A 52,718-nucleotide genomic window follows, 5' to 3' on the forward strand; every position below is an offset into this window, starting at 1 on the left:
AGGAGTAAGAAAATAAGTAAATTAACTCAAAAGTAGATGCAAGATGAAAATAAAATTTAGTTGTAAGCTTTTGAAATGTGAAAGGCTTGAACTATTGAATCCCCCTATGTTTAGCAAAAACTGTGCGTTTTTGCTGCAGCAAAAAGTTAGCAAATCTTTAGCAAAAATCCCAGGTTAACAAGAACTCCATTAAAGTGCACAAAACTCTTCCAAATTTTATGCAATCAATCCTTGGACCTGTTCAAACATATTCCTATGCCAAGCAAGCTCAAGAATACCATTTCAAGCATAGTTCTCATTTGTTACACAAGGATATAACCTATTCCTATGTTATTTCAAATCTAACCTAAAAAAAAGATTAAGAACTTGTGTCATTCAAGCTAAGTCCATTACATTTAACCTTTCCAGAATTAAATATAACTCAATAATCAAGTTATTGGTGGCCAAACAATATCAAGAAATTAGCAATACACACACTTGAATGAACATGAGAATTTTTACTAAATATTTGCATAAGAAAATTACTCCACTAACATAGGGTTCTTCAACAATTCAAACCATTAAAAAGTTTAGCTCATAGCTAACTTAAGAACCACCATTACAAGATAAAACTTAGACATGGAGTTTGAATGTTAAGTTAAAGAAATTAAAAGAGAGAAGAAATTAAAAGAGAGAAGAAAGTAATAGCAAACAATAATGGAGGATTTTTCCAAAAGGATGGATGTTGAATCTTGTTGTGCTTCTCCTCTTTCCTCCTTCTTCTTCTTCTTCTTTCAATCTTCTTTTTTTTCTGTGTAAAAATGGCAGCCCAAACTTCTCTTCGTTCAGCCCCCTTGTTTCTCCAAATGGAGGCTCTCTTCTTTTTTCTCTCTCCTTAGGTTTTGTACCTTTTTGCCCCAAATAAACCCTACACATGTCATGTAGATAGCCCCTCCATGTAATAGCTCCAGCCACCACTCTTATATTGCCACATCATCTCCACAAATGCCACCTCTTTTAATGAAATGCCAACTCACCCTTTTTCTAAGAAAATAAAACACATCAGCCACAAATCTGTTTGCTGCAGCAAAAACTTCACAGAATTTCAGCAAAATTAAGAACATGACTAACTTGCTATTTTCTTTGCCAATTTATGCACAAGAGTTATTGATTTTAACTAACAACTTCAAAATACACACAAAGACATAAAACACTAAAACTTTCACAAATTAAGAGACAAACATAATTTAAATGACACAATTACATAAAAAAACATGCTTAAAGTGATATCAAATAACTCTTTACTCAAGAGTTATCAAATACCCCCAAACTTATGACATTGCTCGTCCTCGAGTGATGAGAACAAAACCACACAAACTAGAACAACAAACAACCCACAGAATTTCAAAACAAACGTCACTGAACTGAACAAAGATATTCAACCAAAAACAAAAACAGGATGCAACTTGTCTTGTCAATGCACACACCTAGGGGAAATAGCTCTCAGGAATAATGTTTTGCAAAAGGCAACTGAATGAAGATCTTGCTCAAGCGTTAAACCAAATTCTTTAAGTTTAAATGTCGCTGCCCAAAATAGGTGTCAAGTGCCCCTCTCTCTTGTTTTTTTTTTAAACATAGCTTTTCCTAAACAATTTCGATCAACTAACATGTAAGCTAAACATTGGTCCTCAAGTTCAAATGATGCCTCCATAGGTTACCTAACAACTTCCTCTCCACTAATGTAGACACACACCACTCCAAGGATCAATAGGACTTTGCCAAGCTTGTAATGATAGGCTAGGGTGAAGGTAAGATAAGGAAAATTAGTTTCGGTTCGAACCACCCTAAACACATTGATCTTTATAGGACCTAAGCAATGCACAATAAATTTTTCCCTTAAGAAACCCCACAAACCACATATAACTCTTGCCACTAGCTTTAATTCTTTACTAATATATATATATTTACATGCATTTTTTTTTTTGGCACCCCCAAACTTATTTTTGACTTTGATCTCTCTTTTTTTTTTTTTTTTTTCAAGAAAGGGGGGACAATTCTAAGTACAAACTTTTTTTTTTTTTTCATTTTTTTTTTGAATAATAAACTTATATAAACTAAATAGAGATGACATAAACTAGCTAGATGACAAGATAACAATAAAGGTGAGAACCACTCCCCCCCCCAAACTTAAAGAACAACATTGTCCTCAATGTTTAGAAAAAGAGAAAAAGAAAATTGGCAAATACTCACCCAATTGACACTCACTCACTACGCTCCCCACAACTCCCAAATATGCAATAAAAATTAGTATCTTATAAAGACCAATGCGTCTTGGGGTGAGGTGAAAAAGAGAAGTTATGTCTAGCTAGGCTATGTAGTGGCGAAGAAAAGAAAATGTGAATATCAAGCTCAAAGGGGAAAAACTAGGGATAAAATATTCAAGGGTAGGCTTCAAGGTTCAAACGTTCCAAACATGGCCTATATCACTTCCTCGGGGTAGGGATGTCTAGGATTTCGCCTCAAGGAAAAATTGCTAAGTAATTCTAGAGACTTAAACTCTCACAAAGGTTTAGTTCAAACTAATTAGTGACACAAACCATTTAGTCAAGCTATGAGCACAATCAAGAGAGGCAAACTTTCAACAACGAAGGGCAACCAACATGTTAACTTAAAACAGGCAGCTTAAAACTCAAAAAGAAAAACATTCAGTTTCAAGAACTAAGTGGACACACGATATCGTCATCGAGCCCCCCTAGGCAACACTAACAAAGACAAGATACCACCCGAAACACAAGACAACAAGACAAACAACAACAACTAAAACAGAAAAAACAAGAACACAAATAGAAAAGACAAGTGAAAAATAAATAAATATGTAAATACTGAAGCTGAAAGAAAAAAAAGTACTCCCTCTGTCTATCCCTCGGGGTCATCCTCTGAAGCGCTAGAGTCTTCCGGAGCTTCTGGATCAGCCCATCGAGCAAACACTTCTTGTGGGAACACTGGGAAGTCAACTATCGGCCTTGGCGCCATTCGCTTTAGAGATTTTGCTAATGCAGTGTCACGCGCCTGAACATAGCGAAAGTAGGTAAGTTGCTTCTCCTCAAGGTGTGCTAGGCGATCCATGATTTGTTCGTGCTGAGTGCGAGGAAGATTGGCGGAAGTCGTCTGACTGCTAGATGGTTGGTGACGTTTGGGAGGAGCAGTCGAGGGTGTGCAATGAGTGGCAACACGCTGAATCGAGACCAAATCAATGTTGATCCGCTCTCTCAGAAGTTCTTCATCGTCCCCAATAGCGGCATTACCCGCTAGGCAAATCTGAGTGATGAGAGCTGGGAAAAATAACTTGCCGCCTTTTTTCTGAAAACACTTCAAAATTTCCTCATAAATGATCTTGCCTACATTTATTTTCTTGCCTGCCAGGATGCAATACAATAAACAGAGGCGTGTTTGGCTCACTGTGGTGTCATGTATTGTGGGCATCAAAGAGCACTTAATAAAAGCAAGCCAAACACTCGCTTCAGGCCGTAGAGATGAGTGTAACAAGGTGCGGTGGCCGGAAGACGAGATAGACCATTCAGAACCCGGGTGAGCAACAGCACGAAGCACGGCGTCATATGGAATAGAAGCTGGGTTAATCCTCCAAAGAGCAAACTCATCCTCAAGCGGAGCTCTCAATCCATATAAGTCGTTAATCACATCAGGAGAAAAGGGGACACTCTGACCCCTCACTCTAACGACATCAGGATACTTTGGATCAAGAGCAGCATAAAATGCAGGGGCAACCGAGGCCACAGCGGGCTTAGGAATCGCACAAAATTTCTCCCACTTGTGCTCCGCAATCAAATTGGTAATATATGCAGGTAAAGCTTCCGGGGCAGGGAGAAAGCCGCGCTCAGCCAACTGGCTGCGGGTTCGTAATATCTCAAACCGCTCTTGATGACGGACGGGGTCGGCTTTGGCTCTAGGACGAGTAGTGGGGTTCTGTTTAGGTGGTGGAGATGTGGAAGTGGTGCGCTTAGGCTTGGGTTGGCCCTTGGAGGTTGAGGGAGCGGCTTTGGCGGGTGGAGCTTTGGGTTTAGGTGAGGAGGCCTTACGGGGACGAGTACGGGGTGGTGAGTGTGTGGTGGAGGAAGGCAAGGCAAGGGTTGGTGGGTTTGGGTGGGTTGGTTGTTGTGGTGGAGGTTTGGGCAAGGTGTTGGCCGGAGCTTTACGCTTACGAGATTTTGATTTGGTGGTTGCCATGGCTCAATCTCACAATAATAAGCTTGAAAATATCTGCTAAACAAGTCACCACTCAACAGAATATTAGTAACCAAAATTAATCACATCAAGTTCAGCATGCTATCAACACATTTTAGTGACAATAACAATCTTTCAGCTTGAATATCCACCTATAGACGCAAAATAAGAATTAAGCACAATGAGCCCTAAAATATGCAATCCTCTAAACATTATAGATTCTCAAAATGCAATCACCCAACACTAAAATTATCATCATGAACAAAAATGGGCAGCAATGACAAGAGTATCTTCACAACATTTGAGAAAAAAAATTTACCGCAACAACACCACAAACCAAATCTGTAATTGAAATCTCAGTAAACATGGCCAATGACAGCTCCGATTATGAACAAGAATCAAGATAGCATAGCATATTACAGAATAATTTTCCGATTTAGCATGTATCTCATCAAGCTCATTATATTGCAAAAAAAATTCTCAAAACTTACAGAGATTTCAACGAGCAATGGCGAGATTGGGTTGCTGAGATGGGGAAATTGGTTATGGGCTTCGGGTCTGGGCAAATCGGAGCAAGGCACGGGGCGGCTGTTGTGTATTGCTGAGATGGGGGAGGTGATGGTGGGGGTCGGGTCCGCCTGGGGTGGTGGTCGAATGGTGGAGGCGGAGACGAAAGGGAGTGGTTCGGTGTTCTGTGAAGGAGGTCGAATGGGGTTCGGCTGTGGGGTGCGGTGGTCGGGTTCTGACGGGGACAGAGGCGGATGGGCGTGGGAGTTCGAACAGTGGCGGCTGTGGGTTCGCCTCGGCTGGAGAAATGAAGGACGGAGATGGGGCGGGGGGGTTCGTCGGACAGGGAGGGGTTGGGTTTCTGGGTTGGGTTTCTGGGTTTCTGGGTTGCAGGAGGAAGAAGGTGGGGGCTGGGGGGGGGGGGGGAAAGGTCGGGTAGGTTAAAAAAAATTGAAATTAAATTTTTTTTTTTGTTACCCTAATAATATTACATAATAATAATAATAATAATAATTTCTGTTTTTTTTTTTTTTTTGTTTTTTTTTTATGTAATAATATATAATATAATAAATATAAATATAATAATATAATATTAAAAAAAAAACACAGAATTTTTTTTTTTTTTAATAATAATATAAATATATATATAAGTAAAATAGGAGTAATATGTGATAGATGGACCTTTCTTCTCGTAATGTGAGTGATATTACGCCTGCTGTAGCAAAATTTCCACAAAAGTTCAGCAAAAATCTTGCTGAGCGCTCTTTGAACATGTATTACTTTTGCTCAAATTTTGCTAGAAAAATGCTGCAGCAGGCGGAAGTTCTCCACATGAACGAAAATTCCTTTTGTGCTTCACAGAAATGCTGCAGCAAAAGTCCATCAAAAATTTAGCAAAATCTCTAAACTTTCAAATCACCTCCAAAGCTCCAAATTGTGTTCCAAAACCACCTGAAACATCAAACCAAGTGTAAAATCCACCCAAACACCTAAAAGAAAAATGAACAAAAAATAAAATAAAATAAAAATAAAGGAAAATGAAGAAATATATACTTTTTTTTTTTCATTCATTTTTTTCTTTTTTTTTTTCTTTTCTTTTCTTCTTGTTTTTTTTTTTTTTTTAAAAAATATTTACAATACTTGTTCTTTTTCCAACATTGGGTTGCCTAAAAATAGAATTGACAATTCGAGCACAAGGCAACCCAACCACCTTCCGCTTCATGCATCCTCCAAAGTGATGGAGGTTTTTGCTCGATCGACCTCACCACCAAGATAATGCTTTAGACGCTGCCCATTCACTTTAAATTCCTTTCCGGATTGCTCATTACAAACATCCACAGCTCCATGAGGATAAACTTTGGTTATGGTGAATGGGCCCGACCAACGAGACTTCAATTTGCCCGGAAATAACCTCAACCGCGAGTTAAAAAGCAAAACTCGCTGCCCTTTCTCAAACACTCGAGGTTGAATTCTTTTGTCATGCCACTTCTTGGTATTTTCTTTATAAAGTTTGGCATTCTCATACGAAAACAACCTCATTTCCTCAAGCTCATTCAATTGTAACTTTCGAGCTTCCCCCGCCGCTTGGAGATCCATATTCAACTTCTTCGTGGCCCAATAAGCTTTGTGTTCCAATTCAACGGGCAAATGACAAGCCTTACCATAAACTAAACGGTAAGGAGACATGCCCAAAGGAGTTTTGAAAGCGGTTCTATAGGCCCAAAGAGCATCATCCAACCGTTGAGACCAATCTTTTCGAGTAGGATTCACCACTTTCTCCAAAATTCCTTTGATTTCTCGATTGGAAATCTCCGCTTGGCCATTTGTTTGAGGATGGTAAGCTGTAGCTATCTTGTGCTTGACACTATACTTAGCCAAAAGAGCCGCCAACACTTTGTTAACAAAATGAGTTCCCTCATCACTAATGAGAGCTCTTGGAGTCCCAAAACGAGTGAAGACATTCTTGTGTAGAAATTTCATCACCACCTTAGAGTCATTGGTGGGACTTGCAATTGCTTCCACCCATTTTGACACATAATCTACAACCACCAAAATGAATAAATTTCCAAAGGATGGGGGAAAGGGTCCCATGAAATCGATGCCCCAAACATCAAACAATTCTACCTCGAGGATAACTTGCAAAGGCATCTCATTTCGGGCAGAAATATTACCAACCCGTTGGCATCTATCACACCGTCTAGCAAACTCATAAGCATCCTTGAACATGGAAGGCCAATAGTACCCCGATTGAAGTACTTTTGCAGCTGTTCTTTGGCCTCCAAAATGCCCCCCATAAGGTGATGAGTGACAATGCTCAAGAATATTTTGAACCTCTTCTTGCGGCACACAATGCCTTATCACACGATCAGCACACTGTTTATAAAGAAAAGGTTCATCCCAATAATAAGACCTCACATCATGGAAGAACTTCTTGAGTGGTTGCCCTTTTAAATCAGATGGAGTCCTCCCACTCACTAAGTAGTTGGCAAAATCAGCATACCAAGGAGTGGAGTCTTGGTTTACTAAGCTCACCATCAATAAAGCTTCATCGGGGAACATCTCTTTAATAGGCTGCTCAACTTTCTTTATCTCATCATCACCTTCTAGTCTAGAAAGGTGATCGGCCACTTGATTCTCAGCTCCTTTTTTATCCCGAATCTCCAAATCAAATTCTTGAAGAAGCAACACCCAACGAATCAGTCTCGGTTTGGCGTCCTTCTTGGCAATGAGATACTTGATTGCGGAATGATCCGTGTACACCACCACTTTGGTTCCAACAAGGTAAGCTCGAAACTTGTCAAAGGCAAAAACCACAGCCAATAACTCCTTCTCTGTAGTAGTGTAGTTCAATTGGGCGTCAGCTAGTGTTCTGCTTGCATAATAAATTGAGTGGAACACCTTCTCTCTTCTTTGACCAAGAACAGCACCAACTGCAAAATCACTAGCATCACACATTAGCTCAAAAGGAAGTGACCAATCGGGAGCTACAATAATGGGAGCGAACACAAGAGCTTTTTTCAAAGTCACAAAAGCTTCATGGCAGTCTTTGGTGAACTCAAAAGATCTATTCTGCTCAAGTAAAGAGCAAAGAGGCTTGGAGATTTTTGAGAAATCTTTAATAAACCTCCTATAGAAACCTGCATGCCCCAAAAAACTTCGAATTCCTTTGACAGTAGTAGGAGGTGGCAGCTTCTCAATAACTTCAGCTTTCGCTCTATCCACTTCAATGCCCTTGTTAGAAACTTTATGACCCAAAACAATTCCTTCTTGAACCATGAAATGGCATTTCTCCCAATTGAGAACTAAGTTCGTGTCTTCACATCTTGCTAGAACCTTCTCCAAGTTAACTAAACAAGTGTCAAAAGACTCCCCAAATACCGAGAAGTCATCCATGAAGATCTCAAGAATGTTTTCCGCCATATCTGAAAAAATTGCCATCATACACCTTTGAAAAGTGGCGGGAGCATTGCATAACCCAAATGGCATTCTCCGAAAGGCAAAGGTACCATATGGACAAGTGAATGTTGTTTTCTCTTGGTCTTCCGGAGCTATGGCAATTTGATTATAGCCAGAATACCCATCAAGGAAACAATAGAATTCTTTTCCCGCCAAACGATCAAGCATTTGATCAATAAATGGCAGCGGGAAATGATCTTTCCGCGTGGCCTTGTTCAACTTCCGATAGTCCATACAAACACGCCATCCCGTCACCGTTCTTGTAGGGATCAACTCATTGTTTTCATTAGCTACCACCGTGACTCCGCCCTTTTTTGGAACACATTGAACTGGGCTTACCCAAGAACTGTCTGAAATGGGGTAAACGATGCCAAAATCTAACCACTTGATTACCTCCTTTCTAACCACTTCCTTCATGATGGGGTTTAGCCGTCGCTGCTTTCTGAGTAATGGTTGCACAAATCTTCCAACAGAATCTTATGCATGCAAATCGAAGGACTTATACCTTTGATGTCCGCCATGGTCCAACCAATGGCTCTTTTGTATTTCTTCAAGACATCAACTAACGAGCATTCTCTTTGGGCACCCAACATAGCAGAAATAATTACCGGCAAGGTCTCTCCATCTCCCAAATAAACATACTTCAAGTGACTAGGCAACGGCTTCAACTCCAACTCGGGTGGTTCTTGAATGGAAGGCTTAGGAGGCTTGAAATTGTTCTCTGACAACTCCAAAGATTCAAATGGCCTCCTAAACTTAGTGAAAGGCTGCTTTGACTCTACCCAAGTAACTTTGGTTTCTTCATCTTCACTTAAAGCTTCAAGCTCTTCAAGAGAACTTATCATCTTTTCCTCTTTCGAAGCTTCCTTGTGAAATTTTTCAGCAACAATAGAATCAATCACACTTATGCGAGAGCATTCCTCAATCTCATCCCAACCCTCATGGCATTGAACACATTAAAAGTCACTTGTTGATCATTCACCCGCATAGTAAGTTCCCCTTTTTGCACATCAATCAAGGTCCTCCCGGTAGCAAGGAATGGCCTTCCCAAAATAATAGGAACTTCTCTATCCGCCTCATAATCAAGAATGATGAAATCGGCCGGAAAAATAAACTTATCAACTTGCACCAAGACATCTTCAATTTTTCCTTCCGGATGGGCCATGGAACGATCGGCCAATTGCAAAGTGACGGTGGTTGGCCTTGCTTCTCCAATTCCCAACTTCTTGAAAATAGACATGGGCATTAAATTAATACTAGCTCCCAAGTCACATAAGGCTCTACCCACATCTCTTCCGCCAATGGTACATGGGATTGTAAAACTTCCGGGATCTTTCAACTTAGGAGGAATTTTGCTCTTCAACATGGCGCTACACCCTTCCGTCAAAGCCACTGTTTCAAACTCACCTAGCCTCCTTTTCTTTGTCAAAATGTCCTTCAAAAACTTTACATAGTTGGGCATTTCCTCTAAAGCTTCCACTAATGGTATGTTGATGTGGAGCTGCTTTAGAACATCAAGAAATCTTCGGAATTGACCATCTTCTTGCTGCTTTTTAAATCTTTGAGGAAATGGTGGGGGTGGCTTGCTAAGTAACTTTTCTGCTGCATTTTGATGAGGAATTGCTGCAGCATTTTCTTCAGGTTGCTCCTTTGCCATATTAGAAGGTTCAACATTTTTCTCTACTCGACTTTGGATTGAAGTGGGCTCATTTTTATCCTTAGCTTCTTCCTCGTTTGACTCCAGAACTTTACCACTCCTCAAGATTACCGCCTTGCAATGCTCTTTTCCATCTCTTCTTGGATTTTCAGTATCACTAGGCAAAGTACCTTGTGGCCTATTTCGAAGCTCATTAGCTAGTTGCCCAACTTGATTTTCTAGAGTTCTCATGGAGGTTGCTTGACTTTGGATCGCAGTGTCATTCTTCGCCATATAATTCTCAGTTCTTGTCATGAAATTTTCTGTCTTGGCCATGAAATCACGCATCATACTCTCAAGAGAACTTGTTTGGACACCTTGTTGTTGTCTTTGTTGAAAGGCTTGTTGAGAAAAACCAGGTGGAAAGTTGGATCTAGGAAGCATGGATGAATTACTAGTACCAGCCCCTTGATTTCTGTATGCCAAGTTTGGGTGTTGCTTGTATGTTTGGTTGTAGGCATTCTGACTTCCCATGTAAAACACGGATGCGAGGATTGAATGGGCAATTGTCAAAGGTATGAGCCTCACTACAAAAAACTCAAGAAACCTCCTCAAGTTGTCCCACGGTGAGGAAACATTACGGTGACCCATTTGTTGACCCATGCTCATATTTTTGATCATATTTGACATAGAAGCAACTTGGGCAGATAAAGCAGTAATGGCATCAACTTCAAGAACACCGGCAACCTTCTTCCCCAAAGGTACTCTAGTAGTGGGCCACTGATAATTGTTGTTGGAAATTCTCTCAATAATATCATAGGCCTCATTATAGGACTTGGCAAGTAAAGCACCATTTGCCGAAGCATCAACCACCATTCGAGTATGAGCATTGAGACCGTTGTAAAATGTTTCCATTTGGATGCAATGAGGGATACCATGGTGAGGACATTTCCGCAACAACTCCTTGAACCTTTCCCATGCCTCATACAAAGACTCATCTTCAAATTGTTGAAAGGAAGTTATTTCCTTCCGGAGCTTGGCATTCTTAGTTGGAGGAAAATACTTCATCAAAAACCGCTCTGCTAATTCTTGCCAAGTTGTAACCGACGCAGAAGGCAAGGAGTTCAACCAAGCTCGGGCTTGATCTCTCAAAGAATAGGGGAACAACTTTAACCTCAAGGCATCCTCCGTAACTCCGGGCAATTTGAAAGAATCACTCACCTCCATAAATAGACGAAGGTGAAGGTGAGGATCTTCGGTGGGTATGCCACTAAACTGTCCCACAGTTTGAAGCATCTGGAACATAACTGGCTTCAACTCAAACTGTGGAGCTTGAATTTCTGGCCTCACAATGCCCGGATTGAGCTCATTGAAAAGAGGTGCTGCGTATTGTCGGATGATTTGATCTCTATCATCCGCCATAATCACTGCATTTTGACCATTATTAGGGGCCATTTCCCCTTGAGCTCGTCGTCCATTTCCTTGGTCATCCATCATTTCTATTTCCCCTTGAGCCCTATGTTGAGCTCTTCTTCTCTCTCTGAATGTGCGCTCAATTTCAGGATCAATAGGATATAGATCAATATTAACAAGTTCTTGGTACTCGTTCATAAAAAAATTTCACCTGCCAATGCACAAGAGTCACCAAAAATGAGTACAAAATAATAGACTAAATTGCAAGCTAATTGACAATTACAATAAAATATATTTACAGTCCCCGGCAACGGCGCCAAAAATTTGTTGTGTTAAAATTAGATACGCAAGTGCACGTAGTCACAAACAAGTAATACAGTGATAAGTAATGAGTATCGTCTCCACAAGGACTGTGAAAATAAAATTTCTATTGCAAAAATTAATTACCAAGCAACAAGCCTAAAAACTAAAATTAAATGATTAATGAATCAACTAAAGGAGTAAGAAAATAAGTAAATTAACTCAAAAGTAGATGCAAGATGAAAATAAAATTTAGTTGTAAGCTTTTGAAATGTGAAAGGCTTGAACTATTGAATCCCCCTATGTTTAGCAAAAGCGTGCGTTTTTTGCCGCAAAGAAAAAGTTAGCAAATCTTTAGCAAAAATCCCAGGTTAACAAGAACTCCATTAAAGTGCACAAAACTCTTCCAAATTTTATGCAATCAATCCTTGGACCTGTTCAAACATATTCCTATGCCAAGCAAGCTCAAGAATACCATTTCAAGCATAGTTCTCATTTGTTACACAAGGATATAACCTATTCCTATGTTATTTCAAATCTAACCTAAAAAAAAGATTAAGAACTTGTGTCATTCAAGCTAAGTCCATTACATTTAACCTTTCCAGAATTAAATATAACTCAATAATCAAGTTATTGGTGGCCAAACAATATCAAGAAATTAGCAATACACACACTTGAATGAACATGAGAATTTTTACTAAATATTTGCATAAGAAAATTACTCCACTAACATAGGGTTCTTCAACAATTCAAACCATTAAAAAGTTTAGCTCATAGCTAACTTAAGAACCACCATTACAAGATAAAACTTAGACATGGAGTTTGAATGTTAAGTTAAAGAAATTAAAAGAGAGAAGAAATTAAAAGAGAGAAGAAAGTAATAGCAAACAATAATGGAGGATTTTTCCAAAAGGATGGATGTTGAATCTTGTTGTGCTTCTCCTCTTTCCTCCTTCTTCTTCTTCTTCTTTCAATCTTCTTTTTTTTCTGTGTAAAAATGGCAGCCCAAACTTCTCTTCGTTCAGCCCCCTTTTTTCTCCAAATGGAGGCTCTCTTCTTTTTTCTCTCTCCTTAGGTTTTGTACCTTTTTGCCCCAAATAAACCCTACACATGTCATGTAGATAGCCCCTCCATGTAATAGCTCCAGCCACCACTCTTATATTGCCACATCATCTCCACAAATGCCAACTCACCCTTTTTCTAAGAAAATAAAACACATCAGCCACAAATCTGTTTGCTGCAGCAAAAACTTCACAGAATTTCAGCAAAATTAAGAACATGACTAACTTGCTATTTTCTTTGCCAATTTATGCACAAGAGTTATTGATTTTAACTAACAACTTCAAAATACACACAAAGACATAAAACACTAAAACTTTCACAAATTAAGAGACAAACATAATTTAGATGACACACAATTACATAAAAAAATATGCTTAAAGTGATATCAAATAACTCTTTACTCAAGAGTTATCACACCATGAGATTGTTAACCTTCCACTGCTCCATACCATCAGCGATAGTAGTGACCCACGGATGAGAAGTATCTTCTAACCACGGATCAAACTGAACACTAATACTTGTACCAGGACCAACAACCCGTCGAGCGCCCCTCTTGATCAGCTCTTGTGTTTCGAAGATGCTTTTCCAAATAAAACTAGGATTCGGACCAAGAGAAGCAGTCAAAAACGACCCATGAGAGTAATATCGAGCCTTATAGACCCGACTAACCAAAGAATGCTCATTCGAGACTAATCTCCAAGCTTGTTTTCCGAGCATAGCTAAGTTGAAATCCCGCAAGTGACGAAAACCAAGCCCACCATGATGTTTATGCCGACACATATGCTTCCAACTAGACCAACTGACCCCACGTTTTTGATTTGAGCCCGAACTCCACCAATATTTACTCATCATTCCTTCTAACTTATTACAAGTTTCCACAGGCAACAAGAAGACAGACATAGCATAAGTAGGGAGAGCTTGGGCAACAGTTTTGATCAGCACCTCTTTACCTGCTTTAGAAAGCAACCGACCTTCCCAACTCAAAATTCTTTTCTGCATCTTCTCCTTCAAAAAACTAAGTATGGCATTCTTATTACGGCCCATAATACAGGGGAGGCCGAGATACATACTATTGTCAGGAGCTTCATTGTAACGCCCTAAATAATTAGGCACGCTACCCAAAATGCTTATGGAATCCTAATCCCCTAATTTGGGATTACTAATCAAAAATAGCGCAGAATTTAAACTTTTAAATTAATCGGAATGAAAATAAAACTTGTAATACTTTTAAACTTTTAAACCGTTGGGATCCCAAAAATATTTACAAACTTATTACAAGTCATTTCTTTCTAGCCGACCTAAGCGGCAAAATAGAATACAAAAGTCAACACTGTTAGACCCATAACCTGCTTGGTCTGAAGTGGCATGAACATGTACATTCCTCGCCCTGCTCCTGTAACTCATGGTTGATCAGCTAATGTCTTACCCTTTCCTGCACAGTAGAGCACCTGTGAGCCAAGCCCAGCAAGACAGTATATAACATAACAATAATAATATGCTCATCATACTGTTTAAACAATGATGCCATTTATATATATATGTCTGTGTGTCACAGACCTGCATGTCACACTCACATGCCTATTTATGTCTACGTGGCGTAGACCTATGTGTTGCGCTCACACATCTCTTTATATCTACGTGGCGTAGACCTACGTGTTGCTCTCACACGTCTAGTTACAATAAGGCCCTAGAATAGTTCATCTCGGTTCTGATTACCGAGTCCAACTTGATTATGCCTTGAACGCATAAACCCTTAATCTTAATATGTATAACAGATAACTGATGGTGCCCACTGCACCATTGGTCTATCTACTGTAGACCTGCATGTTACTCTCACATGCCTATTTATGTCTACGTGGCGTAGACCTACGTGTTGCTCTCACACGTCTATATACGATAAGGCCTTAGTAGGGTTTACCTCGGTTTTGCTTACCGAGCCTAACCTGGTTATGCCTTGCTCGCATAACCCTATTCTTATATATATACGTAATCCATACATTACGTTCTTTCAATGGTTTATCCTGGTGATATATACCAGGTCTAACCCAGTTATGTCTCATTCACATAACTTATAACATACATGCGTGTATTCAACATCTACTACAACATATATAATCTTAGGGTAATAACCCTAACTTACAAACAAGTAATCACTCATATAATACACTTATATATACTCAAATAACATTTACTAAGAATGTTAACCCTAACTCATGCTTTCACTGGATTCTTAATATTCTAGGGTAATAACCCTAGACCGCATTAAAATTAACTCAAGGTACCAACTTACCGAGTCTAGCTTAATTATGCCTTAAGCGCATAATTCATAATCTCAATATATACATTCATCCAACATGGCATAGTATTTATACAACATATATCACTAGGGTAATAACCCTAGGCTATTAAACCGCTCATGTTAGGGTAATAACCCTAATCCCGGTTACTAAACTTTCATGCATATCATTCACAATATAAGCGCCACTGCGCATACTCTATGTGCTAATCACTGTCTTACCTGATGTCCTGCAATGATAGAGATTCCAAATCCCCGGGTGCTCCTGATCAGGTGCCGGTAATCCTAGTCACACAGTCCGGGATTTCACAAATAGGGTTAACCCCTGATTTCATTTTCATAAAATATTCACATGGCATTTAAAATTCAGATATTCAAATAGAGCTCGGAAAGAGCTTTCCAACAGTATATAGAACTCCCAAATCGGAGTCCGGATCACAAAGTTATGGCCATTTTAAAGTTGCAAAAAGGATCTGCCCAGAAAGAAATGAGCGCGCCGCGGCATGCTAAATACCATGCCGCGGCATCTGGGTTCAAAACCCAGAAAAACAGCAGCAAGAACACGATTTCAGCAAGAAAAATCCAATCTTTTCACCCCAATTCACAACTAAAACTCCCAAACCATAAATTAGGTTTTTAATCATCATAAAGGGAGTTTAAAACACATGCTCAAGCATCAAAATCCAACATTATAACCCCATAATTTCAGATTGCAAATCCATGAAAATCAAAGCTTTAACTTGAGCTACATCTCAAACAAACTTCCATTAACAAGAGCTTGAACTCCAATTTCAAACAATAAATTTCAGAGCTCAACAACAGAAAATTACACTAATCAAATCCTCTAATTTCTGCCCAAACCTAACCCATACAAACTTATGAATTTAAAGCTCTAAGCATGCTCAAGACAACCCCAACAACCAAGAACATGCATCACAAACTCATAAACACAACCCACATCATATTTCATGCTTTTACGACAATAATATTCAGCAAGAATCTCAATTAAATTCAAAGAAGGAGAGTTACCTCAAGCCTTAAGCAAGAATTAAGCAAAAACACACCAAAATCCAAGTTCAATCTTCAAGCAATTCCTCCAAATCAAGAAATTGAACCAAGGAGGGAAAGAGAGGAAGAGGGTTCGGGTGAGGGCATGAAACAACCAGAAAAATACATTGATTTTCTTAATAAAATCCAATTTTCCAAGTATAATAGAAAAAAAGGTCAAATGACCAAAATGCCCTTAGGGCTAATGCACACTTATTCACCCACACAAGGGTATTTATGTCATTCCACACTCATTTATTTCCAAATAATTTCAGATTTCATATTATCAAATAAAATGCCAAATAATTCAATTCAAATTGCATTTTGGGCCCGAACCCCGTTCGGCCCGAAATACCCGGTTGTGACTATACCGCGCCAACCTGTCAGAACACACCTGAAAAGACAACACAGGCATACTATATAATAATATAGTTCTATTAAGCACGTAATTATATTAATCTCAACAATTTACCCTTCTCGGGTCATAATTACCAAAATGCCCCTGGCTCACCAACGGGGTCTTTAACATGTTAAATTTCATATAACTTCACATATACTGAACTATATAATAATATAATTCCTCAATTAACTCATAATTATCTAATTAGGGTTTTTCCTAATCCTTTTCTTAATTCTGGGTATTACAATTACCCCCTCCTTATAGAAATTTCGTCCCGAAATTTACCTGAACAACTCTGGATATTTCTGCTGCATATCCGTCTCGAGTTCCCAGGTTGCCTCTTTTACCTTACTGTTCTTCCACATTACTTCCACCAGTGCCACTATCTTGCTTCTCAAGACTTTCTCTTTTCTATCGAGTATTTGCACTGGTTGTTCCTCGAATGATAAGTTCGACTAAAGTTCCAATGCTTCATAACTCAGAATATGGGACGAATTTGCGACATATTTTCGAAGCATTGAAACGTGAAACACATTATGTACAGCTGCCAGCGCTGGGGGCATAGCCAACCTGTACGCCACTTGCCCTATCCTTTCAAGGATTTCAAAAGGTCCAATGAACCTCGGGCTAAGTTTTCCTTACTTCCCAAAGCGTTTTATGCCTTTCATCGGAAATATTCTGAGAAATACCATGTCTCCGACCTGAAAATCAATGTCTCGACGCTTTGGATCGGCATGCCTACTCTGAGCCGCGAGCATTCGCGCTCTAATTTTGTCAACTGCCTCACTTGTTTTCTGAACAGCTTCGGGACCCAAGAACTTTCTTTCACCCACTTCATCCCAGTGAATGGGCGATCTACATTTCCTTCCATACAAAAGTTCATAAGGAGCCATCCCGATTGTTGCCTGATAGCTGTTATTATAAGAAAACTCGATCAGGGGAAGGTACTTTACCCATGATCCTTCAAAGTCAAGCACGCATGCCCGTAGCATGTCTTCTAAAATCTGAATGGTCCTCTCGGATTGTCCATTCGTCTGAGGATGAAAAGCCGTGCTGAACTTTAACTGTGTTCCCATAGCTTGATGCAGACTTTCCCAGAATCTTGATGTAAACTTCGGACCCCTATCCGAACCAATGGACTTTGGGACAACATGAAGACGAACAATTTCTCTGACATATAACTCAGCACACTGGTCAATGGAGAAATTCGTTTGAACAGGTAAAAAGTGAGCTGACTTTGTAAACCTGTCCACTATGACCCACACAGAGTCAAACTGTCTCGTGGTTCTAGGCATACCTACCACGAAGTCTATAGCTATATCTTCCCATTGCCACTCTGGTATATTCAGTGGTTGCAGCAACCCTGCAGGCCGCTGGTGCTCAGCTTTCACTTGCTAACACGTAAGGCACTTTGCAACATACTCAGCGATGTCATTCTTCATACTTGGCCACCAAAACATGGCTTTTAGGTCTTGGTACATCTTTGTCGACCCTGGATGAACTGAATAAGGAGTCGTGTGAGACTCATCCATGATTTCTTTCTTGATGTTCTCATCCATAGGTACACAAATTCGATTCCCAAATCTCAACATTCCCGTTTCATCCACTGAAAAATCACTAGCCTTCCTGGCCGAAACCCTAGCTCGGGTTTTTATCAATTCTGAATCCTGCTTTTGCGCTTCTTTAATTCTCTCAAGAAGAGTGGATTGCAGGGTAATATTAGCCAATTGCTCCACAACCAACTCAATTTGAGCTCGAGTCATTTCATTTGCCAGTTGCTGAGAGATTTGCTTCATAGAACTCAGCTGACTCTGACCTTTTCTACTCAGGGCATCAGCAACTACATTGGCTTTACCAGGGTGATAAAGAATCTCACAATCATAATCTTTCACCAGTTCTAGCCAACGCCTCTGTCTCATATTCAAGTCTTTCTGGGTAAAGAAATACTTCAGACTTTTGTGATCAATGTATATCTCACATTTCTCGCCATAAAGGTAATGCCGCCAAATCTTTAGCGCAAATACCACTGCTGCGAGTTCTAAATCGTGAGTAGGGTACCTCTGCTCGTACTCCTTTAACTGCCGAGAAGCATAAGCTATTACCCTCCCGGCCTGCATAAGCACACAGCCAAGACCCTGTCTCGAGGCATCATAACATACCACAAACTTTTCCTTATCTGAAGGAAGAGTTAGTACAGGAGCGGTAATCAAGCATTGCTTTAACTCCAGGAAACTTTTCTCACACCGATCAGTCCAAACAAACTTCTGGTTCTTTCAAGTCAGCTCCATTAAGGGTACAACTATCTTTGAAAAACCCTCAACGAATCGACGGTAATAACCAACTAAACCCAGAAAACTTCTAACCTCTGTAGCCGATTTCGGTGCTCGCCAATCCCGAATAGCTTCAATTTTGGCTGGATCCACCATGATCCCATCTTTATCCACTTTGCAAAACCGCTCTGAGATGCAATTCATGTTTTTTTTTCTTCTAATTCGGAATACACCAAGATGTCATTGATAAACATGATTACACATCTTATTCATATCAGATATAGTATGCAGCCTTGGCCCGTCATTCACCCTGATGGTATTCTTACATTTTGAATACTCTAGATATGATCTGCAAAAGAATCTGTGACCTTGACGGCCACCTTAATTCCCCATGCTTTCTATTACCCCCTGATGCTTCGGAAGCCTCCGCCTTCTGTTTGCAATCAGGGTTGCCACTGTCGGTCTCCTTACTGACATTACCACTAGCAGGCAGATTCGATGCCATGACGGCATCCTTCACAGTCTGCTCTTAATTACTTGCTGCTCAGCCTCCTCAGCAATTAAGGCCAAGTTTACCACTCTCTTGTAGAGAGTGTCATGTGATGTGGTAATTTTCAAGTCCCGACTAATTGTAGCATTAAATCCTCGAACATACTTCTGTTTTTCTGGTGAAATCTGTAGGCACCAGATCACCAGCAAATTTTGACAGCCGATCAAACTCCAGAGTATACTCGGCCACAGACATCTTCCCTTGAGTCAACTTCACAAAACCTTCTTGGTGTGAAGTCCTCACTACAACATTATAAAACTTTTCCTCAAAAAGTTTCTTGAACTCTTCCCATGTCATACCACTGACATCTCGAGTTTGGCTCACTATATCCTACCAGACGCGGGCATGGTCTTGAAACATAAAGGCCGCACAATTCACCCTCTCAGTTCCCGTCACCCCCATAATATCGAGGATACGGGTCACAGTGCTCATCCACTGGTCAGCCTTAATAATATCAATACCTCCCAGGAAAGCCGGAGGTTGCAGCTTCAGAAACCGCTCGAACACAGAGTCCCGATGCGGCATAATATACCCTTGGTTACCCACTACTGGCACAGGAGCTGGTGGTAACCCTTGATTAACTGGGGCAGCTTGTTGCCTTAAACATTGCAACTCTTCCTCTTGACGAAGTATGACACTTCGCATTTCATGAAACATCTGCTACCAATTAGCAGGAGGATTAGCATTGCCAACCCCCGCATTATCCCCCCCGGATTCTGCGGAGGTGGAGGCGGTGCCGGTGGATTGGTTTGGTCTACACCATGCTCTACAAGCTTGCCCTATGGTCTGGATGATTAAAGAGGGTCCATTCAACAAATAACCCAATAATTAACAACCCCAGCGAGTCAGGCACCAATCCCACTCTTACGCACTTATTGCCTTAAACCCTAACTCATCTATTTACCCCATATAAATATTCACTTAATCATATAACATTTAAAGCATGGCATCACATATCACATACATACTCTAGATGCTTGCATACTACCTAAAATGGAAAGCGTCAAACAGATGATCACACTTACAGTCAAGTATTTACTCTCGATACTTACTGCACCATGAGTCGAGCTTATCTCTGACGACGAATGTACATGTTCAGCCGGTCTACAGGAAGTTTAAAAACCTTGGCGCTCTGATACCAAATTGTAACGCCCTAAATAATTAGGCACGCTACCCAAAATGCTTATGGAATCCTAATCCCCTAATTTGGGATTACTAATCAAAAATAGCGCAGAATTTAAACTTTTAAATTAATCGGAATGAAAATAAAACTTGTAATACTTTTAAACTTTTAAACCGTTGGGATCCCAAAAATATTTACAAACTTATTACAAGTCATTTCTTTCTAGCCGACCTAAGCGGCAAAATAGAATACAAAAGTCAACACTGTTAGACCCATAACCCGCTTGGTCTGAAGTGGCATGAACATGTACATTCCTCGCCCTGCTCCTGTAACTCATGGTTGATCAGCTAATGTCTTACCCTTTCCTGCACAGTAGAGCACCTGTGAGCCAAGCCCAGCAAGACAGTATATAACATAACAATAATAATATGCTCATCATACTGTTTAAACAATGATGCCATTTATATATATATGTCTGTGTGTCACAGACCTGCATGTCACACTCACATGCCTATTTATGTCTACGTGGCGTAGACCTATGTGTTGCGCTCACACATCTCTTTATATCTACGTGGCGTAGACCTACGTGTTGCTCTCACACGTCTAGTTACAATAAGGCCCTAGAATAGTTCATCTCGGTTCTGATTACCGAGTCCAACTTGATTATGCCTTGAACGCATAAACCCTTAATCTTAATATGTATAACAGATAACTGATGGTGCCCACTGCACCATTGGTCTATCTACTGTAGACCTGCATGTTACTCTAACATGCCTATTTATGTCTACGTGGCGTAGACCTACGTGTTGCTCTCACACGTCTATATACGATAAGGCCTTAGTAGGGTTTACCTCGGTTTTGCTTACCGAGCCTAACCTGGTTATGCCTTGCTCGCATAACCCTATTCTTATATATATACGTAATCCATACATTACGTTCTTTCAATGGTTTATCCTGGTGATATATACCAGGTCTAACCCAGTTATGTCTCATTCACATAACTTATAACATACATGCGTGTATTCAACATCTACTACAACATATATAATCTTAGGGTAATAACCCTAACTTACAAACAAGTAATCACTCATATAATACACTTATATATACTCAAATAACATTTACTAAGAATGTTAACCCTAACTCATGCTTTCACTGGATTCTTAATATTCTAGGGTAATAACCCTAGACCGCATTAAAATTAACTCAAGGTACCAACTTACCGAGTCTAGCTTAATTATGCCTTAAGCGCATAATTCATAATCTCAATATATACATTCATCCAACATGGCATAGTATTTATACAACATATATCACTAGGGTAATAACCCTAGGCTATTAAACCGCTCATGTTAGGGTAATAACCCTAATCCCTAAGCATTAAACTTTCATGCATATCATTCACAATATAAGCGCCACTGCGCATACTCTATGTGCTAATCACTGTCTTACCTGATGTCCTGCAATGATAGAGATTCCAAATCCCCGGGTGCTCCTGATCAGGTGCCGGTAATCCTAGTCACACAGTCCGGGATTTCACAAATAGGGTTAACCCCTGATTTCATTTTCATAAAATATTCACATGGCATTTAAAATTCAGATATTCAAATAGAGCTCGGAAAGAGCTTTCCAACAGTATATAGAACTCCCAAATCGGAGTCCGGATCACAAAGTTATGGCCATTTTAAAGTTGCAAAAAGGATCTGCCCAGAAAGAAATGAGCGCGCCGCGGCATGCTAAATACCATGCCGCGGCATCTGGGTTCAAAACCCAGAAAAACAGCAGCAAGAACACGATTTCAGCAAGAAAAATCCAATCTTTTCACCCCAATTCACAACTAAAACTCCCAAACCATAAATTAGGTTTTTAATCATCATAAAGGGAGTTTAAAACACATGCTCAAGCATCAAAATCCAACATTATAACCCCATAATTTCAGATTGCAAATCCATGAAAATCAAAGCTTTAACTTGAGCTACATCTCAAACAAACTTCCATTAACAAGAGCTTGAACTCCAATTTCAAACAATAAATTTCAGAGCTCAACAACAGAAAATTACACTAATCAAATCCTCTAATTTCTGCCCAAACCTAACCCATACAAACTTATGAATTTAAAGCTCTAAGCATGCTCAAGACAACCCCAACAACCAAGAACATGCATCACAAACTCATAAACACAACCCACATCATATTTCATGCTTTTACGACAATAATATTCAGCAAGAATCTCAATTAAATTCAAAGAAGGAGAGTTACCTCAAGCCTTAAGCAAGAATTAAGCAAAAACACACCAAAATCCAAGTTCAATCTTCAAGCAATTCCTCCAAATCAAGAAATTGAACCAAGGAGGGAAAGAGAGGAAGAGGGTTCGGGTGAGGGCATGAAACAACCAGAAAAATACATTGATTTTCTTAATAAAATCCAATTTTCCAAGTATAATAGAAAAAAAGGTCAAATGACCAAAATGCCCTTAGGGCTAATGCACACTTATTCACCCACACAAGGGTATTTATGTCATTCCACACTCATTTATTTCCAAATAATTTCAGATTTCATATTATCAAATAAAATGCCAAATAATTCAATTCAAATTGCATTTTGGGCCCGAACCCCGTTCGGCCCGAAATACCCGGTTGTGACTATACCGCGCCAACCTGTCAGAACACACCTGAAAAGACAACACAGGCATACTATATAATAATATAGTTCTATTAAGCACGTAATTATATTAATCTCAACAATTTACCCTTCTCGGGTCATAATTACCAAAATGCCCCTGGCTCACCAACAGGGTCTTTAACATGTTAAATTTCATATAACTTCACATATACTGAACTATATAATAATATAATTCCTCAATTAACTCATAATTATCTAATTAGGGTTTTTCCTAATCCTTTTCTTAATTCTGGGTATTACATTCATGCATGCGGAGTAGATTACACATATCTTGCCGAGCAGTGGAGGTAGTGTTTAAACTAAAAAATATATTTGATTTTGAATAATTAACACACTGACCTGAAGCTTGTTCGAAAAGTTGAAGTAAAAGAAGAACGCTATGAGCCTCCCTAACAATGGCTTTGCAATAAATGTAGCAATCATCAGCAAACAACATATGAGAAACAACAGGAGCACCATTACACACCCGACACCCATGAAGAACACCCCTGGCTTCAAATCTCTTTATAAGAGCAGAAAGACCCTCGGCACACAACAGAAACAAATAAGGAGAGAGGGGATCACCTTGACGAAGACCCCTCCCCGGTGTAATCGGCCCCATCTCACGACCCCCATGAGTAATTGTGTATGAAACCGAAGAAACACAGTGCATAATAAGATCCACCACTCGGTCTTGGAAGCCCATTTTGAGCATCATGTGACGAAGAAAAATCCACTCAACCCGATCATAAGCTTTGCTCAGTAATTTTTTTGGTGTTAATTTAACACTAAATTAAAATTTTTTCATTAGAGATGCTCTTAGTGCCACATTTAATGATAGTGTAAATCTTTGGTGTGTCTTAATGTTGTGAATAATAAAATGAGCATTGCTATTAGATACCAGTAGTGCTTAGTATTTTTTCAATATGTCGCGTTGCGATTGACTAGCGATATTCCATAAAAGCTATTATATTATACTATATAAGACTCAATACTTAGTTAGACCAATAACAATATTGACACGTAAGAAGATACTAGACCGTATTAGTACCCTTTAGCACTTCTCTAATAAAATGGATGCCTTGTCCGATACTTCTACTTTTGATTTCTTCAAAAATTGTAATGAGTCAAAGAGAGAGAGACCCTTCCCTTCCTATTCCACTCAAGTCAAGTCAAGTATAGTGAGAGAGTAGTCTCTTCACTTCACTCTTAAATTAAAATCAATTAAAGAAAATGCAGAGGAAGAAGACCAACTCTTCTCATTATTCTTCTTCTTCAAACCCACTTTCAGAAATGGAAATGGAAACGGAGAATCTTCATTTCAAACCAGGTTCAACAGTTGAGGTCTGTACTGAAGAAGATGGCTTTCTCAACGCATGGTTCCCGGCCACCGTTCTCCGACAACCCACCTCTCCTTTCTCTAACTCTCACATCAAGAAGAAGACCAAGCGTTATTCCAAAACTACCCAAAACTCAAAACTCGTCGTTAAATATCTCTACATGCTTGAAGATGACAACGATAACCTTCTTGTTGAAAAAGTTGACTCCTTTTTAGTCAGACCAAATCCTCCTCCTGATACAGACCCTGATAAGCCCTTTGATCTATACGAAGCCGTTGATGCTTTCCACGACGAAATCTGGTGGACTGGAGTCGTCGTTAATGTCAGAGGTGATGATTATACAGTTCGATTCATCTACCCACCTGATATTCTTCTATGTAAAAGGTCTCAGCTCCGACCTCATTGGGATTGGGTTGATCAGAAATGGGTTCGAGGCAAAAAGCAGGTATTCTTTGTTTGACTCCTAAAGTAACAGTCTTTTTCATAATTTCAATTCTAGGGTTTTGTTCAAGTTTTCATCTTTGTATTGAGACATGCATTTTAGTGTTGAAACTTGACAATGTAGTTTCAACTTGTTTAATGCTTTCTTTTTTTTTTAAAGTAAATAATTATGACAGTTGATTTTTCTAGTTTGCATTTTGGGGTCTTCAAAGGATTCATCTTTGTATTGAATTGAGATGTAATCTCTTGTTTAGTTGAAATATAGTATCAATCAAAACTATCTTTTTTATTTGTTTCAACTTCCTAATTATGGCTTTTTTTCTGGATAAACAGTTTCACTTCCCTATTTTATGTATGTTATAAGTTAAAGTTTTAGAGTTGAAACTTGAAAGATAATATCAAGACTCTCTTTTTATTTGCTTCAACTTGTGTGATAATTAGTTTGTATAAGCGAATAATTATGATGATGCTATGATTGTTAACAGGAACTAAAGTATTCGAAATTCAGATCAGGAACAGCTGTAGAAGTGAATCTGAATCCTGAAAATGTAATCCCTGCATGGATGCCAGCAATTGTGATTGGGGAAATTGATGGTAAAACTTCTGTTGGGGTAAAGTGTAAGAAGAATATTAAAGATCGTGATGAGGGCGTTTTCGAAGTAGATCGGGAGATGATTCGACCCCAACCTCCAGAAACGAGTGATGTTGATAAAGTTTTTGAGGTGTTGGATAAGGTGGATGCTCTTTGTGATTTGGGTTGGTCAGTTGGAGTAGTCACTAAAACTCTTCTAATCAGAAAGTACATTGTTAAATTCGATCATGGGAGGAAGTTCACGACGGAGATGATGTTTGATCGCACTGAACTGCGTTATCACTTGGATTGGATTGATGGGAAATGGGTTGACAAATCAAAGGTGGTATATGTATTAAAAGCTCATGTTATGTTAGCTATTCTTAATTCAGGCTGGACCGAAATTGAAACTTTTGTCTGTGTTTATTTCCCTTTCAGGAGAACTTAATTACACCGGAGAATCGAAAAATATCAACATGTGATGAAGGTAGAAGTATTGGTTTACCAACCTTAAATGGAAGTAGTTGGGGTAGTGTTACTGAAAAAGTAACATCATGTACAACAAACATGGATGAAGATCAAATATCTCCTTGTATTGTTAATTCATCAACATTTGAACTTGAAAAGCTTCAACTTTCAACTGCAGGTACGAATGATTGGTCCTCGGGTAGCTTGTTTAGTTCGAGTTATTTTGGTATGTATGGTAAAGAATAGAGAAATAAAGTAGTTTCACTATGATTTTGCAGCTAAAGCTAAGGCTTCTAGTACACAGAAAGATGACAATAAGTTTACTAAGTCGAACCAAGTAGAAGAAAATGATGATTCGGGTAGGTTAAGTGAGCCTCAAGGAGCACCAGTCCTTGTGAACATGGGCAGCGCGTCTTCTTTGCAGGTATATATGAAGCCATTTTGATAAACCTGAAAAGATAAATCAGAAATCTTCATGATTTTGATACTCTTTAGTAATCTATCTTAGATTTCAGATTTCACTGTTTCTTATTGTGGGTTTTCTCCTTTGAATTTAGGACGGGGATCAAAATAATATGAACCTGAAGCACCAGTCTCCTAACAATGATATTGCTATATCGAACCAAGTAGAGGAACTTGACAATTTGGGCAGGTTAGCGGAGGAGACTCAAGGGACACCAGTCTTGGAGAACACTGGTGGCCCGAATTCTTCTTTTAAGGTATAACTAAAGCTATTTCGATGTACCCGAAAAGATAAATCTTGAGACTTAATTTTATGAGATTATTTTTTATTCTGTACATCAATATTTCTCTTAGATTTAAGTGTTGCTTAATATAATTTTCTTCCTTTGAATTAAGGAGGGGGATCAAAATGATGTGAATATGAAGCACCTGTCTCCTGACAATGATATTGCTAAGTCAAACCTAATAGAAGAAATTGACAATTCGGGTAGGTTAGTGGAGCCTCAAGAAGCATCACCAGCCTCAAGAAGCACCAATCTCGAAACACCAGTCTTTGAGAACACCGGCGACTTGACTTCTTCTTACAAGGTATATCTGAAGCTATTTTGATATACCTGAAAATCTAGAGACTTAATTTTATATTATGATTTTGATGTTGATCATGTTTAAGATAATTTACATCAATATTAATATTTATCTTAGATCTTAGTGTTTCTTATCATAGTTTTTTTTTTCATTTGAATTAAGGAGGGGGATCAAATTGATTTGAATATGCAACACCAGTCTCCTGACAATGATATTGCCAAATCGAACCATATAGAAGAACTTGACAATTCAGGCAGGTTAGCAGAGCCTCAAGGAGCACCAGTCTTCGAGAACACCGGTAGTGCGGCCTCCTTTCAGGTATATCTTAATTTTAAACTATGCTTTTGATTTTGATCACTAGTTTATATCAATTTTTATCTCAGATTTTAGTGTTGCTTGCTAATTATAGTTTTTCTTTTGTCTTTGAATTAAGGAGGATCAAAATGATATAAATATGAAGAACCTGTCTCCTGACAATCACATTGCTAAATCAAACCAAATGGAAGAACTTGACAATTCAGGCACGTTAGCGAAGCCTCAAGAATCACCAGTCTTCGAGAACACCAGCAGTGCGGCCTCTTCTCAGGTATATTTGACGCTATTTTGATATATTAATTTTGCACTATGCTTTTGATTTTGATCAGTAATTTACATCATTTTTATCTCTGATTTTAATGTTTCTTATTATATTTTTTTTCTTCCTTTGAATAAGATGAAGAACTTGTCTCCTGACGATGATATTGCTAAATCAAACCAAATGCAAGAACTTGACAATTCGGGCATGTTAGTGGAGCCTCAAGAAGCACGAGTCATCGAGAACGCCAGCAGCGCAACCTCTTTTCAGGTACATCTGAAGCTATTTTGATCTACCATAAAGTGAAATTTGCAGCCAAGTAATTTACATCAATTTTTATTTACTTATTATAATTTTTCTGATTTGAATTTAGGAGGGTGATCAAAATAACATTGGAGCCATTTGTGAAATAGACAGAAATCGAAAACAACATGAGGGTGCAGTAATTTAAATTATCGTTTATTTGAACTTGAATAGTTCCATTAGAAATTCTTCTAACATGGTATTGTTTACTTTTCATTATCATTTTTCATTGACAGTTAGCAATGTACAAGGAAGTCCTCAAAATCTTCCCATTGTGAGAAGATCTGCAATCTGGGAATTTGTGGATTCATTAGAAGTGTTCAAGAAATTGCCACAGAATCCTCAATTTCAGTTTTTGGCAGCTAAAAATGAAATTGAGCTTGAAGTAATAGCTTTGACTAATAAGGTAAAATTTGCATATGTAATTGACATGATCTCGAAATTGCATGAAGAATCTACTACAACAGATACTGTTGATTCCATAATAAAGCAATTGAACAAATTGCAAAATATGGGATTTGATGTGGAGTTACTAAAGAATTATCTTAGTGAGTTTAAAAGACTCAAACTTGAGTTAGTAGATGTTAAAACCCAACTCATGGAACATATTGGCTATTATAACTAATCACTAATGAGAACCAAACCAAGTCATTTTGATTTTCATTCCTTGGTGACCGATCATGGGCTATTATGTGTTTTGTTTTAAGTGCCAAGGATGAATATGTAATTATGTGTTTATAAAAACTTGTTTATATCATAGGGTGTTTTGTCTTTGTAATATTGTAATTGGCCAGTCAATTATTAGACTTCTTGTAAGTAAATTAGCAAGTTTATAATGTATGTTAAATTATGCTTCTAATTAATTTGTATTATTATGTTGATTTAGTTTCTCAATCTCTTGTACAAAATTGCCATATTATTTTATAGTACAAAATTGAATAATGAATAATGAAATAATTTTGTTTTTGTAAAAGTTATTGATTCGATGTTAAATGGCAATTTGTATTTTATTTTTTAAAAAAATTGTATAACACTATGAGATTAATTTTTGTTAAAATGAGACACCTAAAGTAACTTGGATATCATCTTATGAACAAATTTGTTATACGTTTCTATCTATTCATGCTAGAAAAATTGATTTTACAATTTTGAAATGACTTTTATATTAATCATACAAGTTTATTATGATATTATTGTTATAAAAATGGGATGTACTTACAAATAAAACTCCTTTTTTAAGTATATATATATATATTTTTTTTATAAAAAAATCCCTTAATCAATCAATTATCTTTTTCGATATAAGTAGACTTCTAATTTAAGTGGACTAATGCAAAATATGGATTTTTTTCAACGTCTCTGAAAAAACACACTTGAATAATATCATTCTTTTTCAGTCCATTGTTAGTGACCAGTTTAAACCAATTTTTCCTAAAGATGTAGGAAATAGGATAAATTTTCTTCTTCTTTCGATAGTGCCATTCTTTAAGCACTAAAGTTGTTTCTTGCAGATTTGGCTCAATAACATGCACAATAATACTGTTTTTAACATGCACAATAATACTGTTTTTATCATGTTTTATCTGCTCCTTCTCCCCATCATACAAGAAATTATCTTCCGCAATTTGATTAAGAGGCATACTAAATCGGTTGCTATTCCTCTTTACATCACTCTCAAAAATATTTTTCTGGTAAATGAATATCGGTGGTGAATGTTCTTGGCTACTGATACCGACACCAGGGTTTGCCCTGAGCATAGGGTACACCTAACTCAGGGGCCTAAAAAAAATTTTATCCCCTTTTAAAATTACATATTTTTTTATCAATTTTGAAAAATCCCACATTTTTTTCTAAATGTGAGCCCAAAAATATTTTTTTCCTGTATGATCCACTAAATTTTAGGGCCTGACCGACAGCCATGATATCATTAATCTAAGCCATTAAGGTAGGAGATAGTGGTGGTGGTGGATTTGGTCCATCCACAATACCTCTTTTATGGTCTTCACTTGACGATGATGATGCTCTTATTTTTCTTGAAAGTAATTGTTGATGACATACCTTTAATAAAGCACTAAACCTTCTCCATGATTGACCTAGTTTTTTAATTCTCTCAAGTCTAATTTTTTTCTCATGCTCAGAAATTCTCATGACTAAATCTAATAGTGTAATTGAAGCCTAGAGTTAATAAAGCTTTACAGAAATATATATAGGAAAGTTTATGAACGTGTAGTTAGATTTCTAATCGTATTAGAACTAGCTTAAGATTTAATATCTTATATATTTAATTTAAAATTTGAACAATCATAAATCTATCTTTATAAAATTATTAATTTATTTTTTTTCGTGTGAATAATTCTTTTCATTGATTATTGATTCTCCTAATTTAACATTTTTTTAAGCTAAATACTACATTGATATATATAGAGTATAATTTTTGCTTAAATATGGGACGAATGCTTATATTCTATTCTAATTTATTCTTAAAATATTACATAAAAATAATTAGAACTATTAAAGTCACCTACTTTAAAATCTATCTTATTAAATTAAGAAAAAATGTGAAAAAAAATAGAGCACAAATTCAAACCAGTAAGACTAGGCTTAATTTAAAAAAAAAAAAAAAAAAAAAAAAAGATATATATCTTTATATATTAAAAGTGTCTATTTAACTGTAATTGTTTTTTTTTTTAACTTTTCTTTTTTTTAGACGGAAAGCTAACGACCGTTAACTATTCTTCTCTAAATTTAACGATTATTTTCAATGAAGTATTAGATTAATGAAGTCTTTATATATTAAAAGTGTCTATTTAGCGGCAATTGTTTTTTTTTTCTTTTCTTTTTTTAGACGGAAAACTAACGACCGTTAACCATTCTTCTCTAAATTTAACGACTGTAAAAAGTGCTTATAGATTTATTTAAGATTCTAAAGAAATGCCCCAACATGGTAACAATCTGTGGAAAACTTATTGGAATATTCTACTTCCTCCTAAGGTGCTGCACTTTGGATGGAAAGCAATCACGGGCTGCTTACCAATAAAAACTCAGTTGCAATCCAAGCATGTCAATGTTGATCGCCTCTGCCCGTTCTGCAATAATGAAGCTGAATCCATCATCCATGTTCTAGTAAAGTGCACCTTTGCAAATTCTTGCTGGAATAGGTCGGTAATCAGCTTTACTCCCAACAACCATGCTGAATTTAGCACTTGGTTTGAAGAGCACACAACAGGCAAGGATGAAAGCATCGTGAAAGAGATTCTTATGATCTCTTGGGCAATCTGGAATGCCCGAAATAACATGGTTTGGAACAAGAAGAATAAGTTGGCGGCTGAAGTAGTTAAGTCTGTAAGAACTACCCTTAATCAATGGTTTTTTGCTCATCAAAGAAGAATGGAACCTCTCCTTGTTTTCAATGAACAAGCTGTAGAGGCTGAGCACTGGATTTCACCTGCGAATGATACGATTAAGGTCAATGTAGACGGAGCAACTTTTGAAGCCACTAATTCTTTCGGGTATGGCTTTATTGCCAGGAGTGATGGTTCGTTAATTGAGGCAGTTTCAACTGAAAAAATTGGTAGAGTTACACCAGAAATTACTGAAACTGCAGGCATCAAGGAAGCACTAAGTTGGATTAAAAGTAAAGGATGGCAAAAAGTTTTACTGGAAGTCGATTGCTTAGTTGCTGTTCAAGCAATTAAGAGTTCAACTCACCTTCCTTCAGCTTTTGGGCTACTTGTTCAAGACTGTCAACAACTTTTGGCGGCTTGTTAAACGTTCTGCTAACAAGACAGCGCATTTTCTTGCGAGATGCTCTTGTTTTTCGTCAGTTCGTGTTTTTTATGACTACAACTCACCTCATGAGCTTGTAGAGATTGTTAAGAATGATTCTTATTAATAAAATGATAATTTTCCATTCAAAAAAAAAAAAAACATTGTAAAGCTGAGCTCTAGCTTTGGCAATCTTCTTCACCTGGCTACTAATGAACCCAGCCAAGCCACAGCCATTTTTGTCAAAAAATAAATATGAATCTATGCCAATTGCCAAATATACCATTATTAATACTGTTTATTTTCAGTATAGATAATCTAACACTTATTTAGAAAATATATAGTTTTTTTTTTCTGGATTTTAATCAAAATTTCCACTAAAAACCGTGCCACATTAAAAAGGATTACAATGCCAATAAAAAATAAAATACAAAAACAGGCTCTAAATGGGGTCAAAATTTGCATTTGGCCTTAATAGCCATTCCTAGCTGATATGTTAACAATGAACAGGACTAAGTAACTTGCTTCATAAGCTCCTCCTCCATACACAAATGGTGAAGTAGATTATGACTCCTGCAACAACCAACTTTATCAACTCCTCTAATCTATGCTCCACTCTTTTTGCTAATAAAAATATTGAGCAGAAACACAAGTCTTACTTACCGATCAGTCGAGATCATAACAGAACGAACCAGGATTAGCTTGCCAAACAAACAATGTCGCTTTTTGTATAAAACTCTTCTATACTTCTTTTCTATCTCCATTTTTCACAAACTTACCGCGTTTGGCCATGGAACCAGGAGAGGCTTTTTTAAAACCTCCATTCTTTCCCATGTTCGTATTTCTCTTTTGGCCACTTGGAGGCCCTTCAAATTTTCTCTTCTGACCTCTTTGTGTTCCTTGATCAAATTTTCTCTTTTGACCACTTTGAGGCCCTTGATCAAACTTTCTCTTCTGACCACTTGGAGGCCGCCCTTGATCGAATTTTCTCTTCTGATCAAATTTTCCTTTACTAAATTTATTACTTCTATCAAATCGACCTCTCATTGATTTTCCATTCGTGCTAGGGCCATCTTTATTTTCCCTTCTCTTTCCATGTGCCGATTGGTTCCTAGGTTCTGTATCCAACTCGTTCTGACCCTTCTTCTCATGCCTGAAATTATTATTTAAGAATAATATGAAAGTTCAAAGTTAAAAGCAAAAGTAATAGAGAAGATATAAGAACATATTTAGTTTCGTAATGGAGCTGGAGGAGACCTCTTGGTAGAATGTTGTGTTTCTTTATCAGTGATGGGTTCGGCATCATCTTTGGGATTTGTCTTGGCATGGCGATTCTGCAGTGTTTAACACAAACAAAAAAAAACACACATAAATATAGTTACTCATTGGACACTGACACCCAATTTCGGTACCCAACATCGTTCAACAGTGAAATGTTTCATATATGAAGAAAGAAATATCCAACTGTTTTTGACAAAAAGTTTGAAAGAGCCACCAAAAGAAAATCAGAGAACAGGATTCAAGTTACCTCCATTACATTCTTCAGAAAGCGTCTATATCTATCCGGAGCAGCTGATGTAACTGAATTAAACCCACACTTCCGGATCATAATCTCTATTATGACAGTAACCTGTGGATAGAGTATGATGAATTAGATATATGAACAAGTCAATTTCCTCTCCCTAAAAGGCTAAAACACACAGAACTGTCTGGTGTTGCAAGCAAAAATTTGGTGTGGAATTCACATACCTTCGATCTGAAATGGTTTCTTGAAACAGCAGACCATAGTAGAATTTCTTTGAGAATATCAGGAAGAAGATGCTGCAAATCCCTACCCTCTAAGCAAGAAACCAATACTTTCACAAAACCCAGAACAGCCTATAAAATGCAAAGCAACCAACCCCTTAGAACAAGGAATGTTATTCAAAACAATATTAAAACAACTTTCTTCATTCAATTTACGAGTATTTTAATAAGAAATCTAAACTAAATTGATCATAATGTAGCTTAGATAGCACTAACTTTTACAACTTCGACAGATTTTCCCTGCAGCAAAGTTAAAATAGAGGGGATAAGATCTGGCATTGAACGGTAAATATCCGTATCCTTGTATATCAGCATTGATAGCACCGACACAGCTCCACTCTTTACATGCGGAGATGTACCGGAAAGATAGCCCATTACCTGAATTTGAGCACAAAAGACAGTGACATAGGAAGGAACTTAGAGAACCATCTTGAAGAAACATCTTAATGAGATAAGAACAAGCACATTTAAAATAAAAATTACTAATTTCTGAAACTGAATGTCCAATCAACACTAAGCTCAATGATGAACTGTAATGGGTCAGATTCAGTGGGTGCTTTCTCAGTTGGGTTGATAAAAACATCTAAAAACACACACCCATCTAAAATTTGTTAAAAATCACCCTAATATATCAATTATTGAGTGTCAACACTTTTTTCTCCTTAAACAGAGCAATACAACAACATCAATGGTCAGTTGAAGTCACTATGCTTCCATACTCAATAGATAAAGTAACAAAAGCATGAAAGCTATGCACTGACCATGTTAATTAGTTTCTGGTAAGGCGTATCAGAAGATTCAGAAGAGAGAGATGCCATGTCTCTCAAGGTGGAACCTATCTCAAGTAGTACATCATAGCCTGCTTTCCTTACATCTTCTTCCTTGGCCTACACATTATTACAAAATCCATTTCATGTGTCACAATCGTCTAAAATAAAATTTTCAGATGATACAAAATAAACAAATATACATAAAAGAAATTAAACTAGTGGTAATAAAATATTACAAGTAAGAGTGTTGAAAACAATACCATACAAAAAAAAAAAAAAAATAGAAGTATCTAATCCCTCCACAACCACAAGTCTATAATACCAAATTGGCAATGTGCGACCCAATATTTAAATTCTTGAATGAAGAATTATGGTTTAAAAAATGAAAAGAAAAAAAATGCAACAGAAACATTAAGAAGCTTGTAACTCTTCATACAAACACTGGAAATGTAATGGCATAAGAAGAATGAAAAGAACAATTGTAACCATAAATTTAAGTGAAAAAATAAACAAATACAAAACAGTGAATCAAAAAAATTCTTAAAACGGTTCTTACATCCTTTAGTGTAATTATAATCTCATTGACAATGAGAAAAGCCTTTGCATTTTCTTCCTCCGAGTCTACCTGCAGGACCAGTACAAAATATTCAGTCATCCAAAATTTAGATATAAGGTTACATCTTCAGAAAAATACGGCACAAATAATAATAATAACAATGGCAAGACTAAACAAAGAGTAAGACTACTACGTCTTTAAAAGGATTCTACATAATATTAAAAAAAAAAAAAAGTTTCGAGAGACATCTATATACAAAACCAGAGCAAAGATATACAATGACACAAAAAATAAATAAAAAGTTGGTCCTATATATTTATGCCTGACCTTCAATGTGTAAACCATTAAAGGATGAAAACAAGCAAAGCGACTCCTTAGAGTAGCAACATCAGTTGGAGATTTAAAGCCTAGTAAGAAATCAATCAGCTCAGAAAATCGAGATGAACAAAACCAAGCATGCTCCTGCACCATGTCAAGTAATAGAGAAGATAATTCAATTCATTTGTGTGTGAGAAAGAGAAACAGAGAGAGAGAGAGAGGTTAGAGCTATGAATATGTACAGACCCGCAAAATTCTGCTCAGAGTGTGATAGGCTTGATGATGACCAATGTCACTGATGACCTAAATATCAAGTATCCATGCAAAATTTCAGCTTAAATATAGCAGTTACAGCAAGCATAAAATCAAGCACAACAAATCATCACATGTAGCTATCGGAACTTTGATTACCTGAAAGCTGCTCTTAATAAAGTTATAGATTAAATCAATAAGGTCCTCTTGGGCTCCTTCAACAAAACAAGATGCAAGCTCTAGAATAAAACATCTGAAAAAACCCAAACAGAAGAGTTTCAAACACTATTATTATTGCATTTAGACATTTCTTTACTAAACAGAGCCAAGTCATCTGTAAGATTCTATTTCTATGATATAATGGTGTTATATTAGAGGAATACACTTTGGAATGCACAAAAACAGGTGACATTTACTTAGTTCTAAACCCCTAGTGTATAATATGATGATTTAATCATCAAGTATTATTCAACTATCACTCAGGCAAGGGAAAACACCAACTTAGCATATTTACCTTTGAGCATCTTTCTCCATGGCGTTTGTATTCCCTGGTTCTTTGTCAGCCAGTTTGCTTTCATTCTCCGACACTGGTTTTCCAAACTCGCCACTTTCATCAATGAACCCAAACTGCTCAAGGAATGACTTGAAAATCTTTTTGGTTACAGAAGGATCAGTAATAGAGGTCAAGCATCCAATAGCGTCCTGAAAATAAGCGAACAAGAACACAAGTTTACTATACTGACTCATATATCATGTAAGTTAACAGAGAGAAAATCGCAAGCAGAAAATTTGAGTGCTACAAATGGCCTTTGAAGCCAATTGGGTACAACAAAAGGGACAATAAAATGAAGCTATTAAATGAATGTTAAGATTATATCTCATCTGAAACAAGATCTAAAATAATGGTTGAAAATAAATTTAAGAAGTATATGAAGCTTCTTAGAGACGATATATGAAAGGGATTGGGGAAAAAGTGAAAAAGAAGTCCTCACATGTGAATTGAATATCTAAAGTGAAAAATACACCCAAGCAATCAAAACATTTCATTAATGGCTAAAATATGGTAGGTGGTAAGACCTTCAAAAATGAACGCTTCTCAGGAGGTGACTCAAGAAACTGGTCTGTTAAAGCCCGAACCAACTTGTTGGAATATGATGCTAAAGTCTTCAAATTTTTTGTTGCAACTTTCTTTGAATAAGTTGGTGGACAGCTGAGCTTTGAAACAGATTCTAATGACACACATGACTCTGACACATCAGCTTCAACTTTTTGGCTGAGTGCATTTTTGTTCTGATTAACTATAACCTTCCAAAGGAAAAAAAACAGAAAAATACATGAATAAAGCGATAAATTATAATTTGAAAAAAGACAAAGGAAATTAAATTCTGACGATCTTCAAAAAAATGTCACCTGTAATGCAACAGCAACGTTTTCATGCATATGCGAATTCTTTTTGAGAAACTTAATTAAAACTTGAGCCAGAGGTCCAACATTTTGGCAAAAATCAGTTGGATGCTGACAAAAAGAAGGGAGCAATCCCCACAGGTCATAAGCACGAGATTGTAAATTCTGACCAATTGTTGTGTCTTCAGCTGGAAGACAAAAAGAGTGGACAAACAAAGAATGAAAATAAATATAAGATGCAAAAATTGTTAAGTGCTTAAATGACTAATTATATTACAAAAAGGCCAATATTTTTTAGTTATACTAACAAGGAAACACCCTGGAAGAGTGGTTCCCTTAATAATAGCTCCACTGCAAACATACCACTTTTATCTTTAAGGTATTCACAAAAACTAAAAAATAATTAATAAGCAATGAAAACCATCACTAATTTCTTTTTCATAAGAAACGGAAAACCATTACAGCTTTAAGTATCTCTAACACAACAAAGAAGCAAAATTGATTTCAGCACATTAGCACCACAGTGCAATGCACAAGAAACACATCCAAGATTAATTGTCATGACAATTATAAGCATTAAAGCTCCAATTGATGTCAAATTGTTAATAAGGTCTCCACTCTATAAGAAAATACCTTTACGACTGGCTTGCTGAAAGGATTTTGCAAGAGGAATGACACGATCTATGTAATACTCCAATGACGCTCCAACAATATATTTTTTCAGAATGGGCACCAACCAAACATTTGAACAGGTGAAATCATCAGTGTTAACGGATATAGGCACATATGATAATATTTTCTCAGGTCCCATAGCAATTACAGCAGATCCAATACAGCTCTGAATCTGAAAGGAATCACAGTAAATGGTTTTCACTATTACCAATCAAAACTGGAAAACAATTTCGTGTAGCTACTAAAGCCATCAGTCTAGCATAAAAAGTACAGAGAAACACAATGCATCATTCGCAAGAAGAATCCAGATTAGCTCATTATTTTCTTTTTTATTTTTTCCATTTTCTAGTTTTACAGGAAACAGATTTTAGTAAAACTACATGTTTAGACTCAAGAAGTTGATATTTATATCAAAGACTTCAAGATAACTGGGTCTTCTCCAAAGCTATTTATGTGAGACTTATAAATACACAGGTCATTCTTAAAACAGATTGTGAAGCGTGAAGTGAAATGAATATCTGAACCTATATATCAATTATGTTGTGCAAAGTTACACTATAATTACATGTCTGTTTAATTAGATGCAATGACTTGAAGTTGAAAGAAATTCTCCAATTCAGAGCTAATAAACAACTACATGTGAACATGGAAAAACACAGTAAAGTTAAACTTTCAGCTGTTATACTACATAAACACCCGTTAATGTTGGAAAGAAAACAGTATCGTACTCCAACTTACATGAACAGTGTTGAATTTACCCCCACTAGCAAGGGTCATCATGTCAGCGAGTTTGAGCAGAATATTTTTCATATAGTTACATGAGATCCCTCCTAAAACCAATGATAAATACAGTAAGCAGCAATCAGCTAGGAAAATACACGAGTACAATAATACTAGAAAGAGACAATCATTGTGACAACTAAAATGAAATGCATGGTTACCAAGTTTAAGGAACAATGCAGATATAACAGCCAAAATATGCTCATTAGGTTGTTCCTCACAAGTCATAAGAGAACTTTCCAAGATAGCACAAGTGGATTTTATTGCAGCTGCTTCAATGTTCTCGTTTCCATCATCTTGAAATGATTGAGTATCATCAACCAACTGACTTGTTTGGTCCACAAGATGACTTATTACCTCTTTCAATATGAGTGCAGCATGTGATGCAATTGAATCTTCAGAATTCAGAAGTGCTGAATCATATCATAGATAAAAAACGTAAGAGAGCCTTTAAACAAAATCAACCTTTTGTATATCAACATAGACGAGCTACTTTTATGCCAACATGTGTTTTTCCATAAGAAAGAAAAAACAAAAAACAATGAGAAAAATGTATATATGAGTCTTCCACTAAATCTCATAAAAAATTAGCAACTCACATAGGTTCCCTAAACAAAATAAACTATGCAAATACCTGCAACAGATTCACAAACTAGCGAAAGACACTTAATATATGAGCTTGCTTCTCCAGTACGAAGTATGTCGAGAGAACGTTTCAACAAGGTTACAGCAGACTTAACGGTATCCGCAGGATTCTTCTCTCCTAAAGAGATATATGATGAAAGAGAAACCACAACATCCTCAGTGCTAGGTGCAATAACATCAGCTTTTACAGTGTCAAAACATGTTTCAATGGTTTTAAGAATGTGCCTTGTGAGCAGTGAGAACTGACATTTCATGAGTTTCTCTACATCAGAAAGAACTTTTGACCTTGTTTTCATGGAAAGAAAAGGTACAATAAGCTTCAACATATTTAGCATGTGGAGAACCTCCACATTTTTAGGTTCTGACAACAGATCATCTTTAGATCCATCAGAGCCCCTTAAGTTACTTAATTCAACCGCCAAAGGCATGTAAGATTTTAGCATAGACATCACCAATTTGCTCGCTTCCTTGATAACAGTGGAGCTATGTATTGACTTAAAAACCTTCTCAAGACATTCTTGCGAACATCTTCGTACCTGTAAAAATCATGAAAAACATAAACATGAAAATACTGACCAGTATCAATTTTCTCAGTTGTTTACAATAGCCACCCAAAAGAAAGTGATAGTCTGATAAAATAAAAGCACGCCTAGCTGTAATAGGCCTCTACAAAGAAGCACAAACCCACCAATGTCCAACCCATGTGTAGAATATGCATGCTCAGACATTATATTCGACCCATGACCAAATGGTCTCCCACAAGAAATTAAAACCATCATTAGGCAAGCAACAAAGTCACACGTTATACCCAAATCCCTTGCATCATTGTGCTTTAACATGAATATATACTTTATGAAGAACCATAGTTCATACCAATCCTATGCACTCCAAATATTTAAATCAAATATACTTAAAAGAAATCCCATTATACGTACTTCTTTCAAGTATACTATTACTACTAAAGCATTTTCAACAATCAGTTCATACCAATCCTAAGCAAGTAGAACTCATCTATAAAAATAATAATAATGGAAATATTTATTAACGAACTAACTTTTTTAAAAAGAAAAATTATTTCCAAAACAACCTCAAGGTTAACTCCTACGACTCAAAAAATTACACTAAGCAACCTAAATTTGTGTAAAATCAGTGAATGTATTTGCAAATTTCACACTTTCATGTTGTTAGTTTGGCAAATTACACAAAATTTAATGCTTTGATAATGTGCCCTCTCACTGAACCTACATTGGGTGCAAAACTCTATCAAATTTATAAGTCCCAGAAAGGAAATCATACTCAACTACTCAAGCCTCTGACCCTTCATCGGTAATTCAATTTCATAAGAACATAATGGATTTTATAGCTACTACAAATTACAACCTGAGTTCTTATAAACTATAGCAATGGTGAAGCGATTCATTTTATCAGTATAACAATATTTCAACTCAGAAAAAGTCACACATACCTTAGGGCGTTTGTCAACGGAGAATTTAAGCAACGTTTCAAATCCCAATTTCACAGAAACCCAATCCTCCAAATTACAAAAACCCACCAAAGCCCCCAAGCACTTAACTCCAGCCCTCACAGTGGCCACACCAAGCCCTTCCTTCTCCCTCCCAAGGAGCCTAACCAACACCTCCACGGCTTCCCTCGCCTTCTCAGCCTCAATCCCCTGTGACGGCACAAGCGGGAGAACAATCGCGAGAAAAGCTAGAAGCGCAGCTACAGCGGTGGGGTCCAAGGACTGTGAGGAAGCAGAGGAAGCGTCATCAATAGCAGTAATGACAGCGGCAAAGTAAGCCGGAGAAGTGAGTGGAAGAGATTCGGCGGTGAGAATGGAACGCATGGCGGCGGCTGTAGCGAGGAGGTGGCGATGCTGTGCGGCCGTGGACTTTGCGTAACGGTCCATGAGTTGTTGGCAAATGTCGGAGGCATCGTTGAATGAGTCAGTGTGATCTTGGTCGAGCTCTTGGTCTTGTTCGGGTTTATCGTCCTCCATTGTTGTCTGGTTAAGGAGATGAGAAAGAGAAGGGTTTTGGAGTCGGAGGTTTTGGAGAAGCAAATCAAATCATTGTTAGAGTTTAAATGGGCCGAATTCAGTTGTTTGGGCTGAGAAAGCCCATTTGCTTTCTGCTATGGGCTTAGCCCATTAAATTCTACTTTATGGGCTGAACTGAACCCAGCTATTATGAGAGGAAATTAGGGATAAGTTGAAAAATACTTTTTTTTTGTTTCCATTAATCAAAAATACTCTCATATTATATTTTTTAAAAATATACCCACTTTTTTGAGTGGGTTGCCCAATATACTCTCACTCTCTATCATCTTTAAAAGTGAGTATATCTTAAAAAATATGAAAATGGAGGTAAAAATAAAAATAAATAAAGTTACCCACTTTTACATATGAAAACAAATAGACCCCAATTAGCTTAGGACAAGGCCTATTTATCATATATATTTGGGGTAAGTTGAAAAATATCACATTTATTAATCAATTGATCAAATTTATTTCTAATTTTATATTTAATTGAAACATACCTCTTTTTATATGTATTGTACCCAAAATACCCTGATATAAGAGAGTCGCATGGAGAGTATCTTGAAGTGTCAGAGGCAACATTGGTACAATATTTAAAAAAAATAGGTAAAAATGATAGACTTTAAAAAAGATGGTAAAAACAAAAGAGAACAATATAAAAATGGTATAGAGTGTCATTTCCTCAACAAATAGACCCCAATTAGCTTAGCACAAGGCCTATTTATCTTATATATTTGGATAAGTTAAAAAATACCACATTTATTAATCAATTGATCAAATTTACCTCTAATTTTATATTTAATTGAAACATATCTCTTTTTTATATGTATTGTACCCAAAATACCCTGATATAAGAGAGTCACATGGAGAGCATCTTGAAGTGACATGGGCAAAATTGGTACAATATTTAAAAAAAATAATAATGATAGACTTTAAAAAAAAAGGGTAAAAATAAAAAAAAAATAATATATATATATAGAGAGAGAGTGTAATTTCCTAAAAATAATTATTTTGATGCAAAAGCATGCTATACCTATTATAGTGGATTGAGCAAAGATAGCATGATTCTAGACTAAACATATGAGATGTGAGCCAATGAAAGGCATGATCAATGGCCTTAAACTATTAGAACTTTCATCTCACTTATGATCTTTATGTTGATTTGATAACCAAAAGAACTAAAATCAAAATGGGTATTGAGAAAAGAAAGAGTAAAGGAAGAATTTGACCACCATCTTTTTTATTATTTATTTTTCTTAGAGCCATTGATCATGCCATGAGTCAAAGACCATGATAGCTAAATTAAATGCCAATTCCTTGACATAATGATGATAACAACATAGAATTATTTTAAGACCTTTTACTCTTTGAGAAAGTGTTAGGAAAAATTATAATAATAATTCGGCTATGTAAAACAATAAAACTCATTATTGGTTGAAATAAATTATCATAATCATTTTTTATAATATTTCTAAATTAGTGTATATATGAAAAACAAATCCCATAAGATCTTATTTGGCTATTAAATTTTCATTTGAAAAGAACTAAATAAATCACAAAGGAGATTTGTGTGCCATTGACACATGTTTACAAATCACTAATTTTGGAAGTGAATTGAACTTTTTTTCCTAATACCTTTTATTAATAATAATTAATACTTTCTATTTATTCAAAGAACTTTCTAAAATACTAATTATTATTAGCATAGCTGGCTATGAGCTAAATCTGAGACACTATAAAGATAGGTTGAAAAATTCTTGATAGTTGAAAACTAATAAATATGGGAACATGGTCTCAAATTAATTAATATATATTTATTTATACCTTCAAAATAAATAATTGATAAAAGAGAAATTACTCCTAATAATTAATCAAATAGTAATAAGATCACCTCGTAATATGCAAAATGCCCTAGAGATTTAAGAATAATTTGGACTTTAAATGCTACTCTACAATCTCCAATGTAAAATCTATTCAATAACATAAACTAATAAAATGTCAACCAAATTGTACTCTTTTCATAAACATTGGCCACTTCAAAAAAATTAATATCTTGAAATCATTATTTTTTCTCTATTTAATTTGCAACAACATTGATGTGTATTAGAAGGTAAACATAAAAATAAAAAACTTCATTGACTTGACATATAGATTTGGGTTTTATTTTTAAAAATAAAAATAAAATATAAATGTAAATTGTAACTCTCAAAAAGATTAGACTACCCAATGTATAGTATAAATTTTATAGCTAATTTATTTAAAAATGGCTTGATGATGTATTTAACTCAAATTTTACAATTTTACTATTATACAAAGTGTAAATTAATCCCAAATCAAGGTAGTCTTAATTTTTTTATTGGGGCTATATATCAAAAAAGATGCTATTTAGAATTTTTGCCCCCTAAACTTGACATGTACCGAATTATGCCACCTAAACTTTGAGCGTTAAAAGTTTCCCCTGAAGTATTGAGATTATTAGATTCAAAGACTTTTGTCTAATTTTAGTAAAAAAAATCTAATATAGATGAAAATTCAGGAGGCATAATTTGACACATGTCAAAGTTTAAGGAGCATGATTTGGTAGATATTAAAATTCGGGGAGCATGATTTAGTACATGAACAATCACCAAATTAGTTAAATTCAATGAAATTGGACAAAAGTCCTTAAATCAAATAATATCAATAATTCAGGAAGAATTTTTAACGACCACAAAAATTTAGAGAGCATGATTTGGTACATGTAAAAATTCAAGAGGTAAAAATCCTGTTTAGAATAAAAAATTATTTAAATGAATATATAAATCTTAAAAAGCTTTTAATTAATATCCTCTCTAATCAAGAAATGGAAGAATTTGATGTACTTTGTTGGAGAATTTTGGATAGGCAAAATACCTTTGTTCATGATCATAAATTGTTTTCAAATGATATGGTGTGCCAATGAAGTTTCTTTAGCGTTATCAAGATGCACAAATGTCATCTTCTCTATTTGAGTTGGCGAGTGGAAGAGACGTGGTTGGTCCTTCTAGAGGTGATCATGCAGATGAGATAGTGTTGGGAGATGTCAATTTATTTGTTGGTGCTAGTATTCATGCAGATGATTGCAAAAATGGCCTCGAGGTAGGTTTCTAACTAGTCGAGTTCATTACTTTGCTCGGCGGCTACGCCAATAACTATTGTCTTCGATCCTCATGTGGCAGAGGCGGCAACTTTACTCGAGGGGTTGTTCTTATGTCTCTGATTGAGTTACACAAGACTATCGATTTTTTCTAATTGTCTCTGTTTGGTGAAAGCTATCTCTAGTAATGAGAAACAGTCATTGCTACTATTGTTAATGATATCAAACATGTTTGGCCTTCTTTTTTAAGTATTTTTTTTTTCATTGTAACTGGGCAAACAATGTCATGGCTCATTCTATTCCTCGTGTTGCTTTATCTTTAGAGATTCCCAAGTTTGGTGGCTAGGATTACCTCCACGAACTGACGACTTATGAGTCATTTAGTTGAAGGTGTTGTTAGGGTTTTTATCCTATTTAATGTAAATGACTTAGTTAGCTTATTTTTATTAATTTTGCTCGATAAATAATATTTGCAAACTATGTCCAATTTACCTATTAATAAAAATTTCATTTACCTTAAAAAAACAAAACTAAACAAAACATAAAATTCTAAAGTTAATTTTATACAAATAATAGTGCAACAAAAATGTCCAAGAAGCAAAAAAGTTACCTAGGATTGAGACATAATAGTTGGATATAATCAATGGATTGAGACCAGACAGAAGCAAAAAACCAGCTTTTTCTCATCAAACAAATTAATGAAATAGGAAAACAAACCAATGTATATAAATATAAATTATATATATTTTTGATGAAGAATGAGTTATGGAGCTTCCTATTGAATTGAAGACAGTAAAATCAGTTGAGCAATAATGATTTTTGTTCAGTCCATTTTCAGACAATTTAATGGGCATTTTTTTAAGATGTGTGAGAGTGAGACTCTCTATGATATGCTAAAACTATTCCTTCCTACTACTACTATTGGGTAGGTGTAGACAAAATCCTAGTAAATATTTTCATGACTTGTCATTTTTTGGGGTCTTAAATTATTTTATGTCCAATAGCAATATATCTGCACTCTGAAATGGTTTTTCTTTTAGTTAGGTAATTAATAATAATTATTAAAAAGTGGGAGCACATGACATTTAAAAGCCATTGGTCAGCCTTTTTTGAGTGGAAGTAAGTAATAAGTAAATTAATGAAAGAAATTTGAAATTGTACAATATGGCCTACCATACCCACCACTCCCTCTATTTGGAGGGTACCCCTAAATGAAAAGTTAAATTTTAACTAGATTTTTCTTACCAAAACAATAATGCCCATACACATGAAATGAAACAAACTAGAGGGATTTTTTTTAATTAAATATATAAATTTTAATTTTAAGCCCCATGACCATATCCAAGTACAATCAATAGTACTCTTTACATAGAAAATTATACTATGTTATGTTTGGTAGAGAGTCTATATATGGGAGGATATGGAGAGTAGTGGAGGATAGAAGATACAAAATAATAAGAATAATTTACGACGTAAATACTGAAGTTTAATTTTTGATTGTAAATAAAAAACTAATTTAATTTTTTGCAGTAATAATATCTAAGTTATATTTTTGAAACCCCGTAAGTACCTGTGTTTTTTTTATTGGCATATTTAAACTATTATTTTTTAAATAAAAATTTAATGACTTTGACCAATTAAATATTGTCACGTGACAGTTTACTTAACACTTAATATCCAAGTAGTTACAGAAGTTCTAGAATCATAACTTAAGTATTATTACCGCTAAAAATTAAACTTAGATATTTATACCATAAATTACTCAAATAATAAAATAACAATTATTATTATTATTATATTTTTTAATATTTAAAAAATTATTTTAAATACCAAACAACATAAATAAATATTACCTCCATCCATGCTTGGCCTCATTTCTACCAAACATAGGTTTAAATTCACATATCTCCTTTACTTTTAATATCTTGTGTATAATATTTTTGTATTTATGTTTTTTAGTAATAAATGGGCTACCTAACTATAATTATTTGTACGTATAACCTTCAACTCAATTAAAAAGAGTACATTGGCCTCTCATTAATTTTATTTAAGTTTCTACAAATTTTATACTTAAGAATAGTCTTATACATCAATGATTGATGCCAAACAAAATCTGTAATATATCACATAATGATATGGTGTGATTTTAATGTTATTTTTATGTATAATTTAGTGTATATTCTCTAGCTTTACAACTTAGATATACCTCCTTCAAAATTCATATAAATTAATTTATAGAATAATAAAATACAAATTTAAGATTTTATAATTTGTGTATGAGTTATTTTCCTAATTTTTTATAGGATTTTTTATCTTTTTATTATTATTGTGATGAGCAAATAAATCGGATTTTTGGGTTCGAGTTTTTTGAGTTTCGGGTTTAAAATTAAGTACCAAATCTAATATGTTATACTTTTTTGATTTACCACTTTTCAAATTTCGAGTTTGGTCCTAATTACAAATATTTTTCACTTTGATCATGTTTTTAAGCTTAAAATTTTATCAAAGACTATTTTTTTTAATATATAAATATAATTTTAAAGTATTAAAAAATTAATTATATGAATGTATCAATATTTTTTATCAATTATCTATATATGAATAAATTTACGTAAAAAACTGGTAAAATTGGCACCAGAATCCAATCTAAAGTATATTAAAAAATTTCAGGTATTTAACATGTTTACTAAATTGTAATCAAAATCAGAATAATTAATGAAAAAAATAAATTAGCTTAAAATATAAAATAATCATAAGCAATATATTATTATGTTGTTTATTAAATTATGTGGAAAAAAAATTAGAATTATTTTATTTTGTTTATTATAGTGTTGTTTGGTAACACTTTTTTAATCAGTTTTGTGTTTTTAAAATTGAAAAAGTGAAAATATTTTTAAAAAATATGTTCTATAAAACTGTTTTTACTTTTCAATTTTTTAATTGAGAATTAAAATTTTAAAAACAAAAAAAAAATACTTTCAATATTTTTTTAAACAGTTTTTTTTTTCTTAATCAATATCTTGGACTTTGATTAGACCCGGACCCAAATCTCCCCCACGGCCCTGGCGCTAAACCCGACCTCTGATTTGAACCCGAATCCGACCCCGAACTTAGACCCGACGTAAATAAAATCAAAAAATAAAAATAAAAATAAATTTTACAGAACACACTTTTATTTTCTGTTTTTAAAATTAAAAACAAAAGTGGTTACAGAACGCATTTTTGTTTTTCAAAAACAAAATTTTTAAAAACAAAAATTTTACTTTCATTTTCTGATTAAAAAATTAGAAAACAAAAGTGTTACCAAACGACACATATTGGAAAAGTAATCTAAATATATATATATTTTTTTTTTTGATAAAGTAATTAAAATCGCTCATGAATTTACGACGCCCACGTCCGCCACCGGCAATGGAACCTCCTCGAACCAGGATAGCTCATCGTCTAACCGCAGAGCATGCTTTGCCAACCATGGGTCGCTAAAATCTAAGAGCGAGCCTCATGGGACAAAACTGCCCCCGGAAATTTAGACAATAAAGCTATAACATCTTCAAACAATGCTCCTAACTCAATAAAATACTGAAGTTCCACCTGAAAAAAACATAAAAAAATAGCATAAAACTTTAATTAGAAAACTATTCAAACTGAAGAGAATCAACCAACCACCAAGACTAAGCAACTAGATCTCCCTATAAAATACTAGAACTAGCCAAAGGGAAGTAATCTAAATATTTTAATTAGACAAAATTGTCATTATTAGAACATGTAACTTTTTTTATTTGTAAATTTTTGAAGACCATATTTATCTTTTTTATTTTTAATTAATTAAAATACAATAAATTTGGAAAAGGGGAAGAAAAGTATTCCCTATAAAAACTTTATAGGGAAATAATCTTTTTTTTTTCCTACATTTATGTGGGGCTCACTAATTTCTCTCTTTCTAGGGCAAATCCAGTGCTAACAGTTAAATTTAATATAAAATCAACACTAAAAGAGTATAATTTTAATTAGCACTAAATTTTTTTCTAATCCAACCACAACACTAAAAATATTCTTTATTATTATATTATTTTATTAAACTATCTCACATTATAATTTATATATAAATATAAGGGATAAACTATCGGAGATATAATTTATTTTATTAGTATCGGGGTGTTATTGTTGGGTATTAGAGGTGTTGTGAATTGGTCGGGATTTGTAAAATGACTAAACTATCCTTGGGTGAATTTGAATATTTGAATTATGTTGAGGGCAAAAAGGTCTTTGGGTAAGACTTTATTTGTCTTATTTGAATTTGTTTCTATTGCTGAAGATGAGGTTATAGATTTTAAAAGAAAAAAGAAAAGAAATTCATTTATTTGCTTAAGTTAGAAGAAATCAAGAAAATCTTAAGGAAAAGCATTCAACCCTTCTCTTCAAACTCTTTCTCTTTTTCGATTCTCTTGGGCAGCAGCTGGGGTTGGTGTATTAAATTTGAAAATAAGGAATTTTAGTGGTAATAGAGAGCTTTGGTCAAGGTAACCCTTTATTCTTTATTTCTCTTGAGTTTTTGTAGCTTAGGTTAGGTTTTAATGTGAGTTTTTGTGATTCTTGATGGTTGTGTCTATTGGATTAATATGTTGTTTAATTCTGGAGTTGGAAGTTATTATTCTTGTTATTTTGAGCTGAGATTGAAGTTGGTGTTGAGATTCATTCAAGTTTTAAGTTAGGTCTCTAATGGTGATTTTGTTTTATGGTCGTTTTGTTGAGTTCTTTTGGTTGGTTTGAGTTTATTTAGGTATATACAGGTATACTGGAGAGTTTCATAAAGTTTGGGATGGATTTGAGGTCAAGGGGTTGTGTTTTTGGTTCCCAGCTCAGACCGGTTCTGGGGGACCATTAGAACCGGTTGGTACCCAGGAACCGGGCTTCCGGTTGGGAACCGGCCTGCCAGTTAGGGCTTTTTCTCGAATCCTAGTTTTCCCCATTTTTGCGTAGTTTAGGGTGTTTGCATCCTAGTTATCGATAGGGTTACCCTTAGTTTCAATTTTATATCCTCGATAGATATTTTAGAACGTCTCTCATCGAGTTTAAATATTATGGTTTAGGGCCCTGTAAAGCGTCGAGCTGCACTTCCACTCAGGCTGACCGGCACACCTGAGCACGGAGTGAGGTAAGATAGCATGAATATTACATATATGTGAATGAATGCTTGTTTTTGATTATTTACACTACTAACACTGATTGTTTGTATGATTTAAGAGTGTTAGTATAGTGTGGGATATCAGGATGGTTACAGTGTTACCAACACGAGTACCAGAGGGTACGTCGTGCATGTGGTACAACAGTTAGTAACTCTCGGGAGTACAATAATGGCTCTACCAACACGAGTACAGGGTTAGTACTTTAGTGCATTTGGTACAGAGGTCGTACTTCCCTTAAGAACATTCTTAACCATTTGGTGAGCTCAATTATTGAGCTCAGGGTGGCTTAAACACAAAGTCGGCATCGCATTACTTGAATATATATGTCTTGCTTATCTTGCTGAGTCTGTCGACTCATCAATTTGTTACCTTGTGTAGGTAAAGGAAAAGCGAAGCTGGAGGAACAGTGAGATAGAGCTCGACAGTGATTGTACATATCGCGGCAGTGCAACCTGGAGGGTCTCGGTCTTATAATATTTTGAAGTATAGTTTAGTTGCCTGCTGTAAAAAAATGGATATTGTATTAGTAAAATACTTTTAAATTGTATTTTGATACTCGAGATCCCGATCCATATGTTTATATAATTATAATATATTAAAATTATCTTTTGAGTTTAGAAATTTTTAAATACGGGCGTTACATAAACAGTCATACCATACTCTGGGATAGACCTTCATCGTTAGTAACTAATTCAAATATTTAAATCTCAGAAGAAACTCAAAGATAGCTACAAACCCACGAAATAACGAGATATTACCATAAGAATCAGATTTCAACCACTTATGAAAATCAAGGAGACAGTTAATATATCTCCGCAATGGTCGTGTCTCCTGAGGCAAGAAGCACTGACCTTTTTTCCTATATAAGATGTCACCCATGACCTGGGAAAAGGAACCAAAAAATTGAGCACTTAGAGAGCAGAAACTCTATCATTTTTATTCATTGCATTCAAGAGTTTGTTCTTGACTTTGCAACTCCGGTTAATAAAATACAAAGGTAGTAGACTATTATCGACACCTGGGGTCGAAGCTCTATAAATTTCGGTGTCATTATTTACATTTATTGTTCGTGCTTTAGTTTTAATCTCATTTATTATGACTCTGCGTCGATTGACTAAAAATCTAGTCAACACCATTATTTAAGCAATAAGCAACAAAAAACAATGATGTTTGTATATTTTCAATAAAATATTAAATGATGATCAATGATAATTATATTTTTTTACATTTTTATATTAAAGCACAATTATAAATAGTGAACTAAATATAACACAAACTTATTTTTTTAACCAAAAATAACATAAATTTTAGAGTAAATAGTGACATAAGTACCTAAAGTTTTGAGTTTGTAAGCGGCATAAACCCAATGATTTTTTTTAGCGGCATAAGTACCCAATGTTTATAAAACTGTAATTTTCTTCCAGTTTCATCAGTACAGACTTTGTTATTGTCTTAAACAAGACACATATAAGGCTCAAATTCTAGATTATTTAGTCTAGACGAAAATATGTAGTATCACTGTATCAGTTACTTCTAAATCTTTTTTTAATAAATTTAAAACGGAATATGTACTAACGAAAATAGAGAAAATTTACAGTTTTATAAATATTGGGTACTTATGCCACTAAAAAAATCATTGAATTTATGCCGCTTACAAACTCAAAACTTTGAGTACTTATGTCGCTATTTACCCTAAATTTTACATCCTAATTTATTAAAAATTATGTGGCACATATAGCAAAATTCGTATCAAATCTAACCCGAGATACCATTTGCATCATCATCACAATTTTTATTACTCTAATTACATATTTTTATTCTTTTACATATAGAAATGGAAAATCCACATATTCTTAAAATTAGTAAATAGTATATGTGGTATGACTAATTGTGAAAACTAGAAAGAATTGACAATGTCAGTAGCCATGAAAGTTTGGTTATAAAGTTTCTTAATTTATATATTATATTATTCCTTAAATAAATAAAATTAATTGACAAAGAATTTTGTATTTTTCTCAAAAAGAAAAATGGAAATCGACAGTTGGTATTTTGCATAATAGAAATTGAAATTATTGTCGGTAGCTCATAAAAATTCAAAGGAGTTGAATTTTTTTTAAAATTTATTTTAAAAAAATGAAAATTCAAAGGGATTATTAAAAAATTAAAATAAATTAAGAATATTCATTAATTCACAGTCTCGTGAATCCCACTTTGGTAAATTACAATTATTATTATTATTATTATTATTATTTTAATATATAGTTTTGTTGCGAAGCTGTTAAGAAATGTTGTGAAATAAATAATTATAAAAATAAATAAATAAATAAAGAATAAAATCAAGTTCCAAGATAAGCAATTAAGGGAAATTCTACAATGCACTTCCTTAAAATAGATATATTAATGCATCCCTATCTATTTTAGCACCCGAAATAATTTTTTAGTCAAAATTTTTCTCATAGTCATGTATGTTATAGTTATTTAAGATAACTTGCAAAATGTTAAGAAATTTAGAAAAGTTTAATACGCCGAAAATTACGTTCAAACAGAGTATTGCACGCGCGATTATTTTATTTTATACGCGTGTAAAATAAGCTATTTGAATATTGTTTTAATATTGTAAATTATTCGGAATTTATTAAAATTTTGTAGGTTATCTTAAATAGTTATAACGTACATGAATATGAAAAAAAATTAGACTAAATTTTTTTTTTGGATGCCAAAACAAGTCAATGGTGTATCAGTACATCCCTTTTAAAAGGGTGTATTGTAGAATCACCCAAAAATTAATTAAGATTTTTGAAGAGTGATTTTATTGAATTACACGTGTGCTTGGTTCCATGGAAACTTCCTTTATAGATCTATATAGCTATAACATCCAAACAATACCATAATTCAAGAATCATTGGGACCCTTCATAATTTTCCTATATACATTTATTATTTAATTTCCTTTTTTCTACAAACACTCAAATCATTTATTAAAAAAAAAAAGAAAAACAGAAATGTTTTTTTATGTCTCTCAATTCTACATAGAACACACACATCCCAAAACATAACAATAATAATTAATAGAAAAAATTATAATTTTGTGAAGGAAAAGAAAAAATTACTCTACATAGAGTAGGACTCATTCAAATATAATTAAAATCATTGAGGGTTCAACTCTAAAATTTAATTATTATCAATCAAACTAGTAATAATTATTAATTATCCGTTTGAAAATCTCAAATTGTTAATTTGTAGAAATAAGATTTATAAACTATTCCTCTTATTATTAATTAATTTTGAAGTGAAATCTTATACATCTTACAAATCTAACATGGTATGAAAATGAAAGTGTGACAGTCAGTAGTTCTGTGATCCATAAGGAGAAATACTGGGTAAATTGTACAATCCCACATCACCTGGGGAAGGTCAAGTGTGATGATTCTGAGACTGTGTAGGTATGGGACTACACAGTTGAAAAGGCTTAAATGGATTGATTGATACTACTTATATCATCAAGGTGCATTTTATTTTTCAGTAGCCCATCACGAAAGAACTCCACGGTTAAGTGTGCTTGACCTGGGGTAATTTCAGGATGGGTGACCTCTTAGGAAGTTTTCTCAGGAAGCGTGCGAGTGAGGACAAAGCACGCTGAAAATACTTGTGTTGTTTTGTAGGATCAGTCGTCAATCCATGAAGCAGCCAGAGGGACGTACTCGTGTATAAGAGCCATTATTCCGT

The 52,718-nt window shown here is 35.3% G+C and overlaps 3 protein-coding genes and 1 non-coding gene across 8 annotated transcripts; 2 read left to right on the top strand and 2 right to left on the bottom strand.

Annotated features, from left to right (window-relative positions):
* Positions 1–9,088: 9,088 nt before the first annotated feature.
* LOC133035875 (uncharacterized) lies at positions 9,089–11,431 on the bottom strand. The gene has a single exon (XM_061112310.1). It carries the CDS (start codon positions 11,429–11,431, stop codon positions 9,089–9,091), a length of 2,343 nt encoding a protein of 780 aa, XP_060968293.1.
* On the top strand, positions 10,752–10,858 carry LOC115718214 (small nucleolar RNA R71). Its single transcript, XR_004011798.2, has one exon. It is a non-coding gene; the product is annotated as a small nucleolar RNA R71 (small nucleolar RNA).
* A 12,587-nt stretch (positions 11,432–24,018) lies between the features above and the next one.
* LOC115709969 (DUF724 domain-containing protein 7) lies at positions 24,019–28,549 on the top strand. Of its 4 annotated transcripts, none has more exons than XM_061111576.1 (11): positions 24,019–24,727; positions 25,209–25,637; positions 25,733–25,940; positions 26,041–26,186; positions 26,320–26,481; positions 26,621–26,812; positions 26,972–27,127; positions 27,243–27,395; positions 27,522–27,653; positions 27,757–27,820; positions 27,923–28,549. In XM_061111576.1, exons 1-11 carry the CDS (start codon positions 24,176–24,178, stop codon positions 28,309–28,311), a joined length of 2,583 nt encoding a protein of 860 aa, XP_060967559.1. In that variant the 5' UTR covers positions 24,019–24,175; the 3' UTR covers positions 28,312–28,549. The 4 variants fall into 4 exon arrangements, with proteins under 4 accessions (XP_060967559.1, XP_060967561.1, XP_060967560.1 ...); XM_061111578.1 differs by having other exon boundaries at positions 24,045–24,727; positions 27,528–27,653; XM_061111577.1 differs by having other exon boundaries at positions 24,045–24,727; positions 26,975–27,127.
* A 3,138-nt stretch (positions 28,550–31,687) lies between these two features.
* On the bottom strand, positions 31,688–40,714 carry LOC115709666 (uncharacterized). Of its 2 annotated transcripts, XR_004010267.2 has the most exons (19): positions 40,120–40,714; positions 38,644–39,190; positions 38,171–38,422; positions 37,968–38,059; positions 37,191–37,401; positions 36,564–36,745; positions 36,231–36,458; positions 35,668–35,855; positions 35,313–35,406; positions 35,148–35,204; positions 34,911–35,045; positions 34,584–34,652; positions 34,019–34,144; positions 33,474–33,635; positions 33,201–33,329; positions 32,980–33,081; positions 32,709–32,785; positions 32,115–32,604; positions 31,688–32,024 (listed from the first exon to the last, which is right to left on the bottom strand). XR_004010267.2 is itself a non-coding variant. In XM_030637825.2 (18 exons), the coding sequence occupies exons 1-18, from the start codon at positions 40,651–40,653 to the stop codon at positions 32,193–32,195; spliced, it is 3,597 nt and encodes a 1,198-aa protein (XP_030493685.2). In that variant the 5' UTR covers positions 40,654–40,714; the 3' UTR covers positions 31,688–32,192. The 2 variants fall into 2 exon arrangements, 1 of the variants encoding a protein (XP_030493685.2); XM_030637825.2 differs by having other exon boundaries at positions 31,688–32,604.
* Positions 40,715–52,718: the final 12,004 nt, after the last annotated feature.

This window comes from Cannabis sativa, chromosome 3, assembly GCF_029168945.1.
Source record: "Cannabis sativa cultivar Pink pepper isolate KNU-18-1 chromosome 3, ASM2916894v1, whole genome shotgun sequence".
Taxonomy (NCBI): Eukaryota; Viridiplantae; Streptophyta; class Magnoliopsida; order Rosales; family Cannabaceae; genus Cannabis; species Cannabis sativa.

Coding starts and splice junctions, on each gene's coding strand:
- LOC115709969 (XM_061111576.1), top strand. CDS start 24,176: ATGCAGAGGAAGAAGACCAACTCTTCTCATTATTCTTCTTCTTCAAAC. Junction 26,813..26,971: donor ACTTGACTTCTTCTTACAAG/GTATATCTGAAG, acceptor ATTTGAATTAAG/GAGGGGGATCAAATTGATTT. Junction 27,128..27,242: donor GTAGTGCGGCCTCCTTTCAG/GTATATCTTAAT, acceptor CTTTGAATTAAG/GAGGATCAAAATGATATAAA.
- LOC133035875 (XM_061112310.1), bottom strand. CDS start 11,431: ATGAACGAGTACCAAGAACTTGTTAATATTGATCTATATCCTATTGAT.
- LOC115709666 (XM_030637825.2), bottom strand. CDS start 40,653: ATGGAGGACGATAAACCCGAACAAGACCAAGAGCTCGACCAAGATCAC. Junction 35,856..36,230: donor AGAAGCGTTCATTTTTGAAG/GTCTTACCACCT, acceptor GCTTATTTTCAG/GACGCTATTGGATGCTTGAC. Junction 35,205..35,312: donor TTATTAAGAGCAGCTTTCAG/GTAATCAAAGTT, acceptor CTTGATATTTAG/GTCATCAGTGACATTGGTCA.